General features: G+C 39.3%; 1 protein-coding gene and 1 long non-coding RNA gene across 2 annotated transcripts; one reads left to right on the forward strand and one right to left on the reverse strand.

Annotated features, from left to right (window-relative positions):
- Window positions 1-8501: 8501 nt before the first annotated feature.
- LOC122357405 lies at window positions 8502-12037 on the forward strand. Its single transcript, XR_006252469.1, has 3 exons — window positions 8502-8567; window positions 11118-11207; window positions 11887-12037. It is a non-coding gene; the product is annotated as an uncharacterized LOC122357405 (long non-coding RNA).
- A 29167-nt stretch (window positions 12038-41204) lies between these two features.
- On the reverse strand, window positions 41205-46785 carry LOC122357538. The gene is made up of 9 exons (XM_043256938.1): window positions 46266-46785; window positions 45335-45512; window positions 45172-45290; window positions 44206-45110; window positions 43513-43786; window positions 43115-43348; window positions 41626-43064; window positions 41463-41541; window positions 41205-41329 (listed from the first exon to the last, which is right to left on the reverse strand). Exons 1-7 carry the CDS (start codon window positions 46783-46785, stop codon window positions 42013-42015), a joined length of 3282 nt encoding a protein of 1093 aa, XP_043112873.1. The 3' UTR covers window positions 41205-41329; window positions 41463-41541; window positions 41626-42012.
- Window positions 46786-72089: the final 25304 nt, after the last annotated feature.

Genomic DNA, 72089 nt, shown 5'->3' on the forward strand with positions numbered 1-72089 from the left:
GCGTAAGGCAGTGGTATTTCCGTAACAATTCAGGTTAGGCTATGTTGCCCTATAAAAACAGAATGCAATAGCTATGTCAACACTGGAATCGAGAAGAATGGCTTTTTTTCAATTATAATTACAATTATAGAAATGTTGAATATCCTTTATTGTCACTACTTCTCTGTTGTAAACTTATGTGTAGCATTAATTAATGTCTATGTTGCTATGTATATTCTTCCAGCAAAGAATCCTGAAAAATGCTACACTGTTAACTGAACATTAAGCTGTTAATATTAACTGTTTCAACACTGATACAATAAATTAGGATCATTTTAAAGCATTGTGTCACACTGGTGGCTGCGGAAAGTTCAGGAGCAAATTACATTGCAAAATATATTAAAATAGAAAATAGCTTTTTCAGTAGAATTTGGATAAATGAAGCCTATAAGAGACTTATTAAAAAAAAAAAAAAAAAAAAAAAAAAAAACATTAACAAAAACATAATCTTACCAACCCCAAACTTTTGACTAGTATGTGTATACAGGTATATATGAATGAAAATCTTCTATTAAAAGGAAAATAAAATATACATTTTAAAATTGAAGATTATATAGCACTTTTAATTGTGGTTCCCTTTCAGTCGGTCACTCCGAGTCACGTCGGATGACCGACGAATTGGGATCTCGCTTCGAGAGACCAATCTACTTGAGTGTATCTAAACAAGCCAATTGAAGATTGGCATGCGCTAATCGCATCCAGCTGCCGCTGATCACAGCGCGTGTATAAATAAGCAGCGGTGCAGCGCATATTCAGCTTTTCGCTTCGGAGCCGAAGCGTGACTGTTCCGCTCCAAAGACGATCTACGAAAGTGTTGGAGTACGGCGTTTCAGCGGAGGTCGTTTTCCTGCGTCGAGTGGATTGCCACAATCAGGCTGCACTACCCCCCTGTTTGTGTGCAAAACGGCTATCCCCTGTTGCCGCAGCACTAAAGAGCATTCGCGGGTGCGTCTTTTTAAAGACGACGTTACGTCTGGCAAACTCGACGCGTCTTGGAAGACAGCGTGGGTCTTGCTTCAGACTACGTACACCCGTGTGTTTCTGGATGCGGTTGTTACCTGGTGTTAGGTGATGGTCACAATCGTTGCCTCGTGCCTGGGCTTAGCACGCTGAGGTGGCGGTTGTGGATGAATCATTTCTCGCGGGGAGATGGTCATCTCGGAGTGATGGGCGGGGCTCTGTCGCCTTGAAAAAGGAGGCGGAGCTTGTGTTTGCTCGACTTGGTTCTCATTCTGGCTGCAGACAGGTGGGCTCCATTTCGTTGTGACACAAAGCTTAAACTCTGCAACCAGTGGAGCTGCAAAGGGGGCAGTCTGGACCTCACGTGGGGTATCAGCTGTACCCTCTTGGGCTCCCCTGATGATCAGAAGTCAATCGCTGCATCGGAAGGTGAGCCAGACATTTCTGGAAGTGAAGATCCGGTTGCTCTGCGCCTACCAGGCGTTGAATGTACTGGATACAGATCTAGAAATGGTGGCTATGCTTGCCCAGGCCGTCGAGGTGATCGGGATCAAGTGGAAACCTCCACTGCTTCCCGGCCCTCGAGGCTGGACGATTGGTATTTAAGGGTGGCTTGCGCTGGTTCTCAGGGCCCCACCCTGGTACCTTTCTTCCCGGAAGTGCATGAGGAGCTTACTGGGATGTGGAAAGCACCTTTCACTGCCAGAAACTGCCCCAGTGGCTCCTCCTCCTTCACCACCCCTTGACAGTGGCACAGCCAGGAGTTACGGTGATCGCCCCCCAGTGGAGCGGTCAGTTGGGATGCAGCTGTGTCCCAATGCCGCTTCCGCTTAGTGCGGTGATCCTGTGCTCCCCTCCGGGCCTGCAGGTACTCGTCGGCTCTGAACGGCAGTGCCTTGTGCGGCCTGTGGACAAGCTGCGCCTGCAGTACACGCTTTGGCGTTGTTGCAGGTTCATCAGGCCAAGGCACTGAAGGATCTGCACAGGGGTGGTCATGACCTGGAAGTTCTGAAAGAACTCTGTATCGTGATGGACCTCGCGCCACGAGCGGCGGCGAAGGTCACAACGCTGTCTCTGGGTTGTGCGATGGCCACTACGGTGGTCCAGAAACGCCATCTGTGGCTGTGTCTGGTCGATATGCGCGAGGTAGACAAGACACGCGTTCCTTGAATGCCCCCATGTCCCAGACCGGCCACTTCGGCGACGCGAGTGGAGAACTTTGCCCAGCAGTTCTCCGCTGCCCAGAAGCAGACTGAGGTAAGAAACATCCTGCCTCGGCGTGCAGCTGCTGCCTTCACCCAGCCGCCGACGGCCCACCTCAGCCAGCTCGTCGCCGAGGGTGCCCCTGCTGCCGCCACCGCTCCCGTGCAGTCAACGCAGCAGCCCCCATCTAGGCAGCACCGTGGAGCTGGCAGCAGGGGCAGCCACCAGCCTGTCCAGGCTCCCTGCCAAACCTGGAGGAAAGCGCAGGTGCAAGAGGCCCTCAGATCCGGGATGGAGGGAGCTGCTCTGCCGGGCAGAGAATGTTGCCGCTACCTAAAACCTCGACAAGGGCGGTTTCCTCTGTCTCTGGGTCCCCAGGAGAGCGAGAGTTGAGCGGGCCAGTTCGCGCCACTCACGCTCTCCTTGGGCTAATATGCAGCAGTGGGAAGACTGGGCGGACGAACCAACAGCCTACCCGCCTCACTTCTGCGGGATGCAGGTAAGAGTTGCACACACTCAGACCCGCCGACCGCCACGAGGACCCGGAGCCGGGTCCCTGCACTCCCCTCGCTGCCCCATCGCCTGCACGCCGGTGGTTCCGCCGAGCCGCTAGTTCGGTCTCTGGATGCCTGGTTGAATCTTCCCAGGCTATCCCGGTGGCTCCTGCGGTTCGCAGGACTTCGACTTCGGCTATATGATTCAGTTCATCCGGCGTCCCCCCAAGTTCAGTGGGATCCGCTATATGTCAGTGAACAATGCGTGTGCCCCTGTCTTGTGGGCGGAGATTGCCGTCCTTCTAGTGAAGGCACGATAAAAGCCGCTTCCTCCAGCCGATATGAGGTCGGGCTTACAGCCCATACTTCATAGTGCCCAAGAAAGGCGGTGGGTTATGACCAATCTTGGATCTGTGAGTCCTGAATCGAGCACTCCCGTTCAGGATGTTGACACAGAAACGCCTATTCAGTGCGTCCGTCCCCAGGATTGGTTGCAGCGATCGACCTGAAGGACACGTGACTTCGTGTGTCGATTCTTCCATGCCACAGGCCATTCCTGAGGTTGGCGTCAAGGTCGAGCATATCAGTACAAGTCCTACCCTTCGGGCTCTCCCTGTCGCCACGCTGTCTTCATGCAAGTCGCGGAAGCAGCCCTTTGCTCCACTGAGAGAGTAAGGCGTGCTCGCATTCTCAACCAACTGGATGACTGGCTCAGTCCCGGCCTCCAGTTGTGCGAACACAGGGATCTGGTGCTACAGCACCTCAGCCAGTTGGGGTTTCAGGTCAACCAGGAGAAGAGCAAACTCTGTCCAACGCAGAGGATCTCTTTTCTTGGGATGGAGCTGGATCGATCGATCAGATGGCACACCCTCACAGAGGAGCGTGCCACCCCCGGTGTTGAACTGCTTCAATATGTTCAAGAGCAGGATGGCGGTCCCACTGAAATATTTTCAGAGGCTCCTGGGGCATATGGCAGCCGCGCCACAGTGATGCCGCTGGGACTAATCCATATGAGACCGCTTCAACATTGGCTACACGATCGAGTCCCGAGGTGGGCGTGGCAAAGTGGCACTCACGAGGTTCAAATAACACCGGCCTGCCGCCAAACCTTCACCCGTGGTCAGACCTCTCGCCTTCGGGCGGAGTGCCCCTGGAGAAGGTCTCCAGGTATGCTGTGGTTTCACGGATGCCTCCACCACCGGCTGAGGGGCCACGGATAACGGGCATGCAGTGTCAGGGGTTTGGACGGGCCCTCAACTGCAATGGCACATCAACTGCCTAAAGTTGCTGGCAGTACATCTCGCCCAGGCAGTCTCTCGAGAACTGCCTTCGAGGCCAGCATGTACTAGTCTGCACAGACAACATACTGACCGTTGCGTACATCAACCAACAAGGTGGTCTCACGCCCCGTCGTATGTCGCAACTAGCCCACCACCTCCTCCTCCTATGGAGTCGGAAGTTCTGAGGTCGCCGCCATTCACATTCCAGGAGTGTGCAACCAGGCAGCCGACGAGCTGTCGCGAGCTGCACTACCCGGAGAATGGAGACTCCATCCCCGGCGGTTCAGCTGATTGGGGACGTTTCCGAGCCACTCAGGTAGACCTGTTTGCCTCTCCAGAGACTTCCCATTGCCCACTGGCACACAGCTGGCTGGGGGCCTTTGCAAGTATGTATTTCCCCAGTGAGCCTTCTTGCACAGACACTGTGCAAGGTCAGGGAGGACTGGAGCAGGTCTTGCTAGTAGCACCCTACTGGTGAAGACTTGGTTTCCAGAACTTGTGCTCCTCGCGACAGCCCCTCCTTGGCCGATCCCTCTGAGGAAGGATCTTCTGACTCAGAGATGGGGCACCCCTTGGCACCCGCGTCTAGACCTCTGGAAACTCCATGTCTGGTCCCTGGATGGGATGCGGAGGCTCTAGGTGACCTACCTCAAGAGGTAGTCGACACCATTTCTTCGGCTAGAGTGCCGTCCACGAGACAGGCCTATGCCTTGAAGTAGAGCCTGTTCGCCGAGTGGTGTTCTTCTCAGGTGAAGACCCCCGAATTGCCCTATCAGTCGTGGCTTATCTTCTTGCAGCAAGGGTTGGAGCGAAGGCTGTCTCCCTCCACCCTTAAAGTCTACGTGGCTGCAATCGCTGCAAATCATGACCCCATAGATGGGAGGTCTGTGGGTAAGCATGGCCGGATTATCAGGTTCCTGAGGGAAGCCAGGAGGTTGAATCCTCCACGGCTCCCAACAGTACCCTCTTGGGACCTGTCTGTAGTGCTGACAGCACTGCAGTAGGCTCCGTTGAACCCTTGCCAGCAGTTGTGCTAAAGTTCTTTTATCTATGAAGACATTGCTCCTGCTCGCATTGGCCTCCATCAAGAGGGTAGGGGACCTGCAGGCTTTTTCGGTCGACGATTCGTGCCTACAGTTTGGGCTCGCGGATTCCCAGGTACCACTGAGGCCACGGCCCGGCTACGTGCCCAAGGTTCCCACTACCCCCTTCAGAGACCAGGTGGTGAACCTTCAAGCGCTGCCCCTGGAGGAGGCAGACCCAGCCCTGACGTTGCTTGTCCCGTCCCGAGCACTCCGATGCTACGTTGACCGGACACAAAGCTTCAGGACCTCAGTCCAGCTCGCTTGTCACAGAGGCCGGCAGAAGGGGAGTGCCGCCTCCAAGCAGAGGATGGCTCACTGGATAGTGGACGCCATTACCCTAGCATACCAAGCACAGGGTATGCCCTGCCCCCCCCTTCAGGTTGCGGGCACACTCAGCAAGTGTTGCATCGTCCTGGGCGGTGGCTCGTGGCACCTCGCTGACAGATTGTAGAGCTGCGGGCTGGCGACCCCCAACACGATTGCTAGATTCTATAGCCTACGTGTGGAACCGGTATCCTCCTGTGTTCTCACCTCAAACTGGTAGAAGCACTGAGAGGCCGGGTTTGGGTCGGCTTGTTAACCGCCTCCAGAGCGTCCATACAGTAGACCCTGTCGAGCTCCTCCATTCCCCTCGGCAGCCAGATGTTGCGGAGCATCCGGCGCCAGGCCCTCTCGATGAATCCGTGAGAACCGGTGAGGGCTGGGAGCCATGTAAAGTACCCCAAGAGGACTTTATGTGTGTATTTCCACGGCATAGCCTTAGAGCCCCGTGTTTCCCCGGCAGACCTTTCTGCCCGTCTAAGAGGGTTCAATCACCTCCAATTTTCCATATGCAAACTGAAATACTGTCCATATGCGTATTCGTTCCGAGACCTCCTACGGGAAGGCTGGACTTCCATACGTCCTGTTCACTAGAACGTGGGACGTTTCCCAGTGTTCCAGTCTCACGAATGGGTAGTGTTACAAAAGTAGCTGGCTTCTTGTGGTTGAGCCCCGGCCTACGCCGATAGACTGAGGGGGCTTGTGGGCTCCCACAGGACACTGGAAGAGGCAGCGTCCATGGCGCTTGGTAGGGATCCCAATTGGTCGGTCATCCGATGTGACTCGGAGTGACCGACTGAAAGGGAACGCCTCGGTTACGTATGTAACCTCGTTCCCTGAAGAAGGGAACGGAGACGCCACGCCCCGCCGCCACGGTGCTGCACCTCTGCTGAAGGGGCCGGGTCACTAGCTCGGCTCTCAGCGAAAACCTGAATATGCGCTGCACCCGCTGCTTATTTATACACGCGCTGTGATCAGCGGCAGCTGGATGCGATTAGCGCATGCCAATCTTCAATTGGCTTGTTTAGATACACTCGAAGTAGATTGGTCTCTCGGGCGAGATCCCAATTGCCGGGTCATCCGACGTGGCGTCTCCGTTCCTTCTTCAGGGAACGAGGGTTACATACGCAACCGAGACGTTCCGCACATAAAAAAACTAAATAACCCTCTCTCTTCTATTCAGAGCAATTTGTGTAGGTTTAATTGAAAATACATTTAATTTCCTAATAGGAGAAAACAGTGCAATTGTCAAAATGCAGAACTTTCTTCAGGGAAGTTTTATACTCAGCGCCAAAATGCAAGAATGTGCGTTTGGTAGCACAGATGTCTCCAAATGGTCTACAACCTGTTAGAAAGACACATTGGCACTGAACCCCAAACCAAGTCTAAAACATCAGGCAGCGAGAAGCATTGATTCACGCACAAAATTAGTTAATTTCAACCGAGTTGACTAATCTGCATAAATTACAATGACAATGACTCTTTTCAAAAGCAAAAACACTTGCAGAAAGCTCAAAACTTTTTTTGTGCGTATAATATTTTAGAGAGATGAGTTATCATGAGCATCCCTTCTAGTAAAATACCCAAGGCGAGTATTTCTTTATCGTTTTACCACAAATAAACTGCACCATTTGCTCATGACTAATGCTCATCCACTCCAGCTGTCCGGCTCTTTTATTAAAATCCATTCTAGCTCACAAGCCCTCAAACACTCTTACTCTTCCACCTCTTTCTCCATATCTACCTACTCTCCTCCCTCTCTCCTAGCTTTAAATCCTAATAGGTCTGACAGTTTTATTTTCTGTGCTGTAGATAAAATCATTATTGTCATATTCGTCCGCCTCGGCTGTCAGCGCTTCCAATGCATGCAGTTATTTGCGGAGGGCCTTCAAGCTGTCGTTTTGGGGATTGATGGGCCCCCGATGGCATCCTACTAACTCGGTAGCTCAGAAAGCAGAGGAGATGGACTGCCAGACTGACCCGAATAAAGGTAAGACACATGGGTGTAAGTGACAGGGTGGGCTGCTTTTATGACTAAAGAGAAAATGATGCCGCCATACACTATTAACTTTGTACAGTAATCCTCAGTGCTTTATTTTCGATGAGCCAGAATGACCCAGATGATAGCTATAAAAGAGCATTGTGTTTTGTATGCACCCCCTGAGAATACATTACTGTATAGTCTGTGACAGGCCAGCGCTTCCTAAGTCACCGCTGGTCTTGGGTCTTTATCTGAGCCGATACGCAATGAGTTTGGAATCACTAAACAATGTATTGCAAAGATAGGTAAAGCATAATCAGTTGCACACTTTGAATGTTGAACATTCCTCGCTTGTACATTTGGTGGGCCTATAGTCCTTCAGGCATATTAATGAGCACTTCACTGAAAAGCATGAGAACATTTGTCTAGGCTTCAAGGCAGCGTTGGATGCCAGCCCCTAAAGTACCACCACGCTGTGCCCTTCGCTGAATGTTACTAAAAGTTTGATTTAGCGAGCTGAGCAGGGAATTTCAAAGAGCATTGTGCGGGCTCTTATTCTCAATTAAATGCTAGGAGCCTCCTCTTATACAGCTGCAGATAATGAAAGAGAATTACGCTGCGCTGCTCCTTCACTGCTTTTATGGATCTCTATCCCATACGGACACTGTACCGGGCTTAATCAGATTCATAAATAAAACATGCCTGAGGCCCATGGGCAAGGACAGCACCATATTCACCACAGCTCCACACAAAAAAACTTAGATCATGAAAAAAGGAAAAACTTTAAAGGTGTATGTGTGTGTGTAAATGAGTGAGCACAAGTCAGAGAGAAAGGTTGGAACTGATAACCTGCTGAATTAATGAAGCTTTTTCTCCTCAGGAACAAACTGACAAGGGAAGTTACCATGACCTTTGACCTATCTTATATTCATGCCTTGGAGGGCAGCACATCTCACTAAGAAGCAAATTAGCAAATGCTAATCTCTCTAAAGGCAGAACTTTGTGCCTATTCAAGGCCAAGTAGCGAAAGTGAAACAAACTGGCAAAAACAAACTGGCCAAACACATCTGTGTCTTTAGCTGTACAAAATATTGTGCTGCCAGTGGGAGACGGGTGAAATTTGAAGGAACATCTGGATAATAATTCATGACCAAGGCACCAGGTGTTAGACACCCTGAAGCTGTTAGCTGCAAGTAAGGTGAAGGTAAAACCATATGCTTTTTTTTTAACTTAGCAAAATTATGTCATGGAGAATTTCTTACAAACAGTGGGATCAGAAGTTCAAGTCCAACAAAACCAAATGGGAAACCCTTTGCTGACAAATGCAGTTTTAAAAGTAGACAACTAGGTTGTGACCTCAGAAATAAATTAGGAAGGTTTTTAAATTCAGTTCTTGAATTTGAGGTAAATTTCAATTGAGGCAACAAAATAGACGCACTATAGTAGTTTTAATTTGGGTAATACTTTATTTTCGTATCCATTTTAGAGACATTCTATACCCAGCAGGTACAGTACTCTAATAAAATGCCAGGCGATTTAGGACCCACGTTGCATTTTTTTTTGAGTAGTCAAATTTTTTTCCATCCTTAACCACAGCACTCCAACTGTCTGTTTTAATTTCTGAATGAAACACCTACTTTACTACATCCAATCAATTTGCAGTAGAAAAAACTATCTCGCACCATTTAATTTACTTATTTAATATTCTCTTTCGGAAGTATGTCACAATATGGAAGTAAAATTGGTCGCAAACTTTCATTTCACACAGATTTGATTTTGTGATTTAACGCTGATATATAAAACAGCAAATATCAATGTCAGCTGATGTCGGTATTGGACATTGACTTGGCACTGAATTTTGATCACCCGACATCTCAATCAAAATTTTACAAATATCAACATCTTATGAGATTGGGTATAAGTATCTTTACTAGCCAATGTCAAGTACCAGACATTTCAAATTTACATTTCAGTTCTTCAATTTAGATTTTTAAATAACAAAATTTTACAGTACATTCAATGATTATGGGTATATAACTAGAGGGATATAACAATAATAAAAATAAATGTAAAAAATACTTTCCCCTCCTGAACACTTCCTTCTTCTTTTGTAAGCCAGGAAGCTGGCATTTTCTTTTACTTCTACTTAAGTCAAGAACAATGAGTTTTTCCTTGTCATTTAAAGAGCATACTCGTGCCCATTACATCCAAAAAATCTCATTTCACCCCTGACCATCTAACACCGTAGCTGACCCGCTCAGCCGGCACAGTCTGACAAGTGTGCTGAACTTTTGAACAAAAGGTCAGAACATTCTTAAAGAATAAAAAGGTATCAAATAGTTAAAGTTCAGTAAGAGAAGAGAACATGGTAGGAGGTGGGAAGGAGAGTGTGTCTATGAGCAGCAGATACTTTATGGTAATTAAAAGTGCACTCTTAACCTTACCTTGTGCACCATTGTGCTAATCCTCCCAGCTGACCTGCTTTCACCTTCCATTTCACACTTTCATTTCAATTTAATCACGGGAAGCCAAAAAGCAACCTCTAATTGGGGTTCTTTTGGTCTGCCGCACCCCGATTACAGCTATGCTTTAGGGGGAAAAAACAAAGAGGGATGAAAATGTGTGCCAAGACAGCCTAATGATGTTAATAACATTTCATCAGCCTTATCATCTGTCCTTGAAATAAATAGCTTCTGACCTGATGTGCATTTCATTGTAATGTAATTGTGTGGATATTACTTTATTTAGAGGGGATGAACCATTTTGTGTCTAGAATACCACAGCCTTTAGACAGATTTAAAAAGTTGTAATTTTCCCTGCTAAAAAAACATCTAAAACCAATCTGGCTTGCTTGTCTCAAAACCTCATCAGGTTGGATTCTTGGCTTCTCATAGACAGAATATTTCTTCTTACAACTTCTTACAAGGACCATGATTTACAATCTTTCCTTTTCTAATTTTATTGATCTTGACCTGTCAATGGAAGCATAGTCTATTTACCCAGTATACTTTTTTTTCTCTCAGTAGATGAGACTTTTCTTCTAAGCCGAGGTCAAAGAAAAGAAAATCCTACACCTGAAAGGCAGCTCATATACTGAAACCACAACTGCAGACCACTGGAAACAAAATATGTAGTCTCAGTGGTTTTTGTCAGGCGTGCTCGGCCCTTAAGGAGGTGGTTATTATGTTGTTAGGACAGGTCTCATTATGTAGCTAGTCGTGCTGGCCTTCATACAAGTAAAAATGGCTGAACAGGGATTGGCATGTTTGCTCATGTTGCTAGGCGGGTGGCTGAAGGAACAGCTTATATTGTTGCGGTTTCTGATTGCTGCCTTTGATGAAAAATAGAGAGTGACATTTGCATCAACACTAAAAATTACATTAAACCTACATTCCACTGAAATATAAAAAGTGCATATAAAACTGCAAAAGCATTTTGAAAATGTAATTAAATAAATGGACAGTTCACTGTTATTTACCCACCTTTATGTCCCATAACTTTATATCCATCACAGAATAATAAATAAATAAATATTTAATCTAATATGATAAACTGTAATTTTTTTTTCATGCAAGTAAAATATGAGAGTGAGTAAAAACATTTGAAACAATTTTTTGATCTACATCTGACTCTTTGTCAGCGCTGTTCAGTGATCTTGACCTGTAACTGACTAGTCATGGTTTCTTAATGGTTGTATATCAAAAAATGTAGGAGTATTGTATTATTTTCTCTCAGAACTCTCTCATCTTTGCAGAACCCCTGCCCCGAGCTGACTTCACGTCTTCTCTGAAGGATGACTGCTCATTCAGATCTCACAAAATGAATGTTTAAAGAAAGTCACCAGGTAGGAAAACAGTACAACGAAAAACTGAAAAGCGTAGGAGGCCTGTGCTTTTTAGTTGCATTTCTGTCCTCGTGCCCTTTTCGTGTATGCTCCTTTATGAATGCATTAAGATTAATTTGACCCCTTTTACAAACACAGATTTCCCCATTTATCTCTTGCCCTCCCTAATCTCTGACACTCATCATCTGTTCATTAAAGCTACCTTTGCCTGGATGCATTATTTGGCTCTGGAGTCTCTAAACAGGCTTTGTTCTTTATTACACAGTTGCCCCAGTGCATTCCGCAAACTCATTAAAAAACTATTAGCGCCTGTTGATTTCTCAGATGCTCCCCATTATTGGATAAGATCTACTCTTAGAGGCATTCACAGGGTACCGGCTCATTTTGTGTGTCTCTTGGCCTGCTCGTCCATTAATGTGTCCAGAATTACTGCTCGCACACTTTTCACCGGCTTGTTTCAGCGCACTTTTAAAGAGAACTGCAACATAGGCGTTTACATTTATGTGTATTTATTCACGCTGGCAGGAGCAATTTTTATGTTTTACAAGTGAATATGTGTTAACATGGTTTTATCATTTCACGTTCATGCCCTTCTCACATCTCGCCTGGTCCCAGCTGTGTTGTAGCCCTCCAGTGCTGAAAGGGACCCATGTCTTTCTTTCTTTCTTTCTGTGTGCAGAAAGGAGAGAATATGAAGGCAATAAAAGTGCCGTGCTAGGCCTGGCGGAACTGCAAATACATCAAGGGTTCATTCTCCTCTGTTTGCCATTATTCACATTTGGCAGCCATGGAATGTCACACCTGAGCTATTGGGGCTCCCACTCTCAAGATATATGGCCAGAGTATTTCATATTTGAAGTTATTTACCTTGTCGTTTGTTTTCATTTTTACTGATGTGGGTCATTTGACAGTTTGGAGTAGTTTCAGAGCTTTCACAAACAAACACCTATATGTTATTGTGTCAGGAGCATGGAGACGGAGACCTTTTTTTCTTTGCCATTAAGGGTGTCGTAAGATTATTTGGAAGGATACAAGCTAAATGGAGGAAATATGGAAAAAATATTATGATAATGTATGACGTAATCTCGAGGTTGTAAGTAAAGTACATGCATTTATTAGGAATGTAATGTTTAGTTATTATCAGTAAAATCACAAAGATTAGACTAATAAAACTTGTATTTTCTCATGATGCACAAATTGTTCAAAAGATCTAACAAAAAGTTAGTCTGAATAAACTTTCACATTCTTACACATTTTAGTAACCTTTCCACATAACAATGGAACTATTTTGGGTGAATTTACTGCATTATTTTTATTTAAGAGTCCTGAAAGCAAATGATGAAGTACTACCAATAATTTCCTTCTGACCGAAATCTTTTAAATGGTATTTTTGTAGCCTTTTCTCTCAACTGTAAACCAAGGAGAAGAGCAGTTGGAAATGTTGAATCGCTCTAATTAAACACTTAGGCTTGGAGTGCTGGCTGGCTAAGGCAAAAAGTTCAGCCCTGTAATGAAAATCACTCAATGTTTTACGCTCTGCAAAGTTACAGTGGTTTTGGCTCTGCTGAAATCAATACACACTACCTGCCTCGTTCTCGCCTGGAATCTCATGAGCATTCAAGATGTAAAGTGACTGATCAAATGTGCATTCTGAAAACTTTTAAGGTTTCTGGATTCCGCTATATCACATTAAATTGTATCACATTACAATATTCATGCAGCATGAAATTGGTAACTCGTAAATGATTTATCTAAGTTGCTGAACTGAGTAAACTTTTGGACATATAGTTCAAAGATCATCTCTGCCCCAGACTATAAATCTCACATCAGATTATTATATGCCCTAGTATGTTACTACCTTTTAGCTTGATCATTCACTTAAGCGACATTTGTTATTGTAAACTAAATCTATAAAAAATGTTTAACAAAAACATAAAATGATTTGATATTTAGACAACACAACATGTGAGTGTGACGTTACTCTTAAATAACCAGTGATTCTTTGTTAAAAATCACGTTGTGTAGTGTAACAATTCCTAATCTCTCCTAAGAAAGTGCAGCCTTCAGGTGCTTGTTTGGTGAAGTGATATAAAAATGCAATTTTTTCTATTGCAAATCAAAGGCTTCCCAAGGTCAGTTCATTAGAGGAACAATTTGAGTAGCAGACTAATCAGGCCTGAGAGGTTTAATCACTCTTATTTAATATTTGAGCTATTGCGTATTTTTACTATGCGCTTATGCTATGAGACATCGTTTAACTCCTTCAGAGCTCACCTGGGGCCCTCCATCTTATTTCCTCATAAGCATACAAATATATTCTAAATTTGTTGATTTTAGCTGCCATTACAGCATAATTTATAGGAGGTTCATCATTAACCTTTCAGCAGATAGAAGGAGCAGAATTTGTTTAAAGATAATGAATGTTGATGAGATTGTCTCATGAAATAAACAGTACATGCATGCTTCCACGTTTTGTTTATTATGCAAAGACTGCTGAGTATAAACTTATCGATACTGCTATATTGTATTCAGTATAGCAGTACCAATAAATTTACACTCAGCAGTCTTTGGATAATAAACAAAACATAAGATTGAAGAGAAAATGGACAACTAACATAATCTGTGATGTGTTAATAATTTCAAGTAGACTGATGATATGCAGAACACACGATGGAAGAATTATTAAAAAATGAAAATAAATAAATAAATAATCACTTGATTTCGGTCACTTTTTCTTCCATGTCAAACAGGGACGTGCATAAACAGACTGTATATATATAAAACTTTAAGATGGAAACAGAACAGACCAATTAATACGCTTCTGCGATTTATTCAGTCATGGCAGAATTCCCAGACCAGTATTAAATATAGATTAAAGCTTCACAGTGCAAGATGTCCAAACACTGGGTGACTGCAGTGCCTATCAGACCATGATTCTTTTTCTTCACGAGATCTGGTTGCTATTTCTAGTCCAAATTAATACAGACACGTTGAAATGACCTTTTGAAGCATGTCGCACTTTTGTTGAAGAAAAACACACTTTAATTTAGGTGCAGAATATAATCTCTCCTGGTTAATTTCTCAGTGTTTTCATTCCACTGTACATCTGACACACTTCACCAGTGCTGTCATTGGCTTGTAAGCTTCTGCCACAGAAGTCTGGACAGTACTGAGAACCTATTCAGGCAGAAACAGGAGAATATGAATGAGATGAATATAATGTCTTTCTGGATGAGCCGGGGCTGTGTTATTTTCATGGTAGACTCCTCTCTTGTGAAAGGGCAATATGGTCCTCTTCCATATCACTGCTCGCTTGATGGGAGCCTCGTGGCTTCAGTGCACATCTTAACAAATAAGGGTCACTGGCTTGTGTCAGGCAATGAGTTTGATCTCCTCCCGTGACATAAAGGAAGAGAGATGTTCTGTGTGTTTGGCGGGGTGCCAAATACAAGCAAAAGTGTCCTGAAAACTGTGCTGGATATTAAAATAGCGAAGAAAGAATCTGCACTTAATTGTACTGAATGTGTTCTTGTAGTGTACTTCAAACTGTACTTGATAATATAATATTAATTAAAAGTCCACTTTTATGACTACATTTCCTAACATACTTAAATAAGTTCACTTAATGCCAAATGAAAAGTTTTACTTTAGTAACTTCTTGTATTGATATTTTGTTGTGCTTTAAAGTAGTACACTTGGGTGGATTTATGCACTATATGGATTTATGCATTATATTTCAAGCCAACCGAAAGCTTTGTGTCAGAACCTAAAGACTGATATTTATCATTATTCACTGCTTTTGTTCTTCAATCAAATATATATCCATTTAGGCAACACGACAATATTTCTAGTCCATTTTTATAGTAAAAACCATTCTGGGCTATATTTCTTACCGCTGTTTTTGGTAATAAATAGATATGAATCATCTTTACCTGCAGCACTGAGTTGTTCTCAAGCTGCTTCATCATTGACAAACAATGCAAAACAATTGCAAGTTTTCTTTCCTACAATAGATTGCAAGTAAATATCTACTTCATACACTGTGCTTTGTTTTCTGTCTAATAACATATCCCATTATATTTCAGCGTGAGAAACAACAGCAAATATTTCAGTGCATTAAAGAATCATCCGAATGAATCAAACTGAATCAAAGACAATTTCAAACCCAGTTTGAGCGATTAGATCAAAAGAATAATTTATTTGTAAATCTGCTATCGCTAGTTTTAATTACAAACAGCTTAGAACTTATATGTGGTTGCTGAAGTATTATCTGAGAAAATTATTGTCCAATTGGTATGTCAATGGTATGTCATATATATAATATATATATACGACAACATAATTTTGTGAACTATCCTTCAACCACAAAAAAACAAAGAATAAAATCATGTTGACATCCTCCTGCACATTAACACACAATTTGTGTTGTGTACTGCAGCAAGCCCTGTGACATGACCACTAAAGAGTTCAAAAACACTAAATGCCTTGTTGTATGGCCATGCATGCACGGCTAAGTGTGAAAGTGAAACCCATGGGTTTCCCTGAATCTGTTGCAAGTGTTATCAGGCATGTCTAAGGCATTAAGCCACATTGTGAAGGTCTAGATTTGCTGATTCAGCAGAAGCCTTCTTCAGTCAGTCCGGATGTACTGTGATCAGCAATATTCAGGAATAAACTGATAAGACTAAGACCACCTGGGAATTGTGCTTACTCCCCGTTCCTAAACTATCCATTAAACTATCCATTAATACAGTACAATTTAAGATAATCTCTGACTGGGCAACACAGAATTTCATTTGTTCAGCGGCTATAAGTGTAAATAGTAATAGAGGCTATTTACACAAAGTGAAAATAACATATTTTCTTTGCGATAGATGTTTTTTACATTAAGTGAAAATAGCAATGCATTCTATGTACACTTAATAGCAACATTTTATAGAACATGCCATTTACACTAAGCTCAAATAGCTATAGATAATATTCACAGTTACATTACGTTAAAATAGCAGGAAATTCTTTTATTTATACTACTTATTACAAATATTGGCAATTATCTACACCTCAGTATTGCAAAACAGTATGCAGTAATAACTTATTGAATGTAATTTGTTTTATACTATCCTAAAACTCACACCAAGCACAATAACTATAAAGAAAATGAGTCCATACAACAACTATAATAAAGATGATAAAGGCACAGAGAAACAATATCGTTGGAATCACTTCTAGAATAATTTTTTTTCCCAGTTGATGAACGATACAAACACTGACAGCCAATCAGAATCTATCCTACTAAAATACAATAAAAACAGTGATATTGTCTAATAATATTTCATTCAAATTGAAAACTTTATTTGGTAACAAAACATCAAATGTAGAAAATAACAAATTAAAATAAGTTTTACTTAAAATGTAAGTCTGATCTGTTTCAGCTCTTTCAGCTTAACACACTGACTGAACTTAAAGTATATAAGTGACTTTGTTATATATAAACACATATAAAAAATTACTTAAATTACCTAATTGAAATATGGCCCCATCCTGGCTTAGTCTAAGCCCTGCCTGGGAAATCAGGCCATAATGTTTTACGAGACAAATTATTTCATTTATGCACATAAAAGACAAAAATAAAGTAATAAACAAACGGAACCATTGGTTAGAGACCGAATCCTCACATAGTGCACATAGTCCTCTATCGCATACTACTTGACATTTTCATTGAAATGACTGTATGCATCAGGAGAGGCTTTTAGACTGAACAGAGTCTCATTTAAGGGCTGAAGCCTGCAAACCACCCAAGGACTCGGCCCTGAGTTAGGTGAGGTTGATAAAGCAAAAGTGAGGCTCCAACCAAGGACAGAACACAACATTTCTTTAAACAGTGGTTTATTTTGATTTTGATGCAACATTTAAAAGTTTTTTTGAACATCGTAAGTGACTGCAGTTCCCTAACTTGTGTAGGGAGAGATTTAGCTCATTTGTAAAATATTAACAAAATGAGAAAAAAATTATTTTAGCCTTTAAATAGTCGAAACGAACAATTCTCATCTTTTCTGTAGCGTGGCATTTTCATAGATGGTTTCCACAAATGAAAGAAAACAAGCCGAAACAGAAGTAGGATGAAAAGTGAGAGAAACCATTCTCTCGGTTTTAATTTATGTAATTATAAAATAAATAGTTTTGAGAACAAATTCAAACTTCAGCAGAAGTAAAATTAGCACATGATTTCTCACACCTGAGTGGTTTCTCACACCTCATAAACCTGACATTTTCTAAGGGCCCCGGAACGCTTCACACTAGGAAAATTCAGGATGTGTTTTATCAGTTATCAAACCTCTGCAAACTTTATGCACAACAACATAACCTTTGAAGCAAATAATTCAAAAAGATTTAATTCCCCGAAGAAACATGCAAAATTTTATTTAACTGTGTTATTGTGATTTTACAATAAATATTTTTTGCTCTAGTAATAGTTGTAAATGATGAAACAGTTCAGCTGTTCTTTCTCATCTATGCCTTGTTCTGAGGTGTTTCATCATTTTGGTTGAGTGTCTTTTTTAAGATGTTATGTCTATATGTATATATATATATATATATATATATATATATATATATATATATATATATATATATATATATATATATATATACCAGTGGTAAATATTATATATATGTGTGTGTGTGTGTCTAAACAAGATGTCCAGGACCTCCAGCAGAAATATAGAAATATAGAAATATAGAAAACACTATGTTTCATTGTACACATGGGGTACTTTTTATCCCTGTTTGTACTAAACCCGTCTTAAGTGTTTGCTGCTAAAAAGCTCATTTTTAGTTTCATCTGACCATAGAAGGCAATACCATTTGAAGCTACAGTCGTGTCTGATAACTGAATATGATGGAGTTTGTTTTCGGATGAGCTAGATTTTTCTTGAAACCCTCTTAAACAACATATGGTGATGTAAGGGGACTGTTCAATATTTTTTAAAGGTTTTCTGACCCCAGGAATCAACTATTTCCTGTAATTCTCCAGCTGTGATCTTTGGTCTTTGGCTACTCAAACTCTTCTTCTCACTGTGCATTAGGGATGATATAGACCCATGTCCTCTTCCAGGCAGTTTAGTAACATTTTATGTTGATTAGAAATTCTCAATTATTGCCCTGATAATAGAAATCAGAAATTTAACTGCTCTAGCTCTTTTCTTAAAGCCACTTCACTAACTTGTGAAGATCAATTATCTTTTTCTGCACATCAGAAATATATTCTTAGTTTTTTTTTCATTGTGATGGATGATTTAGGGAATATGGGCTTTGTTTTCCCCCCTATTTATATTTCTGTGAAACAGGAAGCCATAGCTGGATAATTTAATGTGCATAATCACCCTGGAGTGCTCAAAATTGTGAATATGAACGGGAATATACTTCAGATATTTTACTCATAAGACTTTCTAGGTGTGTCAATAATTGTGTCCAACTTAAGAAAAACAATTTCATAATTATATTTTATTATCCAATGGAAGTTTAGATTTGTGTCATTCTTAAAAAAAAAAAAAAAAATCAACAGGATTAAGAATGCAGAATAATTTTCATAGCTGCCTTTGATCATATTTACCAAGGGTGCCAATATTTTTGTTCATTAGTGTAGATATGGCCATATCGTTTTTTATATATTTTTTCCACTTCAACTACAACTAAAATAACTACACAACAAGCTGGGGCATGGAATAATTAAGGGTTGAAACAGAACATTTTCTTTCTAATTACTTAGACTTATTACATTGCAATAGAAAATAAGTATAATATTAGATTCTTTTTTAATACAGCAACCAAACAGACTGCAATCCTTCTAGCAACTGAGCTTCACATTTCTTCTGAAGCAGTAATGATTTCAGGAAACTCCTGCTTGAGAAAATTAAACCTATTTAGGAAAAAAATATTTGCTAAAGCTAATTAACTTGTCGCTTCCACTTGGTCACATGTGAAGAACTCTTAAAAGGGGAGTCATTAATTCCGTAATTAAGAAACAAAATGTTGATCAGTGTGATTTGGCAAATTATTACCCCATTTCAAACTTTCATTTCATCTCCAAGGTACTGAACAATTCTGTTGCTCTCCAGTTGTGCCTAGCCGTGCACAGAAATGACATATGCGAGATGTTCTGGCACTAGACAGACAGTCTTTATCACCCTCCGACATCGTAGCATTTTTTCTTGCATATTTGGATGTTAGTTCAGTACTGCGCACCACTGACCGCAACATTCTCTCTGAAAGACATTTTGGGAATGAGGTTCAACTCAATGTAGATTCTATCTAACTAGATGCTGCTGCAATTTTTCCTCAGTGCCATTATTTTCCTGTTCACACAAAATTTGATTTTGGGAAATTTGCCATTGGGAAAGGTTTTGTTGTTGTTGTGATGTAAATTTAACTGAATATTTTCTCTGTATTTTTTTCTTTTTTTCAACTCATGTTTTAAAAAGAATATCTAGTGAGCACATTTCAGGAGCAGTTTCACCTTCATCTTGTATTTTAAGAACATATTGACCTAGGCATCCTGCCAAGTCCTTTCACTCAGGAAATAAAATAAAGAAAAAAACATTTTTTACATTTATTTTTTATTTACTTTTTCATACAACACACGGCAGTGTAAAAGCCTTGATGTCCCCTAAAAGCCTTAAAAAAAAGATGCTTTCACTTAGTTAAATTTAGTTTTGTCTTTACACATGCTCAGTAAGTGGATCACATTCACTGGAACGGTCTAAACCTGCAAATACACATCAGCCATCGACACACATTGACATGCATGCAACATGCTGAGTGGGAAATAAAACATTATTGACCTATTATACCATTGTTGTGTAAATTGATATTCAGAACACACAATGAATCACAGAAATATCAAAAATAGCTCAAGGGAAAAATAGTTGTTTCACATCTCTCTTATTGTTCAACCCATTAATATACCCATCCATCTCCCCTGCTGAAAAAGAACAGCCTTTCTGGTCACCAAGAAATGTTGTGTTTTGGATTCTGGTGTGCTCAATGGGCATGCTTACATTTTTAAACCAGCCAGATAAAACAAATAGTAAAAGAAATCCATGTAGGTCAGTTATCATCCAATCATCCATTCACCCATTCAAGCACTAAGACTAGACTTGTCAAATACTTTATAGTGGCATGTAATAAATTGTTCATACAACAAGATGTTTTCTGATGATCGCACCTTAACTTGTTTGCGATTTTAACATAACAGTTGTTTTCTTGTGATCTCGACGTAACAAAAGTAGTTCTTTTAACAACGATTGTTTAATTTTAAAATCGCAATGCATCGTGACTCAGCTGTTGCTATAATAAGTGATAACGAGAAAAACAACTTTTGCTATGTCGAGATCATGAGAAACCATGATAACTAGTCACTAGAAAAAACTCCTTATTTCGAGATCATGACAAAACAAGCTGTGATCATAATAAAGCAGGAAGGAAAAAAAAAAAAATAGAATATCCATACAAAACTGAATGTACTTATACAGAAATTGACTTTAAAAACAACTGAGGAACCAAGTGAGAATACTAGCCAGGACTGGATGAACTGAACTTTCATTTAGAAATCCATATAAACTGATATCAAACTGTCATTCAGACTCTTAGACGAAAAGAAAGTTCTGTTCTTTTTCTTTTACTCAGTATTTTCAGCATTTAAAGACCTCACGGTTCACTTTTTATGTTCTATTACGCTTTATTCTGTTGAAACGGACGGGCAGGAAACAGTCTATTCTGCTCCCTGTCATGGTGAAAAGTCCTGTCACAAGTGCTCTGGGCGCGAACTACAATGGACTGACACCATGGCACAAGAAAAGAAGGCATGATTATATTTAACTAACTGGCACACACACGTACAGTATATGCCTCATGGGCTCCTGACAGATTTTTAGTTTCCCCATGTTTTGATTAAGAAGGCCTGTCGAAGACAGGTATGGTGGTGTGAGCTGTGATTATCTACACCATCAGACTGCTGAGGCTTTGATTCGGTCTGCAGAGTAGGCTTTGAGTTTCACACAATCTGCTCTCTTGTTAAAAAGAAGAAAGACACCTCTTCATCTGTCTCAAAAACCACTATCGAGTTTCATTTTCACTTATGATCTTTTTTGACGACAAGGGAAACATAATCATATCATAATATTTGATCAGCAATTACTGTAGATTTGAGGAAAATTAACATTAACTTGATTTTACATTTTGTTTCTGTATATTATTGTAATAAATCATATTTCACTTCAAATTGAATTACTGAAAACCTGAAGCACAGCTATGTTAATTGTTTAACAAGACAGTTCAGGAGCATTTAACGTAAATTAACAATGGAAAATCATTCTAAAGCAATCTATATGCTATTTTCTTAAGTAAAATGTATACTTGTATACTTTTAAAGCATTTACAGAATCAGGTAGCTGATACATCATGACAGTCAAAAGTCTGTTAATAGTACTCAATAAATCTGAGCTAGTATGAATTAACAACAGTTGTATTTTTTTATGAACTAATATTTGCAAAGATTAATAAATACTGTAACAAATGTATTATCCATTGTTAGTGTCAGTACATCAAATAGCACACACACACACACACACACACACACACACACACACACACACACAGAATAGAATGATAAAATAATAAAGTCATTTATTAGTGAAACAAAAAAAAAAATTAAAGATATATTTTTGCCATGCCAGGCATATGATAGCAAAATTTGTCAAAATTGATTCCCGGTGTGAAATCATCTTTAATATCACCTTTAGCCTGTATACTTATTAACACATTTGTACAAAACATGGAGTGGTTGTGCATAGCAAACCATCATATATTAAACTGAGGCTCCAAAATAAATCTCTTGTGGGAGAGAGAGAATTACTTATGGGCAACTGATAATTTACAGCTCGTGTGGCCTGTCGGAAAAGGAGGAGGAGAGAAACGAGCTGTTGACGGTGTAACATGGCACTTTGTGCATGATGTGTCTGACAGCAAATAAGTAGCGCATTTCAATTTTTTAAGCAGTTGTAATGATAAACACGCTGACAGGATTTCCCGGGTGCCTGTTTTGATACACGATGGAGCCCCAGCACAATAGCGGTATTTAAAGTGCATGTCAAAATGCCATGTTTTGTGAAAAACACTCATATCTTACGATCAGGTCAAAGCTGTATTTGGAAGACCAAACATCACATTTCACCATTTCATCTCTCTGAGGCTCCAACAAATATGGCTTGCCGTGATGACGAGAAAAAAAAATCCAGACTGGGAATTTCAGCCCCACCGTCTGGTATTACAAGGTAATGTGGTTGCCATGGTTTCCAATTATTTGGGCAAATTGAGGAATCAGAAAGGTGTGAGACAATTTTAACTATTTCGGCTGTCCTCCGTGTCCCGCTATTCCCGGGGTCCGTGACTTAAATAAACCCTTTCCCCGGTAACCAAGCTTATTCAAATGCTTTGCTAGATCTACTATAGCTCACTGCTCTGCTGAGAGCTGCTTTATGCTATAAAATGCAGATATTCTTCTTATAAGTATGTTTATATATCTTGTTTAATGTTGTCATTTTGCATGGTCTGACATTGTACACTGTGCTCTTAATGTAAGTCATAGGGCAGCATATGTAAAGCACAAATCTGTCAGTTTAGGTTGAACAGAGTGGATGGCCCGTAGTCACCTCTGTCTTAATTCACTCACATGCTATTTTTCATGCTCCTATGGTTTTCTTCCCACCTTGACATGTGTACACACACCATCTGACTGCTTTTTACCTCGCTCTTATACACACACGCTGCACATTCTGTTGACAGTACCAGAAGATCAGAGAAGAGAATTTCAGGGACCAGAGATGTAAGGTGACAGGCACGGAGAAGAAGCGCATGGAGACTTGGTCTCATGTCTGTTGCTATCAAAGGCTTCAGCTGGGGGAAAGGGTTGAGGTGGAGAGGTGAGAATCCTGACTCTGTAGCTCTCATATACTCAAAGGCATTACACTCACTAGCATTTCTTTGGCCTTTTTACGCTCGAGATCCACATAGAATATGCAAATCAATGCAAGCACTATTAATACAGGTGTCAAGGTGTCAAAGATCTGGTTGATTTTAAGGAGTCAATTACATTTTGGCTTCTTAGAAAGATTAATTTTGACATTGTCTAGACAAAGATCAATTAAGGGAATGAGAAAAATGGTATATATTTTAATATTTTTGTTTTAGAATACCATTTTTGGAAATGAAGTTAAATTGTGATATAACTAAAAAATAAAATATGTAATATAATACGTGCATATGTAACTATTACAGAAGGTTCAAACGCTCACTGATTTAGGCAAAATAAGAAACTTGTACACATCTTTTTGTCCTCCCCAGCTATTAATGCATTTCAATTTGTTCGCATTACTTAACTAAATGAGTAAACATGAACTAACAATGAGAAATACCTCTATAGCATTTATTAATTTTTGTAAGTGATAATTTTACTAATATAATACTAAAATGAACGTAATTAAAAATATATATTTTAAAAATCAACATTTGTATGTAGGCTATTAAAATTGTTTAAAAGACTTAATAACATTGTAAGTTAATGTATTAACAAATGGGACCTTTTGTTTCACTGTCATCCTAACCTGACAATCAACATTTTCTGTAACTCAAACCCCCTAAAAATGTTGGATTTCTAAAAAAATTATTGGATAGAGAACATTGCTGTTGAATTAATTTAATGTGGAAACATGGGAAACAGTGTAAAAAGTTCACGCAAGACTAGCTGCCTGTCACTTGTTCGTGTTATTGTGTAGTCTTGTGTCCCTGCATGAAAGTACTGATGGCTGTATTCCAGTAAGGATTGTAGTAATTGACTCTGTGACCAACATCCTCCAGCGAGGCTGTTCGGAGACAGGGACCAGAGGTTTCTCTCCTCTCTGGAGACTTCACATCCATGCCTGAGCATTAATTGGATCTTTTTAATGAGTGTGTGGATCTCTAGGAGCTCAGACAGAACGCTTGTCCCCACTGATGAAGTGGATTTCCGAGAATCTAAGCTTTTCGGTCCCAGCTTCACTCCTCTATGGGTTTCAATGATTGGCTGTTCCGCTTTGACCTGTTCTTGAGGATAGGAAAATAATAATACACCTAACTCAGTCAAACTGAATATTGTTTTATAAGATATATCTAACTATTCACTACAACATTACTGTTGATTTCATTTTACAAGCCATGGATTTTGTGTGTGCTATCCAAAAAAAAACGAAACAAAAAAAAAAAAGCGTATGTGGCTTGCCAGCAAACAGTACCTGTTTAGAGTTGAAAGATGTGAGGCACCTGTTAATTTTTGCCTTTCTGAGCCATCTGCTGCTTGCCATCTAAGACAGATGGGTATCCCATCAGCGGACCACTCACGCCCCCCCCCAGGCCTCCCCTGGCACACCCACTTCTTCCCCCCCAAAGCTCTCTGGTATCACACTGTGGCCAACAAGGATTAAAGAGCGAAGAGGGAAAACATGGAACTAAATGTGAATAATTCATCGCAAGCTATTTGAAATATCACAAATGTCATTCTCTGGCTTTGGGAGGCAGGGGCTGTAAACAGCGTCAACACAGTTCTAATTAAAAGTTTAGATGTCGTAAATTAAACATCAGCTTGTAATTTTGCAGATGGGCCAGCGCCTAAATGATATTTAAATGGTAAACTGGATTACATACCGTGCGTTCGATTGCAACGATGCTTTTGTTGAAAGAAGAGCAATTTGTGAGAAAAATTGTTGGAAAAATGGCATCCTGCTGAATCAAATAATCTAACTGGCATCCCCTGTGCACATTAGAAAATAATAATAATGGTTTTTAAATGTGGGCTAAAAAGGTGGACAGTGATTAGTTTGTTTAGAGCAAAAGTCTAAAAAAATAGAGTAAGAAAAAGCTGTCATTATTTTAACAAAGAACATATTAGATACTCCACAGGCAAAGTGAAAGAGTAATTTTTGCTGAAGCTTAATCCAAAAGGGAAATCTGTCACTGACATAACCACACATAGCAAAAACTCTACATTAGTTTGAACTGTTTTAAGAGGTGACCATAATAAATCCTTTTTGTGACTCTTAAAGGTGATTCCTAATCACCCCTTAGAATATGCTTGCTAAAAGGCATGCAACTGAAAAAAAAAATAATGTGTCTGAAAAAGCACAATGAAAGGCAAACTAGTACAGAACAGGAATGAAAAGCTTTTATTCCTTCACGAGAATCTGTCTGCTCAGACAGCGCTCGCCTAAATGTAGTAACCTTCATGTGTCGCTTCATACTGATGAAATCTTCTCAAGGAGAGCGGCTCATTGTTTTAATTGCTTCAGTGCATGTGCAGCTGTTCACAGTAATGAATTGTAGCACTCTGTAACAAAAGAGACAGTCTCTTTATTTGGAAATGAAAGGAACAGAAAAAGAGGTAGAGAGAAGGAGTGAGAGAGAGAGAGAGAGAGAGAGAGAGAGGAGAGAGAGAGAGAGAGAGAGAGAGAGAGAGAGAGAGAGAGAGAGAGAGAGAGAGGGAGAGAGAGAGAGAGAGAGAGAGAGAGAGAGAGAGAGAGAGAGAGACTGGCCGCATGTTGTAATGACAACAATGTTTAGAAAGCAATCAATTTGGAATTAAAGTACACTTAAGATACAGGACCACTTCACAATGAAGAGGCTGTCTTGAAGATGCTTTGCTCAACAAAGGCAGTATAAATTAAACTAAATAACACTGTTTTCAAAGATAGAAGTTATTGATAAATCCATGATAGGGATGATGTGGGTATCTTCAAGGTTGGAATACACTGCATAATTTTTTAACAGATTTTTCTCTGCTAGTTGCTGAAAGTCAGAGCCAGTCAGCAGATTTGAGTTAACAGATTTCATAAAAAAAACACCTAGCATATGATGGCCACATACTCCAAATCAGAATATATAACCATCCAGTCTGAGGATATCAAGCATGTTTTGAGGTGATTTCATGCATATTGTTTTCATTTGACACGCATATCATGTGTCTGAGTGAGTTTGTTTGATTGGAACATTGTTAAACTGATCCTCAGTTGTTTAGTCTATGATGGGCAGCTTTTTCTTGAGAAAAAGTAAAAAGTGTAAACAACAAAATACAAAAAAAAAACAAAAAAAAGGAAAAGCATCTGTGATTAACAAATTACTCTTATGAGCAACCACTTGCAATGAATAAATTAAGTACATGTACAGGAAGATGTAGTCTACAAAAAAAAAATTAACAAATTTCTCCAAAAGTCCCACAAAGCCACAAGTTACCACTAGTTTGTGTCAGTCAGGTGAATCATTTACTGAACTTAATCTGTTTCTGAATCTGTTAGAATAACCTAACTGCAAGTTATTATTGCTTATTTAAATGTCTATTTAAATGTTTACTTTTAATAATTTATATTCTTCTGTTAAAATAACAGTGACATTTAGTGAGTTAATTGAGCACAATTAAGTACATTAAAATAACTTCTGAAAGATTATATAATACTGGTGAAACGGCTGCTGAAAAATTCTCTGCTTATCGCAATTAGTTCCCTTTAAAATATGTTATAATAGAAAACTCTGAATGTTGTATGCCACAACAAAAACATCAGCAACAACTAAGTATTTAAGTATATAAGACTGTATGAATCTGTGAATTGGTTAGTATGCATGACGCTCCGTCTTTAGACTTTCGCATAAATTATTCCATGTTCAACTGTGTAACATTTACCAAAACAAAACGTTTAGCAATACTATTTAAGTCTATTTTCAGCCACTGAAAAATGTACAGTATTTCTTTCAGTAACATGGGTACTCGCGGTTACTACACCCCCACCCGATCATGACAGTGTGCTTTTAGGAAACCCCAGTGACCATCCTTCAGTCATCATAATGGACAGAAGCACTTTTAGATGACCTCTTGCACAAGGGCACTGGGGGGTGAACTAATTACAAGTTTAGCTTGCAAGCCCAACAGTAAATCATAAAGGAAATCCTGACAGGGAGAATAAAACCTTATTTCAGCGAACATATTACCTGTCAATCAGCAGCAGTGCAGGGAGTGGTTGGGAGCCAAAGCTCTGGAAAGGTTTAGATACTGACTGAAAGGCAGAGCGGAGGGAGGAGCGCAGCTTTGGCGGCGAGCCCTCACAAGCTTGTTTCTTATAATGTTTCGCAAAAGGAGTGAGTGAAACATTTGGATATCGCAGATGCACACCTGCACGCCGAAATGAGCGAATGCTCTGAAGAGGGGCCTGTGGCTGGGAATCAGAGAGAGGAGAGAAAGAGAGGGGGAGGTATAAGGAACGAGCGTTGGAGAAAAGATGAGAGCGAAAAAAAAAAAAAAAAACAAGGGGAAAATGAAAAGAGAAACTAAAAGGTATAGAGAGCGCAGGAGATAAAGAGACAATTAAAAGTCAGAAAAGAGAGAGATACGCAGAGGGTCTGAGGCACATTAGAGAGACATAAAGACACAGGGGGATAGACAGCCAAGCTACTCAGACTCATTTTAGCAGAGCCTGACACATCTCTCATCTCTCAAAGGGAGGCACATTTCCTCAGGCTCGGAAAATGGTGCTGATGCAGAGAAGACTTGGAGAGTTGTTTAGTCAGGTAGAGGCCATGAAAATGTCTGAAAACTTCTCTCTGACTCCTCCTACCTGAAGTTTTCTGGTTCTGCTGCAAAAGACATCTCCTGCAGTTTTGTTTGTCTAGTGATATTTTTGAAGTTAAGTCCTGATTGAAGCTCATTTCCTGGTATTTATCCATCATACATTTATTAACTCAGCAAGGAAGGCTCTGAACTAAACTGTTTGGCTATGATGCTAATTATTTTCAAAAGTGATCATCATTATACCTTATTCAATATGAATGATAGAACACTTGAAACTGGTATATGAAAAGGAAACAGAGCTGTTTTTTTTTGAATCGAAATTTTACCCTGAAAATGCAAAGTTTTGCTTTTAAAATTGTTGTACAGTAAAAACAGCAACATTATGAAATATGTTGATATTTCTCTCTCTCCTTTGGTTAAAAACTGGGGATTTAACAATGGAGGTTATTATGCTATGCTTCTCTTTGTTTAATTCTGACAATTCTGATTGTTGTATTTTTTTTTTGCAAAGAGAATGGCCCTTGTAAAGTCGCTTTACACCATTTCGAATAAAGGTAAGAGGAAACAAAACACGAGAAAGGCAAAAAGCAGATATTTAACAAGTAAATGAAATGGGCATATTTAAGAGAATTTATAAGGAGATGGTAAAAGAAAAACGAGTTGGTCAGAAAATAGAGGGTCGTATTGGTGAGACAAAAATGAAGAGAGGAGGAAAATGAAGGAGGAGGAAAATACTTTTTAAAGAGAAGCAAGTGTGGCAGTTCCTAATGCAGCTGTCAGTGCCGTTCTTCGGTTGCGGATACACGCCGTCAATGCCGCTCGGGATTCTACCGCTTTTAAATGAGCCGCAGCCAGGGGGAACGCCAGCCTGTCGCCCCTCAATGACACCAGCTATGATTCACCCTGCCATTAATCTCACAAGGGAAATCTGCCTGGTTTTGGTAGCCCTTGCCCTTCCTATCCTAACCTGAGATGTAGTCATAAACGTCTCCCTACATTGATGGAGCCGAGATAGATTGACAGAAGGAGAGGGAGCCCCAGACTTCCAGTTAGAGGCAGGATGAAACGAGCAAAGATTTCAATATTGTTCATGGCTCTATAGGCTGTAATTCTCCACATATGGTAGAATTAAACTATTTCTTCTTTTCTTCTTCATATTTTAAGAGATTATGCAAAGGTTGTTATGTCACTCTTAAATGATCCGATCCAATTGAGCACCGTCTAGTGTACGCTGTTCAACAAAAGCCCAAGGTTGTTGTGGACAAGGCTGTTTTAAATCAAGCAGAAAGGCACTGAATGCGTCATTCACTGAACGCTGCTAAGAGGCTTTCGTTTCCACCTCACTCGGTTATACACTGTTTCATTACTTTCATCTGCTTCATGGCGCTGTTTTATAAACTGCACACACCCTGATTGGCTCATTACATATCTCTTTTTAAAGTGGGTGTTTGTTTCTTTGTGTTTAATGAATATACACCTGTGCAGTGAATAGAGTTCCCATAGAAACTGTGAGAATATATATAAATATAAAATCAGCTTTAAAAGAGGGCTTATTGACACTGAATCAACACTCATGCACCCATCCATTTCCACACAGACATATCCGTACAAATGAACACACTAAAACACTGTAAAAACAGAGATAATACCCATTTTGACAAAAGCTATTTAAAAATATAGATATATTTTCACATCCCCATATAGGGATAAAAATTATTATTTGAACATTCCTTCATTTTAATTTGATGTTTTCATTTTGGCCCAACTTCTAAAATGAAAACTGTAATTTATTAAGAAATATTCCATATTGAAAAATGTTCATATTCTCCCACTTTGGCTAATTCAAATGCTTCAAACTTAACCTTGTATGAATGTTATCATCAATTTCACTTTCTGTCCTATTAGTCTTTTGTAATATCCTTTTAAATAGCAAACACCAGGCTCGGGTAAGCTGAGCAATGTATATCTTTATTACAGTATAGTTATGTTCAATCCTGTTAATTTTCTTGCCATGTAAGTAATAAAAAAATATAATAAAAAAAGCTAAAGTGGCAGAGCGTATTTTTGAAAGCCTTGTATACTATTTTTAGTAAATACATTATACAATGTCAATTCATTATCTAAGTTTAAATGCATAACAGGAACATGTGATTAGAAGAGCTGCATGCATATGTTGTAAATGCTATTAACAAAGGGAAATTAGCACAGAAATCCTATGTGGAAAAAGCAATAAGACACTTTCATTTTGAACTAGTGTAAAGTTTTCTACAAGGTTTGTCACTCGGCCATGTTCTTACATTTATTTATTTCTGCCTAATTTGATGGCACAGACTCATCGAGGTTGATATTCTGCTAGCTTATTTGGACGGGGTCTAAAAAAACTGGAAATGTCCAGCACAGCTCCAGTGTCAGGGCTCATCATTTGTTGGGCACCCATCATGTTTTGCATTAATGAGCTCCATTATGGCTACAGAAAAAGGGAGCAAAATGCTCTTCGACAAAAGAGGGATGCTAATTCACAAGTGCAAGCACAGATGCTGTTTGCAAGCTGCAAACAATCTGTCAACTGGGAGGGGCGTTTGAATGTTTGTTTTCAATATTTAGCAATGCTAGCGAGAAACAATGTACTAAATGAGAAAGACTTGAAAAGTGTTTGCTCTTACTGGTCTTTAAAATCAAATATAAAATGACAGCGTTTGAACAAAACACGTATGGGTAATGTGTTTTCATTTCCTTATGCTGTCCATTAGGCGATAATGTTTGTGGTAATGAGTGCTGGAGGCAAACCAAGCTTTGTCAAACAGCCTCCTCCTCCTCTCCCTCCTGTCATCCTCATGGTCTGAGCCGCATTAGAGCCCCAAGGCGCCCTCCTGCGGGCAGTGCCGGGGCCACTTGTGTCCTCGCTAAGGCGGGCCTTGGGATTGCTGGAATGTGGCAGGAGCCTCAGAGAGCTCCTGCTAGAACTCATCATTTGAGGATATGCCACTATAAGAGGCAGTATGATTCATTAAGCCCAGATCCAAGTACTGAGGGAATGGCATATGAACCTCCAGCACTTTTACCTCTGATATGCCCCCCTCCCATGTCCCTTTTCTCATTCTCCAGATGGGCCGCAGCTTTGCTTGCCAACCATTGCGGCACGTCAAGGAAGGAAAAGAGAAAGAGACCATTAATGTCACTCAGCCTGGGAGACATGTAGATGCTTGGAACACAGAGCACTTAGATTCTTACTTCCTGACGTACGGAGAGAGCTGAAAGCAAGCAAGATTACCAGAATAAAAAGAAATGAGAGAGAAAGAAAGCAAGTGCGAGAGGGTGTGGTGTGTAAAAGATGAAAAAAAGTGAACATAGAGAGAAGGTATGGAGAGAAATGCTTTGTGGAAGCCTATAGCACAAGATTCTTCTATTCTCTGTCTTTTTCGCCATTGTGCCTGCGCTAGTTTTCTCTTTGTGCTTAAATCTGCCTGCAGGATTAGACAAGCCCTCTGCTTGGTCTTCAAAGCCAAGCTCAACTTTTTTTCCTCCTACTTTCCCTCTTTTTCTACTTAAGTTTCCTTGCCAAAGATGCTTAGTGGGGCTCTATCTAGTGGTCCTGTCCTACTGTGGAGTTTAACAAATCCTCACAAAAGTCCTCGTCCCAATATAGGAGAGAGGAAAAATGATAAACTGAGCAAAGCATGAGTAATCCCTTCATGAATTGAGACACTGTTACTCATCCTCTGACCACAAAATTGCCATTTGTGCACTGTAGGAAAGAACCAGACAAAACATTTTGAACTATTGCACTACACACGGATCGGTTTCACGGGTACTTTGCAGAGCAACAAGCACTGCGTCATATTAAGACTGTTGATTTATGAGACTTTTCTTATGGAAATATGGAAAATGGAACTGGTCAAACTGGCTGAAGTTTTATGTTTGTGGACCCAAAGTGCCTAAAAAATATAGATGTTTAATAATGCACATTTAGCTAATTTTCACCCCATTTGACCATTCAAAATCAGTAATCAAATGTTACCGAAGCTGTACATATTAGATTTGTTTTTATTGAATTTGTTCTACAAATGTGGAGCAATACAATAAGACAAATTAAAGGGAAATAAATCATTGCATCATTGGATCACTGAGAGCCAAAGCATAGGCCTAAGGTGTAATTGTTTTGATTACATTTTAAATCATTAAGTTCAAACTGAGCCCATAATCAGATCTTATAAAGTTTGGGAAAATCAGTTTCCACCTCATACTTCAATTTTAGAAGTTTTTGAGGTATTATCGATGCCATTACATTTCTATTTTGAGGTATTGAAAACACTTTCACTTTTACAGTAGTTCTTAAAATTTAAATCGCTAAGGTATTGAAAGGCTTGTATAAATATTCAAATGTACTGCATTGATGATAAATGCGACTGCGTGCAGTTCATTCTCTTACATCTTCACTGCACTAAGCTAATATAAACAAATGCTCAGGCATCAGATTCTAAAGTCATGGCAAGATTTTGACTGAATAACATCTTTAATTTTCGTCAAGGTTTTTTTTTTTTTTTACCCAAATCAATCGAATGACTTGGAATATACTTCAGAATCAAATGCACTACAGTTATAGTACTTTATGTGCTTTTTGGAGCTTGACAGTTACAATCACCATCCTCTCATCCCTCATACTTTTGTTTCACGGATGAAAAAGTCATATGAGTTTGGAGTGACATAAGGGTGAGTAAATGACAGGATTTTCATTCCTTTCATATTACTTCTGAAAAACAGTATCTCTTATTTATTTTGAGTTATTGTACAGGCCTTTTTTATTATTCACATACTTGTGTATATGGCTACAACACAAAGTATACAAAAAACAAAAAAAACAAAAAACACAGATAGGCCTGCTGACAAAAAGTTTAGTAAGTTGCATTTGTTTTTCACTGGAATAAATTTTAAAGAAAGCTTTTCTTTTTAGTATCAGTTAAACCGATAAATGGAAATTATATGTAATATTTTATATGTAAGTGCAGAAGAAAAAGGAAGGTATTCATATGGTGAATGCAGTCATGCAGTATGACTTTCTCTTTGGGTTTCCTTAATGGATTTATCAGGGATTCTGTGGGGAGGAAGTTCATGATGTAAATTGACAGTAAAAGCTGTCTGGTTGTGAAGAGCATTAATATTGTACTTCACAAATAGACAAGAGTGCCTCTAATTAACCCTCTACGGGTTCTCTTAATTCATTTACATAGATACGAAATGGTTGTGATAGACTGTATTCCCTCGGTGAGGATACTTGCACTTTTGAATCACATCAAGACACTTTCCTCTGGCTAAATGTTAGAGAGCACTCCAGTCCAGCGGTTCAGAATACCTTCTTAAGACTGACACAAAAACACTGATTAGGAAAACACTCAAAAATCCTTTGCTTGCAATCAAACCAATCTTTGAAAGCAAAGGACATCAGATATGTACGCACGTGATTTCCTCCACACAGAGTCATTGGCCTCTCTTGTTTCCAACTGAGGGCCAAAGCAAAATAAATTGGGTGGGCTGGACATACTTGCAAGATTTATTACCACAAGCTGGTACAACAGACACAAGACTTTGTTACAAAGACAAAACTCACTTTCAACCATTTAATTGAGACATGCAATTACTAAGTGCTTCTCACACTCACACCTCCTTTAATGATATACATTCGTCTTTCATGGATTATGCATGGTTTAGGTTCAGTAAACTCTGCTTTTAGTTTAGTGGATTTAAACGCTTCCTAATGCAAATATAAAAATACCATGTTTTATTCCTGGCATTAAAGGATTTCTTTCTCATCGTGAGCCACTTAAGAGCATAAATTGATGCTGTGTGACCAGTGGAATCCTCTGGCTGACACAGCTCGCACTTCAGAGCACACCTCTGAGATACTTTACTCTTGCTTAGCAAAGAGGCTTGTCATTTCGTTTATGCCAGCGTAGAGAGAGAAAGAGAGAGAAGATGCCTCCTCCGGTCTTCACTCTGACTGTGCCAAATAAGTGTTGATGTGCAGCTGGGTGAAGCAGGGCTGACAGTGCCCCACCGCTAATCCGGAGTTAGCGTTCGGATGGCTTCTCTCCCAGTGGAGGTAAATACCTGGGCGTGAGACGGAGATAAGAGAGCAGCAGCAGGTTTTAGCATCTTCTGCTAGAAAAGGTTTTCCTAATTATTTCCTTTTTGGAGCGTCAAGGCTGCAGTGCTCGAATAAACTCACAAAAGCAAAAGGTATGGTCAGGAAGTGCTCACAGCATGTAAACATGCGTATACAGGGTCGAGGTCGTGTTCTTAGATAAATATACTGAGCTTCGTCTAAGGTGATGTTTTTAGTTAATATTTCTTTAAAACTGATTCGATCCTGGTGCCTTGCTAGCCCAGGTGTACTAAAGCTGCAAATAAAGTATGCTAATTTGTAACTGAACAAACTATGTGTCCCCAGCGCATCTACCAACCGAGGAAACGTGAATCATAAATTAAACATAATGTTGTCACTTTTACAGTAGTTCTTAAAATGTAAATTGCAGAGGTATTAAAATAAAGATTCAAATGTACTGCATTGATGATAAATGCTATCGTGTGAAGTTTCTTCTCTTACATTTTCACTGCACTATGCTAATATAAGCAAGCGCTCAGGAATCATTTTAAAGATTTGAAAATTTTTTAAGTTATAGCAAGATTTTGACTGAATAACAGCTTTTATTTTCGGCAGGTTTTTTTTTTACTAGGTTAAAAAGATTAACCCGGTAACTTTGTTTTACTAAGCCTTTTCCCGTAAGCCTCTGAAAAAAGTAGCGTGTCTGATTTCGCTCCCCTATTGATGTTGCCATTATAATATTACCTTCTCCTAATCTGTAAATTTCCACCTGCTATACGCCATCATTTTGATTTTGCAAGCGACAACTGTGTAGCTGTTCAAATGCTATGGTAAATGTTCGAGCAAAACATGCTAACAGGGCCTCAGAGGAGACAAGAGAGCAGTAGATTTATAGATTTATTTACTGTATATTTCTGCTGCCACACAGATCTAAAGTAAACGTGTGATTTCTTTCACAGCTGTTTACCTTCACAGACATAACCGACTATAACTCATGTGTTAAAAACATGTTTTTAGCAGGTCCTAGCTGTAATGTCGCAGCTCTATTCTGGAAAGGGGACGGGGAACACAATCCCATTTGCATTTAAACAAACAGACACCAACATCAGAGTGTTTCCGCTTCCACTCAAAATGGGCATTTTTAAAATTATACAATAAATGATCTGTAAATGTTTTGTGCTAAAACTTCACAGGAATATTCTGGGGACACCAGAAACTTGTATTATACTTATATTAAAATGTAATGTATTTGTGCAATGGCAAAGTTGTATTTTCCACAGCGATTTGTCATTATTGGAACCATTCTAATATGCTGATGTTTTTTCAGGATTATTTATTTATTTTTTGAAACAGAAATCTTGTGTAACATTATAAATGCATTTACTGGCACTTTTAATCAATTCAATCATCTTTGCTGCATTTATCCATTTTTGTTATTCTATTTCAATATCCCCTTGAGCTTTTAAACGGCACATGTAAAATAATACAACCTTTTCAAATAAATATACATTTGCATTCCAAACATTCATATATAATTGTTGTTTACTTTTTGGCAGACACTTTTACCTAGAGCAATTTACAGTGCACTTACAATGATACTCTTGATGCACAACACGGAAATCTGCAAAGCAAACAAACATCTAACAGAATTCACCTCGAACAGTTAAGCAATAGCTAAACAAAACAAAGTAGAAATGCTCCCAACCTCTACGAGCAGTTGCTAAGTGGAACTGAATGATCCACATTAGCTACCAGTATTGAACGTGGACTGCTGCTCAGTTATGCTTGAAGTTATTGCTTTTCTAAGCTGTATAACATACATTTATTTTATTACATTTAAAATATCTTGCACCAAGAAGAGTTTAAAATGTTTTTGCTTATCCAGATAAACATTGCTCCTTGTGGTTAGGGCATTTACATTGTGCTATAGCCTAATTTCACTGTTTTGTGCACTTTTGTTTTATTTGTCAGTGTTTTTGACCTATAAGCCTCCATATCAGCCAATTTCATACAGAAACAGGTGTGAAGAAGAAAACGATATAACCTAAATTCACCAAAGAAAAAACAAGGTAGAAAAATCCATGTGATGATTCACCAAATTACCTGAAACCCTCTAAACACAGACATTTTTTGCAGGTGCTTTGAGTCAACACCTTTTTATACACATAAATCTTAAATCGGGGTCTTATGTTCAGATTTATATTACATGTTCACAAATGTCAAAGACTACAGCAGATTTACATGCTTTCCTTTATGCCCTTTATCTTTTTAATTTTAACACTATGCATGGAGGTTACTATTCACCACTTCACCTTCAGGTTCAAAGCAGCAGTTAATTCTAGTCTGTTCAATTATAGATATGCCCTGTAGATAAACCATTTTCAAACGTGACTGTATGGCTCTATTATGACTTCACAATTGTCTAAAATACACCCACCTTAGCTCACCTAAGAGCTGTTGTGTCAAAGCTGCGGGGCTGTCAGGCGGTTGATATTTTTCTTCTGGGGCCTGTTTGTCAGAAGAACATCTCTTGTTATTTGGGAAATGTTTGAAATGAGGGAAGGCTGTAGACACAGATTATAAATGAAAACACTTATTGAACTCTGCATGCAATCCGTCACGAGGCAGTGACAGCCAGAGGTAAGCACTAAAGTGACGTTTAAATCAAAGAGTGTTGCACTGGGACTAAAGTATCAGACTTTTATCTGATCCTAATCTCAGGGTATAAGCTGTTTTCTGAGAGAGAGAGAGGGAAAGAGAGAAAAGAGAGAGAGAGAGAGAGAGAGAGAGAGAGAGAGAGAGAGAGAGAGAGAGAGAGAGAGAGAGAGAGAGTGAGTATATAGCCATAAACAGAAGCTAAACCCACAATACAGGTTAAAGTGAGCAAAGGCACTGATTAATGAGCTTTATCATATTTAGACTGACAAAACTAAGGCAAAATCATGGAATCCAGACATAAATATCATGTCAAAGAACTGATCTAATTTGGGATTATGTGAATGAAAACTTAAACTGTTATATGGACTAGTTTCTGTGAATATTAAAGTGCAAAGGACTAATATTAGAAAACAAAATCTGCATGTTGTGCCTAAATGTGTGGCACGGTTTTGTCTACCACACATATTCAAGCATGCATGATTCTTGTGGTTTCTTAGCATCTGCTTTCTCGGCTTCATCCGCATGTCAGCCTCTGTATGAGTCTCGAAAAGTTCTATTCACACAGCAGCTTACAGAGGTTTGAATACTTTCTATATGAACACAAGCCCTATTGTATTTGTAACCATCACCTGTAACCAGCAAAAGGACTAAAGTAAATGATGAGCAACGTCCAAAACTGCCAAGTCTTATCACATTTGACACAATAATTGTCCACCTGAGGTGCAGTTTAATCTGTCAAATCCTAATTAACAGACAACAGCTTTTATACCTCTGTAAAAAGTGGAGAAAATTTGTTGTGCACAAACCACAAAACTGTCTGGAGCATTTCCGAGGACATTGGCTGGATCAAAGCCTATCAGACACCACTCGTATCTCAGCTCTGTAAGTTACACGAAAACCCGTGACCTGCTGGGTTTGAATGAATTACATGCATTTTATTATTAAAAATTTCATTCAGAATTCTGAAAAATTAAAACGAACAAAATGGCTTATGTTTTGGTATTTCATAGACCCTGCACATTATGACAATATATTTTCAGTACATGTATTTAGCACTAAAGTCTCCCAAGACAACAGTTGGAGAAGGAGATACAGATAGAAATAATATGTTTATGTAAGATCACACAGCATCGTTCCTTGTTTGAAATAGCTGTTCTCCCCTGTGTTTTGCAATGAGTGCAAAGGCCACATCTCTGTTCTTCAGCTGTTCTTTTGCTCTCTGCTCTGTCACTAGCCTGTTGCCTAAAAACAACCATAAAAGGAAATGCAAAAATCAAAGAGTGAGGAGTGGGGACTGAAGATGGTCCCCTGGTGCCTGGGAAACAGTTCTGAGGTTGTAAACAAACAGCATAACGTCAAGTATCTTGGTTGCAGAATGCGTATTAAATGGGAACATGTGAACGAGAGTGGTTTATATCAAACACAAAGACTTGGGTTTGTTGTAGCATGAGATTGATAATGAACCGTAAATGTCAAGTGTGATGAAATGAAATGAGGAATATTAAGCATATCCTCCTCCCAAAGCCATTTTCAGTTTCTGCCTGTGAACTCATTGTTTACATGTTGGCGATGGGTTTCAGGCATGAAAAACACAAATCACAGGCACTTCATGGACTCATGGATTTCAAAAAGGTGTAAAAAACAAGTGAGCAGTTTAAAATCTTTTAAAACAGCAATGAAGGCAGACATAACTCTTAAAATTTCTTATTATCCTTAAAAATATTTAAAAAATCAAGAGGGCTTAAACAACATTATCCTGAGAAAGAAGCGGAAATAAAAATGAAGTTCATGACAGTTCTCTTTTACTTAAAACTTTGAAGACAAGCTGAGTAGAGAGTGGCTTAGGGAAAGAGCACCCAGGATCACAGCGCACAAACACCTGAATTATGCTGTTTAATCATACCTACTGCATTTGCTGCACATGAAGAACATTCGTAACTTCTTCCTTACAGGATTTACTTTCATTTCCTCCATAGCCTGCTTGGAAACATCCCCTCGAGCACTTCCTTTAAGATGTGAAGCTATTGAGTAGATTACATGCAGTTCACCTTTCCTCATCTGTCGCAATCACAATTAAATCACTTAGGCACAATTAAAGCTTTAGATCAATGTTAATATCCATACGCAGTATAAAAGTGACCTTCAAGTGCTTAAGGCACTTAAACTGCACACGGAGATGTTCTTAAACAACAAAAAAACGACATTTTCTCTGCAGCTCCTGAAAGAACAAGCAAAGCCGGTTGAACTGAAATGCATAAACCTAGTTCGGGATAATCTTTAATGTCAAGATAAGCCAAAGGGTAGTAATAACTTCCATGGATGTGCATTACACAGTGGAGATTGGTCATATGTTTGCCATTTCCATTAATGCTGTGTGTCTGTATGAGCATTTCTTCTTGTAAGTTGTAGAAGTGGATGAAGTGCACCGATTCCAACAATCAAGGCCGATGGGCCAGCCAGTGCCATTTAATCTTTCACAACAAATTATTCCCTCTATTTGTTTATTTGCCTTTGCAGCTCCCCTCATCTCCTCCTTCCACCCCCGCAGTATTTTGAGGAATGCAATTTCAGAGAGAATGAAAGGGCAATGTTTTGTTTGATTCAATCAGTATTGAATTGAACTGGATCAAATGAGAGTCCATTATCTGAAGGCACTGTTTGTCTCTTGGTGTAATGAGGGCCCTGTTCACACGCTGGTGTTTCAACCACCACATCTGTCCAACTGTTTCAGCGCAATAGACCTTTTATTACCACTGTGATGATAATCTTGTTGTTTTGTGCGATAATTGTGTCAAATAATCTCCTTTTCACAGAGACAAAGACTCAGTGGTGATGGGATGCCCTGAAGTTCTCAGTGAACTAAAGCAGCAGCATTGTCTCATGTCCTCCTGAGGCACAACGAACATTCAAGCTCGACATGGTTTGACAAACCGTGCTGTGACACTTCAATCAAATCTTTAACAGTGGTAAGCTACCATCTGTGGAGCGATGACATACACCCTATCATATAAATGATCACTAAAAACGCAGTACAATAAAACACATGAAATGACCACATAATGCTACATTACATGCAAATCTAAATTGCTAGTGACTTAGTGGGACACTAAACCATCTTAAAGTATCTCTGATATTACTGGAACTGTTTTTACATTCTATTTATTTTATTATTATTTTCGGTCAGTCTTGTGCAAACTATAAAAGTTTTGAAATGTTTAATTTCTAAACTTCAAAAGGGTAAATTGTTGTTATTTCATTTTTTTTATGCAGAAAAGATATTTACAGTATATTTAAACTGATAAAAGGCAAAAGTGTATCTTACATTTGGCTATGCGAATAGTAAATTAATGTATTGCTATATTTATTTGTTTTTCACAATATTGCATCAGTATTTATGATATATGTTGCATCACGATGTGTATTATATCATGGCACCAGCTTTATTCTATGCATATAATGCAGCATGAAAGCATGTTGGTTGCTCACATTATTGTTATACAGTATGTGTTTGTTAGAGTAGACATCTTATGGTACATTCTTTCAGTCTGAAATCCTTCAAAACTGAAAACTCATTTCTTTAAAAGGCATTTCTGTTAGAGCTCACAAGAGGGCATGAGGATGTGGGTGAAGGCAAGAGGAGGGTGGTTTGCTAACACTTCTTCAAATGCACTTAGGGGACAGTGGGATCTCCTCTCTCTGCTTATTCTAATTACTGTGAGATTTGTCTTGTTATATGTTTCCCCCAAGTCACTCTGTTATAGACCTGTACAAGAAACAATGTAGTACAGATACTGATTGCATTTGGGCTGATGTTATTGTAGCATCTGTTAGTTTGCAGTAAGTGTTGAATGTGACATTTACATTTACTCACGCACTCACTCAGATTTGCTTTAAATTGTGTATTTTTTTATTGTGTTCTAACGTCTTCAAAACAGCATAGAAAATATTTTACACTTAAGATAACTAACCATTTCATTACAGATACAGGAGCTCTAAAAATAAGCATTCATTACATCATTCTGTCAAAAGTAAATAGTACCTTAAATATGTACAAGCAAACAGCCTTGAGTTGTTGTTACATTTCCTCCTGTCTTCCAGAGATGTTTATTTTTGTAAACATACTTTATAGATGCAAATTCGTTAATAAGAGCATACAGTCCAAACACCACGGTTAAAACAAGACAGCCTGGCTTCAGAATATTAGTTTACACAATATTACTATTTTTCAGTAATGCAACACATGTAGCTTTGGTTGGCCTAAGAAATGTCTAGAACAAAAACGTATTTCGAGAAGACCCTAAAACCAATTATGTTAAACCTTGTGGCACTTTTTTTAATCGGTGCATGTTATTTTGAAAGAAACATAAGCACATATGTGGCCGGGCAAGTGAACTTGTACTAAATAAAAAAACACAAACACACGCCAGGACATCTAACAAATAAGGGTTCTTTTATTCTTGACTGAGCTTAAAAGGAAACTCAGCATTAAGGTCTAATTCAGGGTAAGACAAAGTAAAGAAAATAAAAATAAATAAATTTACAGAGACAACCACCTAATTAACGTCAGTGGTCTTAACTTTCCTGACGACGTTTCACAGGATTACAGGCCCTTCAATTTTACCCGGTGCAAACAAGGTTACAAAACGGAAAAAGCGGCGTACAAAACAACGGCGTACAAAACAACGGCGTACAAAACAACGGCAGTGGCCTATATGTGCTCTCCTGTTTAAACAAACAAAGAACAAAAGAACATAAACATACATATCCCATTTGCGTATATATAGCTTCTTATAAGCATATTATAAAATACACAAAATGATACAGACTTTGAGACGATTAAATAAGCAACACTTACTCCGACTGATTCCACGAAGCACACAGCAAAAGCTCACATGGTCATTAACACTCGATCTCACATTTCGTTGCTCTCCCCTCTAACACAGTAAAGTATAAGAATTACTGCTCGGTAAACATATAATAACATACTTTACATTATTTAACATTTTATAGTAACTCACGCTCGATCTCCATTAACGTGGTCCGAATTTCCCTTCCCCCACTGGCGATCTCTCACGTGCAATAAGGCAACTCCTTTGTAATCGTCAAATGAAACCATGTACCCACACATTCACGAGTAGATATAAACTGGGATTTATCTCCTTTTAACAGTTTTATAAACTATTTCTTTGTGCAACGCTTTAACTCAGTTCTCCGTCTGTCGACGTGCACTTCGCTCTCACATGTGCGCGAACGCTTATTTCTTAAAGGGGACAGCGCACATAACCACGTGACAGGAAACCAAAGGTGCATTGCCAGGGATATAAAATAAAATAACAGGTGAATCCTACCCTGGTTACACTCTCCCCTGCCTACAGTCAGCGTCCTCGATGACTGCACAATACAATTTATTCATCCACTAATCCTTGTAGTTTATTGGATGTATACAAGACCACCCCTGCTAACACTTGGGAAAGAACATCGGGAGTAAAGGACACAGCATTACAGGAGGATTTGGGTAGTCTATTTGGGTTACTATGAACACCAGCATTTGACCGCTGTGTTCTACGGGGCGTAGGATGGGGAGCATCCACTTGAGTATTCTCTGCCCTAGGCTTCCGGGGCACAGGAACTGGTCTAGTCAACACTACATCTGTAGGTGAATCAGTCCTTTCAGTATCAGGTTGAAGGCTATCTTGAGCAGCACTCCTCTCGCCACTCACTGCTTCATCACATGTTTCCTGTGCTTCTTCCACTTCAGCCCCAGCACAATCGAATGGTGCCACACCCAGCTGCTGTGACTCCTCAGGATATATGGTTTCTTCCACAAGCACACATTCGGCATCTAACGAAGGCATCTCATCCACCAACCCTGAGGTTGGTACTTCTTCTACAGGTCTCACTTTCCTCCGTGGCATTGGAACTGGTCTCGGACAAAGCCTAATGCCTGATCGATGTACTCGTTTTGCAGGACCACCTTCAACTGGCTCCACAGTGTAGGTTGTCCCATGCACTTCCACCACCTGATAAACTGTGGGTGCCCAGGCGTCTTGTATCTTGTTTCTTCCTGGGGGGCGATAACGTAAGTACAGCTGCTGCCCAACCAGTACTTCGGGACAGTATACTCCACCCTCACGCTTGGCAACTCGATCTGCGGCTCTCCTTTCAGTGTATTCACGTGCCCTGGTATGAGCATCCCGGAGCCGCTCCTTATGGACGGACAACCAGGCAAGTTCTTTTTCTAGATCTGGCTCCTGACCCAACAAGGCATCTACTGGTAAGTGTGGCTGTCTCCCAAACAACATGTAATAAGGAGAGTAACCAGTGGAGGAATGTGGGGTCACATTGTAGGCGTACACCAGCTCGGGTAAGTACTCTGGCCATCTCCGCTTCTTCTCTGGAGGTAAGGAACGCAAGAGGTCGTGCAGAGTTCTGTTAAACCTCTCACATTGTGCATTCCCTGAGGGTGATGTGGTGTAGTGCGGGACTTTCTCACTCCATATAGTTTACAAAGCTCTGCAATCACAGCACTCTCAAAGTTTCTTCCCTGATCTGAATGAAGACGCTGGGGCACTCCATATTTGAGAAACCATTCCTTTAGAAGGATCCTAGCAGTAGTGTCCGCCTTCTGATTGCGAGTAGGAAATGCCTGACTGAACTTTGTGAATACATCAGTAACAACCAGGACATTTTCCTGCCCATCAGACGCAGGTTCCAATGTGGTGAAATCCACTGCAACCACTTCTAGGGGATGAGAGGCCAAGAATGGGGTCCAAGGGCTTGAATCTTGGGCTGCGGCATTTTGGCTAGCACGCACCGTTGACACTCCTTAACCCACTTATCCACAGCATTATACATCCCCACCCAATAACAACGCTGCTTGAGTAGGGCCAGTGTTCGCTCTATGCCTTGATGCCCCATTTGGTCATGGACACTCCGCAACACCGTTTCAACGAGACATTCAGGGAGCAGCAACTGTTGGCACTCCCCATAGAAGACGTCGTCCACCATTCTGTACATCAGTCCATCTTTCTCTTGAATCTTGTCCCACTGCTTAAGCATCAACAGCACCTGTCTGGACAAGTACTTCCTCTCTCGATTTGTGGGCTTCCTCTTCTTGTCCCAGAAACTTTTGAGCACACTGATAGTAGGATCTGTCTCCTGAAACTGGCGAAGATCATCCTTTGTGTATCCAGGTAACGTTGGAGTATTCTCCAGGGTTCCTCCCCAGTCTCTCTATCCTCCATAGCTGCCTGTAGCATTCCTATTCCTCCCTCTCCAGGACTCGCTGCTAGCACTGCCAGATCTTCTCCGACTGCAGTCCCTGTACGAAGCCCACTACAAATAGCTACACATCCATCGTACTCTGAATCCTCAGTTTCCACGTTCATCCCTTCCAGTCCTGGCCTTCTAGAGAGGGCGTCAGCTGCGGTGTTACACCTTCCAGGGCGGTACTGCACTTCAAAAGTCAAATACTGCAAGTTGCGCAGCCCACCTCTGTTCAATGGCTCCCAACCTAGCCGTGTTGAGATGGCAGAGAGGATTATTATCCGTTAGGACAGTAAACTTGGATCCCAGCAAGTAACTCCTGAACTTCTCACCACAGCCCATTTGAGTGCCAGAAGCTCCAGCTTCATACTGCTGTAGTTCCTGTCGTTCCGCTCTGCGCCCCTCAACCTTCGACTTGCATAGGCTATCACAGTCCTACTTCCTCCTTGTTGCTGATACAGCACAGCACCCAATCCTAGATTACTGGCATCGGTCTCCAGCACAAAAGGTAGGGTAAAATCTGCATAGCCTAGTGTTGGAGCACATGTAAAGCTTCTCTTTGAGATGCTCAAGGCTTTCTGACACTCCGCTGTCCAGGAGCCCTTAAACAGTTTGTTAGCCTGAATAACACTCCCCTGGTGGACACACTTGTTTACGACATCATGGAGTGGACCAGCCACCTTTGAGAAGCCCTCGATGAATCTCCGATAATAGCTGCAGAATCCTAAAAAGGACCGCAGCTCCTTCAAAGTGTGGGGAACTGGCCACTGTCTCACCGCACTCACTTTGTCTGGATCTGTAGATACCCCTTGAGCAGAGACCACATGCCCCAAGAATTTTACCTCGGACTGCAGGAAGTGGCACTTTTCCACCTTTACCTTAAGTCCGGCCTCCCTCAACCTCTGTAACACAGCCTCAAGCCTCACTAAGTGTCCCTCGAATGTACTTGAATACACAAGCAAATCGTCCAAATAAACTAGCAGCGTTTGGAAGACCAGATCACTCATTATGGTCTGCATGAGACGCTGGAATGTTGCTGGTGCATTACATAGGCCAAACGGCATCCGCTGGTACTCATACAGGCCAAATGGGGTAATGAAAGCTGTCTTGTGCCGGTCCTTCTCATGAACTGCTACTTGGTGATAGCCACTCGCGAGGTCAATAGATGAGAACACCTTGGCCTTACTCAAAGCATCCAGACTCTCATCTATCCGGGAGTAATGGGAATGCGTCGCGTCTTGTTTTACAATTCAGCTTCCGGTAGTCCACGCATAGCCGAAGACTCCCATCAGTCTTACGGACTAACACCACAGGAGATGCATACGAACTGGAGCTTTCTTGAATGACATGCTTTTGAGCAGGCCAGAGATATGTTCCTTCACTTCCTGGAATTGGGTTGGGGTATACGCCGGTATGACTGTGAGACAGGAAGGTCATCATTCAGGGAATTTCATGCTTTACCAGCTCAGTATAGCCAAGGTCTTCATCAGAGATGGCAAACACGTCCAGGTATCCTTAGAAGCGCCTTCAACTCCGCCTGTTGGGCGAGGGTACATCATTTGTATCTTCTCTAAGGGACATTGCAGATCACCGGTAACCCCTGTCATTGACCTCTGGTTAACCATAACCTCCTCGTGATCTGCAGAGATCCGATTGAATCTGACTTTACAGGAACTACTCTCAACTTGATGTCCATGGGCAAGTATCCCCAATTTCACCTTGGGTGGCAGCCACACATCTGCTGGGGACAGGTTTACTACCTGCACTGGGAATACCCGCCTACCAGGTGATACCAAGGTAGGAAGCAAGACCAAACCCCTGGCAATTGTGCTTTACCTGGCTCAATTATACTTAAACCTCCTTTTCCAGCTACCTCTTTATGTGTCCTGGCTTGAATTGTAGCCACGGAGGCTGCAGGGACATATGCCTTACGTGATGCCCGCCACCCGGACCACGGAATTCGATTCCACAGAGGCAGCCTCTTGTACTCGGTTTAAAACAGCTCTCAGTCCGCATCCAACGTCCCCTCCAAAGCATGGTCAAACTCAGCCACAATTAATTGCTTACAACGCTGGGCTATGTTCATGCCAAAGTATGCCTGGGGCGGCAAGTCAGTCTTCCCTTCATTCTGGTCACGAATCACCAAGAACCCACAGCCAGGCAGAGTCAACCCCATTACCTGGATATCCAGTTCAACATACCCAAGATAGGGAAGAGGCAACCCATTGGCGGCAGTAATTTTTAACCACTTGCTTGTCCAATGCATGTCCTTGTCTTCCCCATGCAGATGTTCTTTAAAGAAACTCTCCGTCAAAGTACTAACGTTACTGCCAGTATCTAACAGACAGCGGATTGCTACCCCCAACATGAATTTCCACTTCTGGGCACTTACCCACTGCACGCTCCAGAAACCGCTCTTTTGTCAGTGTGTCAGTCTTTGAGCCATCACTGCCCCTCTCATTGCTCGGCTCTTCATGGCGGAGGGACACAGTTTCCGGAAGTTGGGACTCGGGCATAGCTAGCACAGGGTTTTCTTGGAAACGCTGCCCAGTGCATTGCCTGGCTATGTGCCCAACACCCTCACATCTCAAGCAAATAGGTTGGCCATCTCGGGAATATCGCGGTTTGAATTTGGACTTACTAGGTCTCTCTGCAGTTGGTCCAGATTTCTGAATCATGAGATCACGAACCGCATTGGTAAGTTCCCCGATTGCTTTTCCTTGTTGTGAAACTACTTTGATTACTTCTTGTAGGGCTACAGTCAAGTCATTCGGGATGGTGGCGGTCATCCTTGCATGTTCTGCCCTTTCCTCCACACTCACCAGGTTTCGATTTCGTACCACATTGGCTGGACGAGGTCTCTCTCTGAGCACCACAACAGAGCCTCTCGCGAACTTCAAATAATGTGGCATGGGGTCGCTCTCTCACCACCTTGCGCAGTTCTCTTCGAAGGGCTGAATCTCTCACCCCTTCAATAAACTGGTCTCTCAATGCCAGTTGCACATCTGAAACACAATGTGGTGCTTGTTGCAGTGCAGAGTTTAACATCAAAGACAGTGCATGTGAAAAATCCGAAAAATCTTCCCATCCAATTGTTTCCGTGCATAAAATGTGTGCAGTAGCTGAGAGGTGCTACGTTTCTCCCTGAAAGCTGCCCGCAAATATGAGAACAAGTCTTCAGGTGCCCTATCCTCCCCCCATACACAACTTCACTTCATCCAAAGCTGACCCCTTCAAGTGGGAGAGAATAAAATCTACCTGATCTTCAACATTTAACCCCTTACTCGTATAACCCTCCCCAGTTCCTCAATGAACTCATCTACATTTTGGCAGTCTTTACCTGGGTCCCCACTGAACAGTACAATTTGTTTCTCTCTTGGGATATACACATAGGACCTAGTATGAACATTAGTCATGTTAGCAAGAGCTGACATTACTTCATCATGTCTACGTCCCAGCTCCGAGATTTGGGACTGAAGCTGTGAGACAGGGCTACCTCTTTCAATGTCCATTTCTGTTGCCTCAGCACCTGCACCCTGAAAGTTGTCCTCCATCGCAGCTGCACCTCTGATGTCCTCAGCATCCATGACCTGACTTGACTGCTCCGGCAGTTTTAGTTCTCAAACAATCAGTTCAACACTGTCCTCCTCGCTGTCCTCAAGCTCAGAGAGTCCTGATGCGCTGGCACCTTGTACTGCTGTCGCTTCTACCAGGATGGAACTGCAGGTCCTTTCAGCACTTAGTCGCCTTTGCCACTACCGTTGTTTGCACTGTTGTTACAAAAACTAAATCAGCCCCAAACAAAACAGAACCCCACTCCTGGTACCAAAATTAGATGTGGCCGGGCAAGTGAACTTGTACTAAATAAAAAAACACAAACACCGCCAGGACATCTAACAAATAAGGGTTCTTTTATTCTTGACTGAGCTTAAAAGGAAACTCAGCATTAAGGTCTAATTCAGGGTAAGACAAAGTAAAGAAAATAAAAATAAATAAATTTACAGAGACAACCACCTAATTAACGTCAGTGGTCTTAACTTTCTGACGAGGTTTCACAGGATTACAGGCCCTTCAATTTTACCCGTGCAAACAAGGTTACAAAAACGGAAAAAGCGGCGTACAAAACAACGGCGTAAAAACAACGGCAGTGGCCTATATGTGCTCTCCTGTTTAAACAAACAAAGAACAAAAAGAACATAAACATACATATCCCATTTGCGTATATATAGCTTCTTATAAGCATATTATAAAATACACAAAATGATACAGACTTTGAGACGATTAAATAAGCAACACTTACTCCGACTGATTCCACGAAGCACACAGCAAAAGCTCACATGGTCATTAACACTCGATCTCACATTTACGTTGCTCTCCTCTAACACAGTAAAGTATAAGAATTACTGCTCGGTAAACATATAATAACATACTTTACATTATTTAACATTTTATAGTAACTCACGCTCGATCTCCATTAACGTGGTCCGAATTTCCCTTCCCCCACTGGCGATCTCTCACGTGCAATAAGGCAACTCCTTTGTAATCGTCAAATGAAACCATGTACCCACACATTCACGAGTAGATATAAACTGGGATTTATCTCCTTTTAACAGTTTTATAAACTATTTCTTTGTGCAACGCTTTAACTCAGTTCTCCGTCTGTCGACGTGCACTTCGCTCTCACATGTGCGCGAACGCTTATTTCTTAAAGGGGACAGCGCACATAACCACGTGACAGGAAACCAAAGGTGCATTGCCAGGGAAATAAAATAAAATAGCAGGTGAATCCTACCCTGGTTACACATATAAGACTTCCATCATGATTATCAGTAAATAAAGTAACAGTAAAATATAACTTGCAATTATATTATTATAAAAATAACAGATTGCAATACAGGGATTAAATGATGACCATGATGTTTTCAGATTTAACAATGCAGTACTTTTTGGTCATCTGACCACTCATGGGTAGTTTGCTTAATGTTCTCCGAGCCTCTGGAATTTTTTAAAAATGTATGCTGGCAGCTTGTAGTTCAAGAGTCAGCACAGCCCCCCAGACAAGCACTCCTGAATGAGCAATGCAGCGGCCCTCAAAGAGGCCTGCGAATGTGTCACGCCTCTCAGCTCAAACACGGCTTGAAGCTGACTCCGAAATGGCAAACGGAACAGGTCAGTTCGGCATTAGCCTCCAGTTACAACAGCACCACGCTCCCATGAAGAGCAATTACACACTCTCGAGCAAAGACTACCTTGGCATTACTTCTGGGCCATTATAGAAGGGGAATGACAGACTTTTCAGCAAACAAAGAAAGGACTTACTTTAAAAAGGAGGAGAAAGCAGACTTACAGGATCTTTCTCTGAACATAAGCATGCAAGACTAATACAAGTCCTTCAACCCTTCAAGCATACATTTCTAACGTGTCTTTGGTCCCACACTTAAAATGCAGCAGGCCAGACTGGAATACTCTGAATGCAAACCCAGGCTCTGTACATCCTCCTGTAAAGAGATCATTAAAGTGACTTAGTTTACCTTCAACTTTACACCTAACCTGAAGGTAGCTATCAGTACTATAATTTATCTTTTCATGAGATCTCTTTCATATTTTTCTCTTTAATGGAAACGATCAGTTGCTAAAATAATTACCTGAGCAGCTACAGTGTCCCACAGAAAGTGTTCAGACACTAAAGCCATACTTGTGCCATTGAATTTTTTCTTCTTCCGCTTAATTATTACAGGTCTTAAAATTATGACTAATTATTGAAAAACCTCCCTCTAGTCAAATGCTAGTCGAACTTGTGCATGGTTAATTTGACAAGTTACACCGGTGTAAGCAAAACTGAAGCGGTGTAAACAAAACAAAAAACTGAAGGCCACTGGTAAGTTCCTCCTTCATTTGGAAATCATATTTACAAGGTGTATTTACAATCATATTTCATATTTCTCACTCAATCTCACTTCTGACAAAAACAGGATATTTTAGTCCAATGCAAATAAATGAAGAGAAAATGATGCACATCTGTAATTATGCTTTCTTATGCAGCCACAGTGAATGTTGGGAAGTGAGTTTCATGAGGCTAAAAATAGCATGGGGGTCCTCCATCAACAATACATAAAAATTATGTTTCAAAATTATGCTCTGATCAAAGTCGTCAAAATGACTTCCAAAAACACAAGTAGGCCTACAAACCTTTAAAGATTTAAATGCAACAGCATTTATGCATGTTTATTTGTGGGGTATCCAAAATGCTTGCTGTTACTACTTGCGGTATAAATGTGAGCTTGAATAATTATGTGGATGAAAAAAAACAAACTTTAATGAATGGACTGCATTTATCACAGACCACAATAATCCAGGAGTGCTGTCTGCTTGAATAGATCAGCACCTGTAAATTTTACATTGAGTACACTCTTGCTTTCTGAACACTCTGAACATCCCATATGATCAGAGGGGCCTCTGATCTGTTTGATCTTGCGTCTATTCCTGTGTTTGTTCGGATGTAAGATCTTCCTGGACGTCTGAGAGACCTGTATTCATTTCAGACTTTGCAAGAAGACCAAGTAAACGCATATATTTAATTTACTTGTCGGTAATCTTAATAGTAACTAATAATAGTCACTGAGGTGAAAGGTCACTGATCCTTACATGTACATTTAACTGACAACCTTTCTACTCCACAGACACTAATGGCACTTCCTGTTCCTCTTTGTCTCTGATGGAGTTCTTTTCCTGTGGCCTTTAGAAATGTGTGATTAAAAAAAGGCAGCCCTTCTACTTTAATCTATAATGGAGCAGCCGTTATCATTTATTGTTAAATAATGCACAGGGGCTGCTGGCATCAAGTATTAATAAGTTATTGAATGGTGTGAGATCCGGTGACCTGCCTGTGGGCTCGCTGTGGACTTTGAGGGAATTGCGGACACAACAACATGAGAAGTATGCAGCGAAGTGCTGGAAAGTTGTGTATTTCCAGCTGTTGCTTCTGTATGAGTTCCTATTTCCTTTGATCAGACCGTAGCACAAATTTAAATTTACTGGTAGGAGCAACAGCAGATTGCATTGTTAGAGATTTGTAAAGATCTTTTTGCTTTATGTTGTGGTATTACAGAAAAAAAGTCTATATTATCTTGAGAGAGCTATCTGTTGGCATTTCCATTCATCTCAGTTCTCTTCTCAAGTTATTTCCTGAACTGTGACGTCAAAGACAGCAAACTGGAAGGAGTCCATTTTCAAAAGTCTGTTTTTTTGCTTTTAAAATATTTTTAAACTAGTCAGTTCTTAGTTTAAACTTTTAAAGACTTCCAACAATATAAAATAATATAATATTAAAATAAAAATATAATATAATATTTCATCAGAACACACAGAGCCAAATTAAGCAGCCAAACCTTGACCCATTTTTTGTTTCACAAATTTAAGAAGACTAGATCTGGTGGAAGACCAAAATCTTTGAATCAAATCTGCTTGTCTTCACTTTCTTAATATTTTTTATATATATTTTAAAATATATTTTATTAATTATTATTATTTAATTATTTCACTAAGTATACACATTAAAGTGGGGCAGTAATTTAACTAAATAATCTGCACATCTTATCAGTGTGTACCACTGTCCCTTTATTCATTTTAACATCTGCTCTTAAAAAAAAAAACCCTCAAACTTTATCTGCAAAGTCAAACTTTTGCCTGTTGGCCTTCTGCAAAGAGCTGCTCTATCAATATTAAAATCATTCTGGCTGAAGTTGTTCTAAAGCTTTAGAACTTTGACCTATCTTATTTTTCTTGGATTTGGAGTCATGGTGGACAAGTCAAAACCTCTTTGACCAGTAAACCCACAGAAAAGTCTTTCTAATCAAAGTCACATTTCAGGAAACCAAAGCAATCACATTCAATTCACCTCAGTGGTGGAGACTAAAATACTTAACCTCTTAAAGTCAAATTTGAATGATAATCATGCAGTGATGTGTTCCATATTCATAATTCAACAGTATGCCTCTCATTCTGATGACTACCCCATATCAGGTTAATGAATAATGCATGATGGGTTGTTGTTTTTTTTTTTTTTTTAAATCAAGCGCACACACACATACATACATTATATATATATATACAAAAATGTGTACAATAATGTTTTGATTATTTTTGTATTGTTACAGGCATGCGCCAAATCATTTGGGGATATAATGTAGCTGAAAATTTGGACAAACATTATAAAAACAAGAGACAATATGTTTGGTTTGGTTACCAAACATATTGTCTAAAAAGTTTACTAGCCAACACAATTTTTTTTTTTTTTATCCCTTCACATTATCAACATGAAAAAGTCAGGCGAACACATCTTTGTACCCTATGCTATAACAGTTTGTATTAGTAGCACTAGACCAGATCAGTAATAGACAAGAACAGAGGGACGATTTTCTTCAGTCCTGCATTTGGCTCAGTGTTTACTGGTCACACTAATGTCAGCAAACTAAATGAAAAATCAAACACAAGTTAACACACTGTTGGCTTTTTCATCCGCTGTGCTGTAAACATCCATGATAAAAATTCTATTTGCTGGATAGCTTGTAAATTGAAAGCTTAAACATAGTTGCTGGGCAACCGTGGACCAGTTGCCAAACAAGCATTACTGCCAATTATGGTGGGCATAGGAAGTGGCAGGTCTCTTTTTCAATGTCACTTTCTCTTAGAATAAACTCTTTCACAGAGGACAGAGTTAACATTGCGCTAAGGATCTTGGCTGCTTATAGTCAAAATGGTGATTTCTACTAAGCTACAATCAAGTGAGTCATGTGAAGATAAAATTAAAATTTTTCTTGCTATATGTACATTTTTACTCATCTAGGAATCATATCATTCTCAGATTTTAAGTTTTAATATAAACAGAAATAACAAACACTAGGCATACTACCAATGCTGAGGGGTAAAATTGTGTTATCTCACCTGTCCTACTGTACAGTTGTTCCAGAGGGACTATATTTCATACTAGACTGTAATAAAAGAATACAATAAACTTGATTACACTAGACATCATGAGGCTGTATCATTCTTATTTACCAAGGCCACTAACCAGCCAGACATCTATGCAACAATAAAGAAATAGACACATAAATGCAGCACTCAAATTACTGAATTCTATGAAAATATAAACCAGAATATACTGTAGATGAGAGCTCATATTTACAACAACATTGATTGCAGGTGTAACAAGAGTCAATAAAACAAGACTTTAATAGTGTATTTAAGTAATTCTTTTCTATTTTATTTTATTGACTCTTGTCACACTTGCATTCTTGCTGTTGTTCTAAATATCAGATATAATATATATTTAGTTTATATTCTCACATAAGTTAATAAAACAATCAAAGTAAATTTATTGACTAAGTAACTGGTGATATTGTGTGCATTACAGCAAAACACAATAGTGGTGTTTCACTTCCAACCTAGGCTCATTGAAAATATGTGCCTGTACATACATTTCTGCAACCCCATAATTATGTACCATGGTTCACAACAGTTTCAAAGTGAAATGTCCAGAGAATGGTACTAAAACACAAGTTTAAAATTCAACTGGTGCATGTTTTCGTTACACTGATATGAGTATATACCGCAGCGGTTTTCTTATTCTGCATGAGGTACGTTTTGGTGGCATTCATAATTCAAATATCGAGTCAGTGTCGCTAAAGATTAATGCTCTACATGTTGGAAATATCCCTTATGCTAAACTCAAACCCGATAATGTAAACAAAACTTAAGAGGTGAGAAACTCCGCTTCGAATCCTGTGTAAATATGGTTTGACAAAAGAGTTCAAATCTGCATAAAAGGAAGGAAACAGGAAGGAAACAGCACGGCTGACACTATTGGGTAAGTTTAGGGTTGAATTTGCTGTAGGGCATATTTCCAACATGATAGAGCATAAAACTTTTGTTTCAATCCCTAGATTCACAAATATCAGTTTTTTAATCCTGCAGAACGTTAAAATTTTGTACGTTTTGCAAAAATGTATGAGCCTATATTGTTTATTGCTGCATGATTCAGTTTTTATTATATGTATAAGTAAATGGTTAATTGACTTAATTATAAACAAAAGTCATTTGTGTCAGTCCTGAATGAATCAGCATTTTGAATGAATCAGTTTAATGGTTGATTCAGTGAGTCATTTTTTGGCTCCTGAATAAATCAGTGTGTCTGAATGAATCATTGGGTGTATAATGTAATGTTTGTTTCAGATGCAGTGGCTGCAAATCTCAAATTTTTCTACTATATAGTAAATAAAATAGTATGTCAGAATTCATAGAATTCATAAAACCATAGGCAAAACAAGGATGGAGTTGTATATTTGATACTAACTGCTGTAAAAGCAGAATCACAGTCCTAAATACTGAATATCACAACAGTAAGTCACATGCTGATATATTCAAATCACAGCCCTTTTGTTCGTATGCTTGATTGCAAGAAAAAAGGCCAATAAAATAAATCTAAAGGTGCTATTAGCATTTCTTCTGGCAAAAAGCTATCAAGTGAACACCTGTGTACCACAATGAAAATTCTTGGAAGTTTTAAAGAGTCATTGAAGACTTGTGATAAAGTGAAGAGCCATCTGCTTTGCCGTTTACACAGCACTGATAGTGAAAACCATGTAATAATTCATATTCATGAATTTGAGGCGATAATTTAATCCCCCTGCCGCAACATGACCAAAAGCAAATCTGGGGCAAGCACCCACGATTAGATGCGGCACATTCAAAGGCTCTCAGCTAAATGCTGCTCGAAGGTGTTGGTTTCAGAAGAACACTGATGAAAAATAATGGTGCCATTGTTCTCTGATATTGCACCTTGCTATTAGATTTACCTGATATGGGAGCATGGAGTGTGTAGAGGGGGAAGGTTGATCTCTTTAGGTAATTAGGTTTGCCCGGGTATTATTGCAGCAGATCTGAGCCTTGAGGGGTGGTTGCTTGGTTGCTAATCATTTGAAGCCTTGGCTGGAACTGAAGATGTTTGGTTGCACAGAGGAAGCTGCCCGGCCTTTGGTTAAGCTTGTTAAGGAGGGGGCAGGGAGGTTACCGTTATTGAAGGGAAGAGAGCAAAAGAGATTAAGTGAGGGCAATAAATATGATGACTTAACCACATTGCACATCTCTCACAGGTATAATGGTCCCTGCCGTGCCAACTGTGATTCAATTACTTCATAATCTAGTGAACAGTGTATGTGACATGACAGGTTGGTTATTACCTTCTACACAAAGCCTGGTATTTGTATTTGTCTGTGTGTCAGATTTTTTCTGGGATAGGATATTGTGATGATGTATGTCTACACAAGCAGGATGTTATGATACAAGCACTTAAGGATACATTTTAAAACCCTGGCTTGCTTGTAAGCTGCCGAACGGAAAGAAAGGTCGATAGATACAGAGTTATCTCTGTTTCTATACGTAGAAATTAGTTTGAGACCCTGGATTGTCTTTGGGGAATTTTAGCATCGATATGGATCTTGATTTTGGCCGGGGTTCGTGATACTGTGTGTGTGCTCTATTCTTCCTTCCACCACGCATGTGAAGAGTTAGAAACGCAGCAGCCAGCTGAATAACCAATGGTCCAAAAGCATTTGGGAAGCAATTTTCAGAGCTTTTCAAAGGCGTTCGAAAGTTCAAAAGATACCATCCCCTGCCTGCGACTTTGGGGAAAACAGACTAAAGGTGCCAGTGAGGTGCTGCAGAAGTCATATGTGCTTTTTATCATCATGCAGACACATTCCCAAAACCCTGCCATCTCAACCCAGTTTTAATCACCATAGGCGACATCTTGAGGTGTTGGGAGCAGACGTTCCTCTTCAAAGACAGTGCTACGACACGAACAATAATGCCAAGATAATCAGTTCTCTCATTATGCAGTGAAGTGGCTTATTTCACCACGGTTTGAAGTGAGAAAGAGCCAAAAGCAGTCATCTTCAGATCCCAAAAGCAAACGGTTGACACAGCTCATTATACAGCTATTTGAAAACACGTCACAGAGTGAGACAGGTCACCCTTTTCCGCCACACAGGTCATTAATGGTACTCTAAAATAAAGTTGGAGAAAGAAGGCAATTTCGAATCACTTGACATGGACTCCCGAGCCTCTCGGCATGAGAAACAGGTTGCTTGTCTGGAATCAACAAACCCGCCGGTTTGAAATGTACAGTATTACATCTCATTATGTCCCATTCCTGCTACGATTGTCATCTTGCGCAGGGACACCCCACTTAGTTTTGAATCATTATGTCTTCGTCTGCAGCTTTACAGACAGCCGAACTAAGAGCTCGGCTACGAGAAGTATTTCAGTTGCCGACCTACCCAAATCCAACCTTTCCTCTTATGTTCAGCAGACATCAAATTTCACCTTGGGTCTCTCCATTTTGCTCACTGAACGAAAAATAAAAAACAATTCTAATAGGCTTGAGAGGTCAGACTGCCATTTTATGTCACCATTCTGTCAGCTGCTTCGAATGATGTTCGTTGTGAGAAGGTCAGAGTAAGTGGCTGTCTAAGGGCAGGTTTCAAAAGTGATGGCGGAGATGGAAATTCTAAGAAATATGCTGTATAAAGAAAGGTTAAATTTTGTGTATAACAAACACAGCGAACAGCGACTAAAATGGCATAATCATCATCAAAAAGAAATTGTGACAGAATGAAAAAAAAAAACATCATTGACTGATTTGGTATATAGCTGATGTTACGTTAAAAATATCTATTCATCACTTTTATATTACTTTTTTACTGCATAAGATTTCTAGTGTTGTTATTGTTATCTAAAACAAAAAATAAATACAATTAAATACACCTATTGCTCATGAGCATGCCTATTACTAAAATATTAGCCATTTATTAGTGCTAATTAAGCACATATCAATGCCTTATTCTACTAATCCTACCCAATACCTAAACTTAACAACTACTTCAATACCTATTAATAAGCTGCAAAAATGTATTGAGGGAACAGTCATAATTAATAGTTAAGTGTTACTAAAACTATATTACTAAATAAATAATACTAAATAATACTAAAAGAAAAACAAAACAATGTATAGCTGACATGCTACATTTAGATTTTAGTAAAGGTCCTAAGCATGGTAGTATGGAAAAAGGTAGTTGGTTAAAAGATCTTTTTAAACACAAGTGCAATGCGGGAGAGAGAAAGTGTAGGAGAAAAAGAAATTAATTACTTTGTTTCTTTGTCACCCCCTCTCTTCACTAATGTGACAAGTGCTTCTAAAGAAAAAACACAGTTTTGTGATATAATTGGTATTTTGCCACCTGCCATTTCAACTGCTTTCTCAAATCACTTTACTTAAGGTTTTAGCAGGAGCTGGGTTTGCAACGATCATCCCTGTGTCCTATAATTATTATTATTTATTTATTTTGTTTTTTATGTGGCTGGGGTGTTGGCAAAGGGCATTAGGACTGGCAGATAATGAGAATAATACAGCTATTAAAGAAACCTGAATTGTGAACTACTTTTTTGTTGAAGATAAATCCACAGACAGGCTGTCCAGGTGGGCGGTGGATGGTAGATTTCAGTATTTTGTGTACTCTCATTGCATGTGTTATTCTTTGTCCTTCAGATATTTGTACTATTTTTTGAATTAAGAAATAGTAAGCAAGAAAATACATATCTCCAAATTTCAAAGCAAGCTGATTGCTACGTTAATGTTTCCACCCCAGAATGATTGGATATCTGATTTATATAAATGCTAATATCAGTTCTAACTGGTGCAATATAAAAAGGTCTGTTTATGACATTTATTTTGCTGTGCACTGTGAATGTGAAACCTGTATCTTTTCAGTCAGGACCATGACCCCATGAAATCAAACAGTATTCCTGTGTTGGCACAAATTTTGAATAGTGTAGCAAACTGTATATCTAAAGTGCATTTGGCAAAGTTGAGCATATAAAGATGACATATAAAATCCATAAAACTTGATTTTGACTAAATGGAGTCTTTAAGACTTTGAAAATGTCACCCATAATCCAGGTTTTAGCTGCCAGCGTCTTTGTTGACCTGTACTGAAAAAGTAAAACTATCTCTAAATGGGCAATATAGGCTTTGTTGAAATATTCGATTTCTGTTGATGCCGTCTGCAAACACAATCTGCTTCAAATGTATGCACTGTTAGAGCTGCTTTACCTTTGGCTGTTGAAAGAAGCACGAAGAAAAACAGAATTGTGAGAAATGAGAGTACAGAAACAGCTACCAAGAAAACCTCATCGCCAAGATTGTATGGCAGGGCAGAACATTGGTCTTGAAAACAAATTATGAAGAGGGATGTGGGGAGGGGGTGGCAGAAATATCACCAATGTTTCCCCTGTGCTCTGCGTTTCTCTCCTTAGGACAGATATCCCATGGGCTTACAGCACAACAAATATTAAAAAGAAATGACAAACAAAACAAAAAGGCCATGAGAACTGATGAGGGAAAGGAATGACAAAATAAAGCAAATCTATTAAAAAGCCATCTGAACATTAATAAAAGTAATGATTTGATTATAACATGCTATCCCAGCCCCAGCGGCACAGGCTAAAGTGGTTTTTATTTTTATGCCGCTCTATCAATAGAGAAAATGAAAAAGAGCATGAGAGTGCAGAGGAAAACGAAACATAAAAACTATCGCTGTTCTCTCCCCCTCCCTCCATTAATGGGATTTTCTCTCCGTCGCTGATGTGACTGAGGTAGGAACATTATTTGTCAAGGGAAGCGATGTGGAGATGGGACAAAGTGCAGGCGGCATTGCTTTGACTTTCTCCTTCCTCTCCATCTACCACTTCTAGTGTTCCTCTTCTTAAGTGAGCACTTCTGAGACCTCAGATTCATGAACCCTATTAGGGGTACAGCTATCAAGTGATTTAGTGGAAAACTGTCCACAGTGTGAAGAGACTGTATTGCACACTTTGGGCCTGTCCTCGTGTTTCTGGCCCCCAACTTATAGCCACTCATCTTCAATAACCCAAGAGATGAAAGCAATATTTCCAAAACAGTCCTACCAGAAAAAACATATGACACCTTGGAGAAACCAACACCACCATATTCTCCTTGCCCTAAAATGGTCAGACAGATGTACACTGCATATGGACTAACATTGTTCATTGCTTCTCAAAGTACCATATTTGTACAAAATGGTAATTCAAAGTCATAAGCCTGATTTTATAAAGTATGTGTTTTAAAAAGTTATTGCAATGAATTGAATGACATTTTCTAGTAAAGCTCTAAGGAAAGAAAACATAAACAGTATATACGAATAGATACAGTTGAGTGCATAGGTTTGCATACACCTTAAGATATTTTTCTTTAAAAATCAGAAATCACAAAACAGCATTTTTAGTACTGCCTGATCGGGCTATTTTTTATTATATATGTTAACACTGCTGTTATTTTGTCTTGTGGGAAATATGGAGCTCCTGAAATGCAGTACTAAATAAAAAAGATATTTTATCTCTTACATTTGTATATGCAAATGTATGCAGCTGTATATATACACTACAGTTCAAAAGTTTGGGCTTTGGGTTTTTATTCTTTTGAAGGAAGCCTCTTATGCTCACTAAATTATAAGAAATAAGAAATCATTCTAATATGCTCAAAAACATTCCTTATTATTAGAAATCTTGAGAAAAGTGGTTTCATATATTTGTGGAAAAAAATACTTTGGGAACACTTTACTTCGTAGTCCACTTTAGACATTCTACTAACTGTAACTTTGCAACTACATGCCAACTATAGCAGTCATTAGAAATGTAGTAGTCTGCTTAATATCTTCTACCACTTTATTTTGATGGGTCCACAACATACAACATACTATGAGAAACTTGTGTTTCAAGTATAAGTCAGCTTATTCTACCAATCCTAAACCTACTTTCACTAAAAACGTACCTAAACCATATAGTTTATACTATACTATATACTGCATGTAATGGACAATGGATATCCGTTCATCAAGGGTGTTTCTCTTCATCCCAAGAAGCTGCAATAGGCATCCCCACAAGCACTTTAGAGAAAAGATGGATAGATAGATACTGCTGTACCAGGCAGAAGTGTGACTTTTGTTAAACATACCTTTTGGATTTTGTAGAGAAGATCTTTCACCATTATTTACTGTTAAACAGCAGTATATCTCGTTGTGTGCCTGCTCATCACACTTAACAGACTAGCAAAATACAAAATCCATAAAGAACACAATCAATTCCTCATTATAAGACTATATCCGTCAACCCTGCAGAACAAATTGTGCCTATATTATGTGCTCAAACTATTATTTTCCTCATCATCCAACATTTGCTTACACATCTGTAAATGCGTTTTTTTAACCCGTTTTATTATGCATTAAAATACCTGTCTGCCAAGAAACCCCTGTTGGAGAAATGAATGGCACGGTCATGGCACTTAGTGGACTCTCAACTGTCAGCCGTTTAGATCCCATTGGATCTTACAGGCATGCAGCTGTCACTTAAGCTCTGACAACCCGGATAGACGCCCACAGACACGCTCCTGTCTTAGCATGGATTACGCGGATAAGGACCCCAAGGGCTGCAGTGATGGACACGGTGTAGCAGCAAGGCTGGGTTTGCGTGATGACAGTCTGTAATTAACATAGACATTTGAGTCTTAGGTAATGAGTGATAATAACAGAAGCAGACAGGCGTATGTTTGTGTAATTGTGAGATGGTGGTGGCGCCTGGCACAATGTCACAGTGTGTAAGTAGTGGTCCGTAATTATGACCTGCGTTTCAATTATGCCCAAAGAGACGTGACTCTATTCCCAAACTGCTGATTACTTGGATGTCTGGCAAAGATAATTTGGTAGAAGGTAAAACTTTACAAAAGATTTTATATTTGTGCGGCACCAGGGAAGTTTCATTTTCTTTTCTCATTGTTATTATAGACCATCCAATGCAATGGTGTAAACAGAAGTGTATCTGTGCTGCCTTCACCCTATGGAAGCCAGACTGACTGTGTGATTGTTGTGAAATTTGAGAGACTTCAAAAATATAAATACGGAAAACACAAATCTCAGAGTGTGGTTTAGACGACCTCTGAATGGATTCCAAATTGGATTGTGTCCAATATGACTGACATATGTCTAATATGCGACAGACATATCCCATCATCCTCTCTGCCAGAGGAATACCAATGACAGGTGAGAGTACAGGCGCTGTATTATTACATGGATGATGTTTCACGCTTACACCTTGAGGGAATGTGTTATAAAATTGCATGTAGATGAAAAAGCCAAAGGCGCAAAATAAAAAATAAAAAAATCTCACTTTATATATATATATATATGTGTGTGTGTGTGTGTGTGTGTCTTATTAGGGCCTGTCAGCATCCCTGGTCATCTTTAATTTTTGGTGTATGATAAATAGCAGCTCAGGTATTCTGCTACACTTCTGATTTTGTGTATCACAGAGGCAAGCATGTCATTTTGTTGAACAATCCCTTCAAAACATGAAGTAAAACATTCCTTTTTGTTCAGATTTAACAGTTTCTCCATCCTTTCCACCCTTTTTCTTTTCCCAAGCAAAAGACTTTTATTCCTCATCTCGCCAGATGAGAAATCCGCACTGATCCGCTCGTGTACATCCAATAACCACCTGAATCACCCGAGCCTAACTAACAACAATTCCCAAATTCTCCCTGGCAGGTTATTTATTTATTGCCAGATTTAGCAATAAAGTGGGCAAGAGATTACATCATCAGGCTGTGAGCGAACTGCACAAGCATTAAATTGGATTGAATCCTATTATTGAGTATATTTCTAAGTTGGTTATTTGTTATAACATTCCAAGGAAGAAAAAAAAAAAAGCTAGAAGGACTTGCTCATAGATGCTTGAAATTCAAAGCCAGGGGCACTGGGGAAGGTGGATTGGGAGGAACTCAATTCTTTGTTTTACAGGATTTTTAGTTAAAACCTCTACAGAGTCACTAGAGACAATACACAATGCACATATTGATCATTTCTTACAGTAACATGTATTCATTTTCAAACAAGTTGCGTCAGCCTTTATATATACACTAGTGGAATCGCTGTCTGCACCTCTGAGCTTTGTAAACGGCTATTCATTGTGTGTGGATACAAGGAGTAATTACATTATGGCAGTCGATTAACATTGGATTGATTCTACAGTGTAACTGCAGGACATCCTTGAACTAGATCTGAATAGAGAGAGGAGCGCCTTAAGTGCGTTTTAAAATTCAGCCATAATTACGCATATACTGCAAACTAATTAAGAAACTGTGAACTCCTTGGCCCTCATTTCATTCATTGTGTGACTGGGAATCATATTTCACATGTCCCACACGTCATTATACATTTCTCAGTTGCAAATGCCTGGTCACAGCTTTCTTCACGGAGCTAAAGCGGAAAAAGTAAAAAAAAATTGGGGGCGCAACTTTAGCAGGAGAAAAAATATCTCTGACTACTCACTATTTCAAAGTCATTATAGTAATAATCTAAAAAGTCCCATCCAGAGGGAAAAATATGGGCATTTTTATAATTCAATACATGTAATTCATGACTGCAGTAATCAGGATGTATTTCCTCTGGGATGCCAGTGTATCGTCTGAAAGGAAACAAGAGTCATAAATGAAATCTCCGTTATTAAGCTCTTTTGTGACTACGATAACAGGCTTCAGAGAGCAACATCCTCAGCCATTAGACGAGATGTCTCTCACACCCAGCCGGGAGTTTTGAGCAACCACAGCTGGCAATGACAGTAACACACCCCTCCTCAGACGGGGGAATGAAATAAAAAAAATGGGTGAAAATCAACAGCAACTTTACCCAAAGTGACACATGATGCCAGCAGTAACCTGCCTCGCTTTCACAAGATTACTGGTCTGTGAAGACTGTAAGCACTCTTCTGACAAGTGTTGGGGGGTGGAGGATGATATTGCATCCATCTGGCTTGCTGAGTTTTGGGAAGGCGATGGCACCCTCTCATCCATTTGTAGAAAGAAAAAAAAAAAAAAAAAAAAAAAAGTGTTTATACATCATATTCTGTGCAGGTGCTGCGTTCATCCAGAAACACTGGAATCTGGAAGATACAAGAACGTTTTTGATTTTTGTGGTTCTTTAGTCTCCTTGTGTGTTAACTTATTACAACTGTATGTAATTACATCTGTAATTAATTTCTGTCATTACGTTTTTAATTACACTGTTGACCCATCCCTTACACCTTAACCCACCCTTAAACGTACCCATTTGACTTAAATTTTTTAATAAGCACTAGCCTCAGCTAGTGGAGTAAGACAAAATTGCTAGACTAAGAATAAAAAAAGGTAAAAAGACTGTGACAGAAGAGGAAGAATTAGCAAATCATGAATAATTAAAAAAAAATTTCATTCAAAATAAGAAAGCAATATTACACATGTAACACATAATATTAATAATAATTAATATTAATAAAACGATTATAATATATGGCAAAAGAAAATATGAAAAGATCCTAGCTAGAAGCTCAGGACTTCCTATTTAAAGCATGAACAATAAACATCAGGAAAGAACACAAAGATTTAAAAATACAAATAAAAACTGACTTAAAGCACAAGACAATGTATATATGTATAATTAAATATGTTAGCCAACTAATATGCTTGGTTTTAGAATAATAATATAGAAATAATGAATGACTTTACATTTATTTATTTATTTATCTGTTTGTACATTTGGAGAGTCTGTTTACACTCATTACACTTTTTTGCCCATTACATTAAAATATACTATTTTATCGAAGCAAAACAGGGGAATAATTTACATTTTAAACTATATTCTGCGATCAAGACTACCTGACTGTATATTAATCCATTTTTTTTTTTCATTATCATTCTACCTACCGAAAAGAGTGTTACACTCTAAGCTACTTAAATCCAGCTCTGCAGAATTTCCACCAAAAATGAAAATACAAAGAATACCATCTGGTCAGAGGCATGACTATCAATACCTCCATCACTGAGGGGTTACGTGACTATACAGGTCATGGTTTGTTCAGTGAGTTGGCATTCAGTCAGGCTGAACCAACACTGACCTCAGCATCTGAGGAGATCCCCTCACACCCTCAGGGTACCCAAAGCTAAGCTCTGCTAGCGCCACAGGATCCACCTTAATCATGCGCCTCGCTAATACTGGCCACCGCAGAGCATCCTTATGTCTAGTGACAGATGCGTAGCACTTAGATTTATTCCATTAAGGTCCATGGTGCAGTTATATATATTGTATTTGTTATATAGCATGTCTATATATTTTAAATATGTTACATAATAAGCCTATTAACAGACTGGCCTCAGAAAGACACCTCAGTTTAGACTGTCATTGACTACATTGTCTTCACTGGCACTATATAGAGATAATCAAAGCTCCTAATGGCACTTCAGCTCACAGTCAGGAGTCTTCTGCTCTAGGTCTGGGAAAGCTCTGAGGAACTGAAGGGGAGGTAAGCTCTCAACACTACCACAGTGACAAATCAAAACCTGCGCTTTGGGTGAAGTTCTCACCCTCACATCAAATAAATTGTACGTCATCATCAAAGCCTGGTTAATGCCCCTGCTGGCCTAATTGTGTCAGATGGGCTACACATTCTAAGGACCAGATGATTTTCAAAAGAATATAACCATCTTATTAAGAAGTCCTCTTATTTCAGGTTTCATGTTTCACGTTTCTTTCTATCATGGCCATATTTTGACACTTATTATAGGAAACGTTAAAAAACAAAACTAATAAATAAAGTATAAATCATTAGAAAATAAGCATAATAAAACATTCCGGTAAACATTATTAAAAAAATAATAAAAATAGGGAGCAGATGATAGTATTTGTTGTTATCAGGTTTGCCTCAAGTAAGAGAAGAAATGATCCAACATGTCCCGATAATGATGTTAAAAACAAGAAAACTGAATTTTAAAATATCATCCTGCTCATGCTGTAGGTTCCTAATTATTTCTTGTGCCCTTATTCTGTTTTTGAACATTCTGAAGCATAACAATTAATGAATTAGATTCGAGGGGAATCGCACTCCTGCTTTGCCTTGTGCTGCCATTTGAAAACATAACTTTTGCCAATTTAGCGGTGGAGATGTCACGAAAGCTCTTTGAAAAAAGAGAGAGAGAGTGAGATGTAACCGTGGTCAGGTACACAATCCGTTCGCAGCCTTTTATCATTAAATGTTCCTCAGCAGCATTTTCCAGCCTTTATGGGTTTTGCTTTCATTTCAAGGTTGAATTTCCTAGCAAAATAAAACTTCAAATGAAGGGCAAAAGTAATTATGTAGACATAGCAGATTTTTCCTCCATCCTATTCTCACCCTCTCTAGCTTTCCCCTTTCCCATTTTAATTAGTCTTACAGTACGTTCTTGAAGATCCTGCTTTTTAATGAAGGCAGCTTTCTGCAGCTGAGCTGTGCCTATCATCATAACCATCACATCCCCGTTAGACACTGGGAAAAGAAATGTAATTAAAAAGATATCAGAATGCCTGACAGGCTACAATCTTCTCTTTTTCTCGTTTTCAATTATAGATCTTTTTGGACTTCAACCACTCAATCAGCAGTATTCCTGACATTGTTCCAACAGTATCCTGACGATGCTCAAACGGTGTAGCGCTGGCACGTCACGCTTGTTCTCATCTTTCCTGCAGTCCGAGCAACATGACATTACGTTACAAACAAAGCAGAACGCGAGTTTTGATGGGTGTTCTCCATTGAAGCGTTCACTCAGACGTTAAACGCTGACGTGATCACCTAACTCTACAGACACATATCTGTGGTTAGCTGTATGTATCTTCCAAAAAGTATGTGGAATCTATCCTCCAGGTTTTCTGTTCTGAAAATAGTGAAGCACCCTTGAAGAAAAACTTTTTGAAAACTTTATTGTCTAATCGTCTTCTCCATATCGTACCTAAATGCTCTGACACTGACGTTCAAAATATCTTCAGATGGAAGCTGTTGTACAGAAGCCCTCTTGAGTTCAGTCTTTTCAAAAGTTAGCTCTAATAATGCTTTCGCTCTGAGCCGTCTAATATGGATGAGAAAAGAGACACGGGGATGGGTGAGGAGTGCAGATGGTTTGCGAATAAGGGCCACAGACTGTAGGTAGAGCAAAGCTGGATTTGAAATAAATTAACTGTGGGACTGCTCAGTGTCTTAGTACCCCTCAATTGTTTCTGACTTTGTATTGCAGATTTCCCATAATGCCAGTTGAGTGCAGACAAAAGAAATGGAGCTTGAGAGAGAAAATGAGGAGCGAAGGAGAAAAGAAAGAGAATATCAATATGCAGAGCGTTATCCATTCAAGGTGAGTCGCTGGCTTTATCCCCGTGGGCTTTAAATATATCTGACGGTGTGTCGTTCATACGCTGAGAAGATTATAAAATACCTGCTCTCCTCAACGGCGTTGATGCACGGAGATTACAACGCGGCAGAAGCGGGGGAGATGATGTCACGAGGACGATGTGAAATTAAGACATCTCATGCTGTGGAGATCAAAAACATTTTAGCGACTCCCCCGAGAGCAAGAGAGAAAGCAAAACATGACGTGGAAACATGTAAAGCAGGTAACTGCACTTTCGCGTTCGGTTTAAATGCACATCAACTTGTTTAGAAAGGCAAAATGGGTTTATAGGTTGTGATTTTTTTTTTTTATAGACACATTTATATAAACATGGTTATTTTTCTGAAGTGTGCATTTAAGGACTTTAAAAAGGAAAGAAAATCTAATCTGACCCCACGTAAACAATGCAAAATGCATTTTTCAGTTCGGCTGAAAAAGGCAAGTGCGAAAGAGAGAGAGAATCAAAGATGAGTGGAGTGTGCCTGTAAGCAGTACCTCCTGGAGTCAGACAGTCAGTTTGATGTCAACAAGAGAACTGCTGTTTTCTGGAGAAATCTAATTTTAGGGTAGACTAATTTCTTCATTATAGGTTAACAATTATCCTGGGGTGAACGGAAATCCAGATATGAAAATCAAATAATAAAAAAAGAGACAGTTGTGCTTATTATTGGGAAAGGAGTGAGGAGATATTTAAAAAAGTAACGTTTAAAGAAAAATGAGTTGCTTATATTTCAAACGTTGAGACATCCTCCCTGAAATGATGACAATAAATGGAAACCTTTTTTTTGTTTAAAGCAGTTTAAAAACCTTTATCTTGGTCTTTCTATCCTTCCACGTTTCCAGTAATATAATGCACAAAAATCGAACTAAAAATAAACGTCTTACAGTAATTGCAATAATTCACTTTAATAAATTGTGTCTGATCTGTGGTTTATGTTCTGTTAATATTGGATAAACTACAAGAGCAGAATGATACATTTAATAAACTAGCTGTTCGATTTGAACTGACTTAGCCAAACATTTTTTCCTTTCCTAGTACATTATGGATCCATGGTCAGTTTTATCTGCTTCATACAACAGTCCAATGATTGTGCCCGTGGAAAGAGTGGCAGTCTCAACACAAGGTCTTTTCAGACATCAGACTGTTGTGTGTGCAGCAGCATGTTTTCTATGTGATAAGAAACCAGCAAATTAAATCAAACGAAGCGGCTTCATATTAGCAAAGCAAGTTTTATTTAACCCAGGATTTTCTTGAGCTCAAACTCATCACATTTCTTTCTAAGAAAGATAAAACACGCCTTAACGTGTTTTTTGGGCCTTTTTAGGCCATTGCTCATGTTTTGTTGACGCGATCATTTCAAAGTTTGAAAAGATTTGCTGAAGTCTACCGTTTGAACTTTCCAGAACTTCCTAAATGCCATGCTGAGATGATGCAGTGTTGTGCTGAGATATATATTTTGTGACGAAGTGCAGGTTTGCAGAATTCTCCTTCTTAAGAACGGTGTGGGGTTTGAGGGTGTCTTTACGCTGTTGATTTAGCTCACTTGAAAAGTAGACAGGGAGGAAAAGCTAGGAAGAGGGAGAGTTTGATGATGTTCTGTCAGTTAGATTAACTCGCTGTATTAAAGGAGCTGGGACGTTGGGAGTTCGGGTACGTCAGCGTTGAGTACCCAGCAGTCTCTGGGCCCCAGAAGCACAGCCTCTTCTGAAAAGCCTCCTGCTTTACCCCTTGTTATTTCCCCATTAGTGAAATCTCCCAGGATGCACTAGAACATTTGTCTCCATTAACAATTTAGGTTACAGGAGGGCTGGGCTTTGTGCGTGCTTCGGGAGAAAACTTTTCTCCAGCTTTTACTGATCCAATTACAGCCTTAATGCTTGTTCTTTGAGGAGGGTGAGAACAAAGCCCAAATGTACGGAATTTCCCCAAATGTAACTGCGTGAGAATGTGCTGGCTTTTGCTCAGAACTGTCCAGTTCATTTTTGCCAATGATTCAGAAACATTTTCCCTATATATATATATATATATATATATATATATATATATATATATATATATATATATATATATATATATATATATTTCTACATTTACATGTTTTGATTTATTGTGATAAAAAATGAAAGTAATCTAAAAAATACATTCCATAAATGTGTTGAAAATGTTGCACATATATCCGCAAACTTACACCTCATTAGATTTTATTTGCGGCCCCCCACCAACATGGCAGATTGCTTGTTTCTCTTCTCACTTTCCATTTTCAGTGTTGTTGGCATTGCTGTCTGAAATAATAACAATAACAGCTCTAATGGAAATGAAGAGGCTGCTGTCCACTGCACAAGTGCAAAGGCATTTGGAAATAACCTAGACTTTCAGTTTCAGGAAGGAAGGAATAAAAGCAAAATTCAACACTGATTTATAAAACATCTACAAACTACATCTCTTAATAACACTTTACAATAAGGTTTATTTTTTTAACTTTAGTTGTGTGTGTGTCTGTCAATTAGTAAACGTTATATGTAATTTTAGTACATCAGGATAAACTAAATGAAAATTATTATAATAATTAAAATTATATATAAAAAATAATTAATTTATTTTTTCCTTGGCAAAATGATTTTGAAAATGAAATTATATATATATATATATATATATATATATATATATATATATATATATATATATATATATATATATATATATATATATTGCTTCTGTTAACGTTCCTTTATTTAATTTAATGTTTCTTTATTGGTTAATTACTGTAAAATAAACCTTGTTTAGTCACGTTATTAATGTTATTAATGTATTCAATTTAGTAATGTTATTTTCTAAAATATGTAAAATTAACCTTAACCACGAATGTCAAATTTTGTAGTTATATTTTCTGTTTGTTAGTGGCTGCCAACATAACACCGTATTAAGATTTACCCATATTTTGATCAAATGTTAAAAACTAGATGCCAAAATTGTAAATACAGAAAAAGGTAAAGCTGTCAGTTTTTCATGCTGCCTTCGTGTATAAGGTGAAAGTCTCCATAATGCTTACATTTTTCCTTTTTTCTTTTCAACATACTTTTATTTACAAGATCCACAAGTTGTCCATCACCATATGAAGTGCTGAAAACCTCAAAATAGCATTGCCCGTGAATGGCTCACCCACACAGTTAATGGTAAGACTGATCTGAATAGCCCCACTTAAATCACAGATCCCTTGAGATTTTGATGTGACAATCATAAAGATTTAAAAGCAAGTTTTTGTAGTCTGGAACCATGGTTTATAAAGTAAAAAATATGCCATGAATTTTATAACGTATGCATTACATTTTCAGCTTGATGTAACATTTTTAGTTCAGGTAAAAGTGCTTAAAGTGATCCTGTTTATAAAGTGTCTCCTATAGTTCCTCCTATTGTTTATGTGAATGTCTTTATATGAGTGTTGATTCTCTGGGTGAAGGACAGAAAAATCCTTCGCACTCCATCTTGATCTAATTAGTCTAATGGGTGGTATGCTGGTCTGCCAGTGGTCCAAACTGATTCTCCATATGCCTTCAAAACTTCTCTTTAAACACGGCTGAGTACAGACCAAGCACTGGGGACACCTGGGCAAAGGCAACTAGACACCAGACCCTGCCATTGCAGCCTGCCAACCTGGCTCACCATCGACTCCTCACTGCTCCAATTCAACAGGGCATACAGCAATACCCTCCATGTTCATCAGTGTCCAGTCCGCCCTTCTGGGTAGGCAGATAGCGGCCTTGCCTGGCTCCTATGATGACAAGAACCACACCGCTTCAAGTGAGGTGAATGCTGAGGCATATTTTTGGGTTAAAAAAGGACAGATGTGGCTTGTGGCATGAAAATGTGCTGAGATCCTGTCTGAATCTTCTTTCAGGTGAACTGTCAAATATAGTGTCAGACTCAGACAGCAAACCCACGGGCCATCTGATTCATATTGTTCACAAAAATGGCAAGAACTGGCTGAAATTGTCATTTTCAATCTGATGCGATGCTGAAACAGCCTGTCTGGAAACAAAGTAATGTTTACAAGGTACCGGATTGATGCAATGGAAGATTTTCAGGCAGATTCAGGATTTGCAGAAACGTTTTGAGCTTTGGATGCGGTTGAATATTTATATAAGGTGTAGGCTATATCTTATAAATATTTAAATAATTCAACTTGAACTTACCTCATATATGGGTATATAAATATATATGTGTGTGTGTGTGTGTGTGTATGTGTATATATATATATATATATATATATATATATATATATATATATATATATATATGCAAACATTTATACAAACTATTTATTTGTATGTTTAGTATATTTAAAAAAATACTGTTTAAATACAAATGAGTTACCATTGTGTATTAAATGTTTCTGTTCAAATGGTGAGAATAAACAGGCCAAACTGCCCAAAACCTTATGCTGACAATCAAAAGTCTGATTACATGACAATATTTTGCTGGGGAAAATTGGTTTGTGCAGTCGTGGAAATACTTTATTGTGTAATGACCCTTATTAGGGCAAGCTGAAATACACAATGCACAGCGCACAGCGTTATCTGGGCTGCGCTGCTGTTAACATATTATTAAAAGTGTACATGATAGTTCTGTCAAATTACTGAACGCGCTAAACAAATATTGCTGCTCCATGTATTTGTCATTTTACAGCTGACAGTGGAACTGCATTAGTCATGCATGTGTGTCCATGAAGCGCTCTCAACACAAAATAATTCATCAACACGTGTCACTCACAGTTATGGTCGAGGACAAACGCGCATGTGTGTGTTTTTGTGCATGTGAGGTCCTGATGAAGGCGTCTTCGGCTGCTAATCAGAAGTGGCAGGCCAAAGCAAGGGAGCAGGAGCAAGAGAAGAAGAGTTTGATCATTTTCTGCCAGCATCAATAACTTCAGACAGCTGCCCCCTCACCAATCACACACACACATTTTCACACATGCACTGAATTAGAAATGCATACACCTACACACAAACACGAGCATGCTAATTCCAGTGCTTATCACAGCAAAGTGAAAGTGTTTGACAGTCCCTGACTGGTCCTCTGCTGAGCACGGCTGACCTTTAAACTCAGAGTGGGCGGATGAGAGGGTGGCTGCCTGTTCTCTGCTGGTTAGTCAATGATTGATCGCTCGTTGTGGGTTGTGATGTGATCGCTTGCAATGACCAGGCATTTCAGCCTATTGCAGCATGACAATTTCTTTAATATGAATTTGGTGTGCTAGCCAAGAAAGTTGGGGTTAGGCACAAAGTGCACAAAATCATTTTCTTAATCACCGCTTATCTTGTTTTCCTGTAAAAATGGCTGCAATTATTGTTTGAAATATAAGAGATTTTAGAAAATATATCTAGAATTAAGTTGGTTTTCCTAAACCACTGAAAATAGTTAATTTTAAGCATTTATCCTAAAAGAAACAAACAATAAAAACATCCTATTTTCGAAAACATGCTAGAAATTATTTGGGTGATATGTGTTAGCCATCGTATTCCTCTTGGTACTGCTAGCAATTTGTATTTATTTATATATTTCTGGTCTGATAAAACATGTCACATTACAAACACTTGCCATTTACTTAAGAGTCATGTGAAATATATGCACACAGTGAGTTCGATCACCCACAGACACGTATGTCTATTAATAAATGTGACTGAAGCTTTAATGGTGCATTTCCATGACATTTTTCATCTTTATCTTTGTCTATACAGTACTTGCATGTGCATGTCAGTTGTTTTGTAAAGGAACTTCAAAAAGGTTCCTCTGCTGTAAAAGAAATGTACTAAAATAAATTTGAAATACATTTATTTTATGCTAACTACACTACAAATGCATTTACA

Source organism: Puntigrus tetrazona, chromosome 14 (assembly GCF_018831695.1).
Source record: "Puntigrus tetrazona isolate hp1 chromosome 14, ASM1883169v1, whole genome shotgun sequence".
Lineage (NCBI taxonomy): Eukaryota > Metazoa > Chordata > Actinopteri > Cypriniformes > Cyprinidae > Puntigrus > Puntigrus tetrazona.

What these genes read in the sequence shown, in the direction of transcription:
- LOC122357538 (XM_043256938.1), bottom strand. Translation starts at nt 46,785, where the DNA reads ATGCCACATTATTTGAAGTTCGCGAGAGGCTCTGTTGTGGTGCTCAGA. An exon ending in GTTTCTGGAGCGTGCAGTGG is followed by an intron (nt 45,513 to 46,265) that starts GTAAGTGCCCAG and finishes GGATCTCTGCAG; the next exon opens with ATCACGAGGAGGTTATGGTT. An exon ending in TGCTGTGATTGCAGAGCTTT is followed by an intron (nt 43,065 to 43,114) that starts GTAAACTATATG and finishes CATCACCCTCAG; the next exon opens with GGAATGCACAATGTGAGAGG.